Below are 72,089 nucleotides of genomic sequence, written 5' to 3'. Positions count from 1 at the left end.
CAGAGCAACAGAGGAAACAAAGTGATGAAGATGAAGTGCCTGAAATGAGAGTGGAAGTAGGATGCAGACTATGGGAGAGATGGACAGAGAAATTAAGACACCACAGCAGAAGGCAAGTAACCCCGATTACACAACGTCAATAATGCACGTGTGACAGGACCACAATAAAGAAGATGATTTGGTAAAGCAGATTTCAGACACAGGAAGGACGCAAGTGAAGATGAGCTTATCCAGCCAAGAGATAGATGGATTTTGAGAGACAAGACTGGACAAAGGCAGGTATGACTGTCAAATAAGGCAGGAGAGTGTTTTTAGTAGAATCTAAAACGGAAGCTCGGGTTAAAAAGGAGAATATAAAATATTGCATGATGACTAAGAATCAATAAGAAAGTACAGTTTTGTACCTACCATAAATGTAGATGTTCGAGTGTACACCCTGCTGCAGTCATCACACTTGGGTTATCCTGTCGTCAGGCGGTCCCGCAGTCGGCCGGAATTCCAAAGTCTTGGTCCGGCATCAGTTGCTGTCGCTTCTTCCCTGACGTCAGTGCGCCAGGGGTATATATAATGCATCCGACGCCATTTTCTTCAGTTTTTCTTGCCCCAGAAGTCAGGTGCCCCTAAAAAAGGTGGTCAGTAATTAGTACCAAATTAAGTAATTTTTGCACAAACACAAAATCCCTCCAGCTATAAGCAAATACATCAGGAAGGTATTGTAGAGATTTAGCCAGTTAGATCAGAGGGGATGGAGGGAGGGTAACCTGGACAGCAGCAGGGTGCACACTCGAACATCTACATTTATGGTAGGTACAAAACTGTACTATGTTCATCGTGTTACCCTGCTGCAGTCATCACACTTGGGTAGAATCCCAAAGCTAAGGATGGGTGGAGGAGTTATAGAGGGTTAGAGGAGGCTAGAAGGCCCTGCAGAACTGCAATGGCGAAGCCAGCTCTAGTCATAGAGTAAAGTGGTAAGTGATGGTGTTTGGTAAATTTGTGTACTGAACTCCAAGTTGCAGCTTCCAAAATCTCCTTGGTTGGAACCCCCCTGAGGAAGGCTGTAGATGTAGCTGTTGCCCTAGTAGAGTGGAGCCTAATGGTAGCAGGTACTGGTTTTCCATGATGGGTATAGCAAAAATGAATGCAATGCCCTATCCATTTGGAAATGGTTTGTTTTGATATAGCCTTCCCTTGTGAAGCTGTAGCATAGGATACAAAGAGCTGGTCAGATTTTCTGAAAGCCTTAGTTTTATCCAAGTAGTAACGAAGTTGCCTGTGAATGTCCAAGGAATGCAGGAGTCTTTCTCTTTTGTTCTGTGTATTTGGGAAGAAGGTGGATAAGTGGATGGTTTGATTTAAAGCCACACTGGAAACCACCTTAGGCATGAAGGAAGGATTAGTTCTGTCTTGATGGAAAATGAGGAAAGGTTCCACTGCCACTAGTGCCTGAGCTCGGAGACTCTTCTAGCTGAAGTTATTGCTAGCAGCAGGGCAGTCTTCCATGATAGAAAATGTAGATCTGCAGAGAAAGCTGGTTCAAAGGGAGGTAGCATTTTTCCAGAACAAAATTGAGATCCCATGTTGGTGTAGGTGCTCTCCTGGGGGGCCTAATGTTTTTTGCCCCTCTGAGGAACTGCCTTAGAAGTGGATGCGAAAATAAGGGTGGATCCATGTTGTAGTGGGCTGAAATAGCTGATGCATGGATTTTAATGGAAGAAAAAGAAAGTCCTTTGTGCAACATCTCAGTTAAATACTGTAGAATCTGAGGCATGTGAGGCTGAATTGTGTTTTGGCCTTTAGCTTGGTTCCAGGCACAAAACCTTTTCCATTTGTCCGAATAGGCCTTCCTGGTGCTGGGCCTCCTAGCTTCCAGAATAACATCCATAACTGCTTGGGAAAGAGGAGCTGGCTGGATGCTTAGGTGATTTGCCATGCAGCCAGATTTAAGGTTTTGAGCTGGCTGTGAAGAATGATTGTTTTGCTGTGTGAGCAAATGGGCAATTTGTGGTAAAATCCAAGGTGGGCCCTGGGCCATATTCCTCAATAGTGGGTACCAGTGCTGGCGTGGCCAGTCTGGGGCTATGAGTATCAGTCATGGTCTCTCCTTTCTGACTTTCAGAAGCACCTTTGTGAGAAGAGGCAATGGAGGGAAGGCATATACTGTCTGGTTTTTCCAACTGAATGAGAGTGCGTCCACTTTCCAAGCTTAATGGTGAAGTGTCCTTGTACAAAATTTTGTTAGTTGATAGTTTTGAGGACTGGCAAACAGGTCTATGTCTGGTAGGCCCAATTTTTGAGTTATCATTGCAAATACTTGTGGATCCAGTTTCCACTCGCGGGGATCCATGATGTTTCTGCTGAGGTCGTCTGCCAATGTGTTCTTTTTTCCTGGCAGGAATTGAGCTTGTAACTGAACTTGGTAAGAAAGAGCAGTGTTCCACAAGGTGACTGCTTGCCTGCATAGAGGGTAGGAGTGTGTACCCCCTTGTTTGTTTATGTACCACATTACTGTGGTGTTGTCAGTCCTTATTGTAAGTTGTCCTGGATGTAATCATAACCCAGAGGCTCCCTTCACTCTGGAATAAAATCCCAGTCCAGGTTAGGCAGAGTCCCTAATCGACTCTCTTCAAGAGGAATCTTGATGAGTGGATGGGGGATCGTAGGTTTACCCCTGGTATCACTTCTGTGTCACTGTTAGACAGAGGCACAGTATACTAACCTCGAAAAAGGGCATAGCAAAATTAATTTTAAAATGGGTGGCGAAAGCCAAACACACTCTGGCTAGGCTTACAAATGCCCTAGGGCAGATAGCCTAGTATGAACCTATGAACCCAATAGATTCTTGAAGGCTGTCAGAGCATTCTGTACAGCTAGCATCTCTTTTTGATTGAGGTGCAGATTCCTTTGATCTGCAGTCCATACGCCTTGAACGCACTGTCCTGCCATCTGTGCCCCCCAGGCGTAGTCCGATGCATCCATTGTCATAGTTTGCCTGGCTGGGGACAAGCTGAAAGGCTGACCCTTGTTGAGGTGACATGCCTGTGACCACCATAGAAACTCCTGTTGTAGGCAGGGAATGAGATGTATCATTGTGTCCAAGCTGTGGCTGTGTTGAGACCATACGCTTTTTAGGTACCACTGTAATTTCCTCATATGCAGCTTTGCAAATGGTATTAGTAGTATGCAAGATGCCATGAAGCCCAAGGCCTGCAGAATTTTTCTTGCAGGTAGTTGGGTCTTTGTTGCCATTGTTTTGAAATACTGAGTCAGTTGTAGTTGTTTGTCTGGCGTCAGATAAGCCTTCTGGGCCGTTGTATTCAAGCTGGCACCCAGGAATGTCATATTTTGTGAGGGTACTAGTTTTGATTTCTTTTTGTTTACTGTGTACCCCAGGCAACTTAGAAGATGTTTTACAAAAGCCAGATGTTGTAAGAGGATGTCCTTGCTTTCTGCTTGGATGAGGCAGTCGTCCAGGTATGGGTATATTTGAATTCCTCTTTGTCTGCAGTATGCAATTACTGGTGCCAGGCATTTTGTGAAGACCCTGGGCGCAGTGGATAAGCCAAAGGGCAGTGCAGAGAATTGGTAATGGGTTGAGCCTGCAATGAAATGGAGGTAACTTCTGCAACTTTGTCTGATAGGGACATGCAGGTATGCCTCCTTGAGGTCCAACGTTACTAGCCATGCTTTCTTACCCAACATGGGAAGAAGCTGCTGTAGTGTTAGCATCTTGAATTTGGGTACTTGTAAGAAGGTGTTTAAAACTGAAAGGTCCAGAATTGGTCTCCAGGCATTGTCCTTTCTGGGAACTAGAAAGAGTCTCGAGTAAAATCCTTGGTCTTGCTCTCGAGTAGGTACCAGTTGAATGGCTCTCATGTCCATGAGAGCTGTAATTTGTTTTTGTGCCTCTTCCCATTGATTTTGTGGCAGGTTTGGCATTCCTCTTTCCATTGGCAAGATGTGAAAATGGAATCTGTATCCGCGTGAAATTATGTCTAGGACCCATTTGTCCTTTGTCACAATGTGCCAGTTGTCTGAAAAAAGTGCAAGTTTTCCTCCCAAGGGGGCTGCCAAGAGAGTGTTGCTTGGCCAGATGAGGTGCAAGTCATTGAGTTTGCCTTCTGGTAGTTTGGGATCTGTCTTCTCCTCCCTTCTGTGTTGCAGTGCCCCATTGGCGAGGTTTGTACTGGGCTTGTGGTTGCCCTCTGCCTCTTGGACGTCTGTATTTACCCCTCTGTGGTCTGTCAGTAGCTGGAAAGGACCAATTTTTTGTTGGCCAATTTCTGCTGAAGCGAGGGGGCTGTACCTGTAGGAAATCTTTGTCTGCATAGATTTTGCCTTATCCTCCATTTTCTTTAACACTTCTTCTGCTTTAACTCCAAAAAGAACATCCTGCTGTAAGGGAGCATCTAGAAGCTTTGCTTTAACATGATCAGGCAGAGTTTGTTCCTTTAACCAAGCATGCCTACGTATAACAGACCCAGTGACAGCTGCTCTGCAGGAAGCCTCCAAAGAATCAAACCCACACTGTAAAGTATGTTTGCCCACCGGTTCAGTTGCATGCAATAGATCCTGCATTTCTTTCAATTCAGACTGTTGAGGGAGTTTGCTCATTGTTTGTTTTAACTGAGACATTAGAAATTGCTGATATTTTATCATGTGAAATTGGCAATTTATTGCCCTCATAGCTAGAGTGGCTGAGGTGTAAACCTTTTCCCCCCACCTGTCTAGTACTCTGGAGTCCCTTTCAGATGGTACAGGATTTTTAGCCATAGAAGCCTTAGCCCCTTTGGGACCCTGGGAGATGGTCTCTGGATCAGCAAACAGGGCTTTTATAAAGAAATTTGTGGGAATCAGGCACTCTGTAGTATCTGTCAGGTTTGGCCGGAGCAGGAGGCAGAGAATCTGGGTTCAAACTGGATTCTAAGTAAACATCATCCACAATGTCTAAAACTGGGGGGATGGCAAGTGGTCTGTGCTGGGGAGTAAAAGAAACTCTGAGCCTTTTCTTTGAGTCAGTAGTCCTGACCTTCCCAGTGAAAATGTTCCCTCATAGTGTGTAAAGTTTCCCCAAAGGAGTAGTCTTCAGGAGGAGAAGCTGAGGGAATAGAATCCTCAGCATCAGAATCTTCATAAGGGGAGAAGGAGTAATCTTGGTCCTCAGAGGAGCCTGAGGAAATAGACACTTGTTCAGAGGAGGCATAATCTTCCTCTTGTCTAGGCCTTTTGTTGGGTGGGGGTTGGGAACCCCTGATTAAAGAGATCAAATCTTCAGCCATTTTGAGCATCTGTTTCTTAGGCATGGGGCCTTGAACTGGAGACTGAAGTGGAGTCTTTTTAGGTTTAATAGGAGTCTTAGTCTTAGGATACGTTTTTATGATGAGCGTCGGTCTGAAGACACCTTCAGAAACCGAAGCTGTTTCTGCAGCACCGACATCTTTTTCAGCAGTGTCGTCGGTAGGGGCTAAACAAAATGGCTGCGTCAGCCTAGTACTCTCCGCCAAAAGCTCCAAAGTGGTCTCGGGTTCCAGATCTGTGGTATTCAGGGACTGCGTCGGAGCCTCACTGAAGACCGGTGAACCGGAGACCGGACCAGCCGAGGCCTCAGAGTCTGGCTTGGGTCTAGGCTGCCTGTCCTTATCCTTGCGTTTTTTTGTGCACGCCGGTAGTCGTTTGCTCCGATGGCATAGTGTAGTTAAATTTTCTACCGAAGTAGTGTCGTGCGAAATCAAAGCGTCTTTTTATAGTACGCTTATTAAACCTAGCACAAAAACAACAACCAGTGACGTCGTGGTCTGGGCCTAGGTAAGGTATGCAGTAAGAATGAAAATCCTTATGAGGTATTTGCTTCCCACAAGAAATACAATTGTTAACTTTTTCTGACATCGGTCTGAGGCAAGAAAAGTTTTCCCCAATGGGGTACTTAGCTTTATTGAAGACTTCGGATCTGAAATTCGACTTCAAAAATCTCAGGAGTCGGCCGACCGGCACTTGTGAACTGCTTCTGCTTCGGGCACCGCGCGGCAAGAAAGACTGAAGAAAATGGCATCGGATGCATTATATATACCCCTGGCTCACTGACATCAGGGAAGAAGCGACAGCAACTGACGCCGGACCAAGACTTTGGAATTCTGGCCGACTGTGGGACCGCCTGACGACAGGATAACCCAAGTGTGATGACTGTAGCAGGGTAACACGATGAACATCTGGTTAGAAAGGATTGGGGAGAGAGACTGGATAAGCAATTCAAAAAGAAACAATGGTGGGATACATGTCATCATCTTCTTTCAGATTTTCCCATTAGGGGCCGCCACAGTGGATCATCTGTTTCCATTTATACCCGTCTTCTGCATCTTGCTCTGTCACACCAACCACCTGCATGTCCTCTCTCACCACATCCATAAACCTCATCTTAGGCCTTCCTCTTTTCCTGTTACCTGGCAGCTTCATCCTTAGGACCTTTTTCCCGAATATACTCAGCATCCCTCCTCAGCACATGTCCAAATCAATATAATCTTGCCTCCCTGGCTTTGTCTCAAAGCCTTCCAACCTGGGCTGACCCTCTAATATACTTATTCCTGATCCTGTCCACCCTCATCACACCCAGTGCAAATCTTAACATCTTTAACTCTGCCACATCCAGCTCTAACTCCTGCCTTTTTCTCAATGCCACAGTATCCAACCCATATAACATAGCTGGTCTCACTACCCCCTCTTGTAGACCTTCCCTTTCAATCTTACTGGTGCTCGTCTGTCAAAAATCATTCCTGACACACTTCTCCACCCACTCCATCCTGCCTGTACTCTTCTTCACCTCTCTTCCACACTCACCATTACTCTGAACTATTGATCCCAAGTATTTAAACTCCTTCACCTTTGCCACCTCTTCTCCTTGTATCCTCACCATTCCCTCTATCCTCCCTCTCATTCACACGCATATATTCCGTCTTAGTCCTGCTGACCTTCATTCCTCCTCTCTAGAGCATATCTCTCTCTCCCCAAGTTCTCCTCCACCTGTTCCCTACTCTCACTACAGATCACAATGTCATCTGCAAACATCATAGTCCACGGGGACTCCCTGTCTGATCTCATCTGTCAACCCGTCCATCACCATTGCAAATGAGAAAGGGGTCAGAGCTGATCCTTGATGTAATCCCACCTCTACCTTAAATGCATCCATCACTCCCACAGCAGACCTCACAGTTGTCACGCTACCCTCGTACATATCCTGTACCACTCCTACATACTTCTCTGACGCTCCTGACTTCACCCTGTCATATGCTTTCTCTAAGTCTACAAAAACACAATGCAACTGCTTCTGACCTTCTCTGTACTACTCCATCAATACTGTCAGGGCAAACAGCGCATCTGTAGTGCTCTTTCCCAGCATGAAACCATACTACTGATCACTAATCATCACATCCCTTCTTAACCTAACTTCCACTACTCTTTCCCACAACGTCATGTTGTGACTGATCAATTTAATCCCACTGTAGTTACTACAGCTCTGCACATCACCCTTATTCTTAAAACTCGGTACCAAAACATTTTCTCCATTCCTCAGGCATCCTCTCACTTTCCAAGTTTTCATTAAACAATCTGGTTAAAAACTCCACTGCCATTTCACCTAAACAACTCCATGCTTCCACAGGTATGTCATCTGGGCGAACAGCCTTTTCATTCTTCATCCTCTTCATAGCTATCCTTACTTCCTCCTTGATAATCCATTGCACTTCATGATTCACTATCTCCACATCATTCAACCTTCTCTCCCTCTCATTCTCTTCATTTATCAACCCCTCAAAGTACTCTTTCCATCTCCTCAACACACTCTCCTCACTTGTGAGTATGTTTCCCTCATTATCCTTTATCACCTATACCTGCTGCACATCTTTCCTCGCTCGGTCCCTCTGTCTAGCCATTTGGTACAGGTCCTTTTCTCCCTCCTTAGTGTCCAACCTTCCATACAACTCTTCATATGCCTTATCCTTAGCCTTCGCCACCTCTCTTTTTGCCATGCACCTCATCTCCTTATACTCCTGTCTACTTTCTTCATCTCTCTGACAATCCCACTTCTTTGCCAACCTCTTTCTCTGTATACTCTCCTGAACTTCCTCATTCCACCACCATGTCTCCTCGTTGTCCTTCCTCAGTCTAGATGTCATACCAAGCACCTTTCCAGCAGTTTCCCTTACTAGCTCTGCTGTAGTTACCCAGCTATTTGATAACTCTTCACTGCCACCCAGTGCCTGTCTTAATTCATCCCTGAACTCCACCTCACAATTACCCTTTTTCAATTTCCACCATTTGATCCTTGGTGCTGCCCTCACACCTCCTCCTCCTCCTCCTCTTCTTGATCACCAACGTCATCCTACAAACCACCATCCTATGCTGCCAAACTACACTTTCCCTGGTCATCACTTTACAGTCCCCATTCTCCTTAAAACTGACCCTCCTACACAAGATATAATCCACCTGTGTGCATCTTTCTCCACTCTTGTAGGTCACCCTATGCTCCTCCCTCTTGATAAAATACGTACTAACCACAGCCATGTCCATCCTTTTTGCAAAATCCACTACCATCTGACCCTCTGCATTCTTTTAACACCATACCTACCCCATCACTTCCTCATCCCCTCTGTTCCCTTCACAAACATGCCCATTGAAATCTGCTCCAATCACCAACTCTTTCATCCTTTGGTACAGTCATCACTACTTCATCCAACTCGCTCCAAAATTTTTCTTTCTCATCCATTGCACACCCAACTTGTGGAGCATATGCACTAATATTCATCATTACACCATCAATTTCCAGCTTCATAAACATCACTCTGACGCTCTTTTCACCTCCACAACACTCTTGGCATACTGTTCCTTCAGGATAACTCCTACACCATTTTTCCCATCCACACCATGATAAAACAATCTGAATCCACCTCCAATACAGCTAGCCTTACTCACCTTCCATCTGGTCTCTTGCGCACACAATATACCAACCTTCCTTCTGTCCATCATTTCGGTTAACTCTCTCCCTATACCAAGTCATACTGCCAACATTAAAAGTTCCGACCCTCACTACCACAGTCCTAGCCTTTCTCCTCTATTCCTGCCTTTGGCCATGCCTTCCGCCTCTTCTCCTCCTTTGGCCAACAGTAGACCAACTTCCGCCAGCACCCTGTTGGCTAACAGTACTGGTGGCGGTCATCGTTAACCCGAGCCTTGACTGATCCGGTATGTAAATATTTACTGCTGTCCACATGAATAATTTAGCAAAGTTTTACATCGGATGCCCTTCCTGCTGCAACCCTCCCCATTTATCCGGGCTTGGGACCGGCACAAAGAAATGCACTGGCTTGTGCATCTCCCAAATATGCAAAGTCTAGAAGACTTAGGATCTTTGCTTGGAAGTATTTACATAGGTATTTTTATACCCCAAGTAGACTCCAAACAATTTTTCCTCAAGTAGACAGCAAATGTTGGAGGTGTGATGGGGAAGAAAGAGGTAATTGGAAACATTTTCTGGGAGTGCAACGAGTTGGCAGACTTTCAAGATTCCCTGCAGACTACTCTGTCAGAGATACTGGGTGAGCAAATTGGTGTAACTAAGGAAATTAATTTTTGAGCAAGGATACAAAATCAGAATTGAGTACACATAGTAAGGCCTTGCTGAGTCTAATTATTGGTGGCTGCTAAAAAAAAAGTTACTAGAAAACGGAAATCAAATTCCAAGCCAACAGTATCAGACATAGTAAATATAGTAACATAAATAAAACAACTGGAATTGGGATGTTTAGAAAAGGGAAGGAGCAAATTGTATAGAGAAAAGGGAATTGTGGGAACAATACATGCGCAGGAGGAATGAGGTTTAAAAAAAGGCAAGATTCGAATGAGCTAAGTGATGTTTGACAATGTCTGGATAGGTAAATGATGTATAATGTATGCAACTACAATTATGTCAATATTGTTCGTGATATATAATGTGTGCAACTACAATTATGTCAATATTGTTTGTGATATATAATGTGTGCAACTACAATTATGTCAATTCAAAAAGTAGGAGAGCGGCTCTGACTAGAGAGAAGCAGCAACAGTTGATGCAACACCCTGACCTCATTTAAAAATGAGAAAGAAAAGTGATGGTGACTATAGACTGCTTAACTAGGCGATATCTATTGTTCTGTCTAAAGGCTCATTTTTAAACATTTGGGGATCATAATCATATCTCCATGAAAGTCTATAGGTTATCTAGGTACAATTTCTTTTATTTAAATGTACCTATCTGTGGTATTTCATGACCAGCAATCTTGCTGTAACATTTTTGAACCTGTTCAAGCTTTATTTGCGGAGGCCCATAAATACAAATGATTTTCCATATTCTGTAACATGGTTTACCATGGTTTTAAAAAGGACTCCTATTGCAATACTGGCATTATATTTGAACTTGAAGGATATATTATGATGCTCAGGTGCTGTACATAGACAGATATAAAATTTCATTATTAACAGTGTGAGGATGCTGATCAGTATTTATGCCATACTGTTTTTGACTCTGAAAGGAGTTAATAAAGTAATTTTATTTCATCTAGAGCAGTAACCACTGACCCCATCTTATGATCTGCAAATACCGATGTCCATACATGTGGTGATAATGGGAACATTGACATATACAAATTCAAAAACATAAAAATATATCCGTGTACAACATTTTTATTCTAGGAAGTACAATAAAAATTATTAAACCTTACTCAAACTAAATGGGTATACACTTTTTAAACCATCAAAAATAGGCGGGAATCAATTCCAAACTGACTTAATGCATTAGGTACTAGCATATAAGGTTCAGAGTCAAATGACTTAGACATCCCAAAATGACTAATGGGAATACCACTGTCAAGTCCTCATAATGTTTCTGCAAAACTGCAAAAGATTAGTTACACATGATCTTCTACAGCAAAAAAAGAATAAAACATGTTGGTTTATGACCAAATTGTCAACAAAGTGCTATTATGACTAGTATAATGCCTTCAAAACATGCACATAAACAAGTTAAATTAATAGGTCAATAAATGTTATTTATTTTTTATTACCTTAATGAACGAGATTCCAACAGTTCCTTGGTTATCAAGGACAGACCGAATCCATCATCTTGCCTACAATAGCCATTTAAATGATCCAGTTGTCTGGCAGAATGATATTTAATGTCTTTTAGTCAACCTCCTCAATTAATTTCAAACACAAGCCTTTTCTAAACAAAAAGGAATTCACGCGTTGTCCCCGTGGAACAAAGTATAGCAGCATTGTGGTGGCAGTAGGATTCATATGGCACAACTCTGTAATAATGTACAAGTTCGCATTTCTGCCCAATGCATTACATCTTACTCTCTTCGCACTTAACTGCTCTCTGATGCGATTCCACAATCTTCACACATCTGTCTTCTCTTCCAAGTGGGAACCATTATCTTTTGTCACCTTTGAATGTTAAGCTCTGGACATAACTTATTTATTTTGAGAAAGAAAAACAAATCTGAATTTATTTTCTTACTGATGTATTTGCTCAGGCCAACTTCTTACTGTATTTTTTTCAATAAATGCATTCATATTTGGAACTCTTTTGGCTTTTTCTTACACAGATAACTCCAGAATTACCCCAATAGTCTGCAGTTCTAATAATTCCTCATGCTTCTAAGTATGCCCTACTTCAATTTTAAATGCTTACTTCCTTGCCTGAATTATATATTTCACTTTTAGATCACATGCCTGTAGATGAACATCTTCTGAAATCTTGGAGGTACTTTGTAAAAAGTTATTTAAATGCATTGCAGATGATTATGGTCAGTTTCTAACTGAAAATCTGTTCTCCAGATAAACATGTAATTTCTCACACCTATATACTATTTGTAATATTCCTTTTCTACCCTGGCATATCAATTTTGTGCATGTGTAAATGCCCTTGACCCAAAGGCAATTGATCTCTTCTTGCAAGATCACAGCTCCTATACTCCTCTGACTGGTCTCTACCTCCAAAGAGAAATAGCATATTCACATCATAATATGCCAACTTCAGCGCTTCTGTAACTAATAAAAATAAATTATTTTTTTTTAAAGAGGCATAGTCATTTCGGACCATTCCTTACCAATTCAGTAGTTCCAAGTTCATTGAGGGACCATTTTGTCCAAGCTGTTTTTCACTTCAAGTTTGTGTGAACACGGAGTTGGTTATATTAAGGATGTGAATTGCAGGCATCTAGCCCCAAGGATCTAAGGATGGAATTTTTCCACTAGATTTGGCCATTAGACCAATAGGAATACAAAGTCCCCTTTGGTATGTATCTGACCTGGTATATGCAACAACTGGATTATCAATAGGGGTGCAGGAGGTGAAATTCCATTGAGATGGTGGGGAGGTTTGCCCCCCCCCCCATTCAAATGGGACATTCTTCTTTCTTGCCATTTTTAATGGGCAACTTCAATAAGATAATCACAACACACACACATCCTGGGCACAAACATTGCAAGATGCTGCATCATTCTTTGAAACTAGTCTCATGGAATTGGCATTTACAAAACTGCTCTGACTTTCCATATCAGGCTTCATTCTCATATAGCATTATGACCCATGTATTTCAGACTTGTCACTTTTAATTTTCCATTTGCTCTTATTTACAGACAATTACTAGGCTGATTCAGGGGGACTTTTTAAGCTCAGTCACGCTACTCAAATGCATTGGACAAGCTTGGATACTGTAGGGTTACTTTAAGAGGTATACACAGGCTTGGGAATGAGTACTTAAGCATTTACACACACACTATCCACTAGACATACAGGTGCCAAAACCAAAGGGTACATTTTTGATTCTCCATCTACTGTTCCAGGATCCCCTTCAAATTATTGTATAACAAATCAGCAAACCACAGAATGTAGAGACCAAAATGTCAAACTATCAGCAAAATGTCACAATGCTGAAAGTTCAGAACACTAAAATACTACTACGCATATACCAGCCTAACTGCCCTGATACTGTAAATTCGCTCAAAGCTATAACAAGTAAATTATAGGTTTTAAGTCTTTACGATAATTTACCTGTTGCAAGGATTGTTGGTGGAGATCACGGTACAGTGTGGATCAGGACATCCAGCCTTTTCCCCACTGTAGTGTGATTTCGGAGTTGGTATATATAAGTATGGAGGGGGCACAGCCCCCCACATATGGAGTGCAGGGGGGGCACAGCCCCCCTGCAAAAAAACATTGTGAAATGTATAGTAGTCCATTCAGTGGTTATTTTTAATTGCTTTGGAACATTTGTAAGTGTTTAGCTTGGCAGGTATATAGTGTTGCGAAGTTTCGGCATTGTACAGTTTCATTGATTAGATGCTTCAGTGTTTTGGTCTCAGCATTCTGTGGTTCGCTGATTTGGTATGTGATGATATGAAGTAGATTCCTGTTCCAAGTTACTTGAATTGCTGTAAGGAAAAACACTGCTTTATGTGGATGGGAAGAAAAGAAGGGGTAGTCCCAGACACGTACCCACCCATCCAACATGTCCCATTTATGCTGCAGATGAGGTTCAGGCCCCTAGATTAGGTAATTCTGATATTTTGTTTTGGAGATGTGCAACAGGTCCAGTAGAGTGGGATCAGAGGATGTTTCATTGGCTAGGCATACATCACCTCTAAGTAATCTGTAAGAGAGATGGTACAGGGATAGGGCTTAGAGGTGTTCGGCATAAGGAAGGTTTATACCATGTATTCCTTTTGTGAGAAACCTCTGTGGAGACTTCAATTGTTGTACTTGCTGGTCAGAAACATACCAAATGGGGCAGTGTACTCAATGACTGATCTGATAAGGGCCAAGTACAGTGGACAAATAACATCCCTAGACCTAGAGATCATACCCTTACTTAAGCTGTGCAACACAGAATGGATTTCCTCACTACCGGACACATGGTCACAAGCCAGGTTACTGTCTACATGTGTTCCCAAATCCCTGACCATTGGGTCTACTCTTAGGGTTGTATTATCCATGTGGAAGTTTCCACAGGTAGCCATCTTCTCAGAGAACACTATTATGCTTTTCTTGGAATCAAGTTTTAGACAGTGGCTCTGGCACCAGTTATTGGTCTGTCTGGCTTTCTTGGAGTTTATGTGCATCTTTGGGGGGTATTCTACGGCTGTTCCAAGTTTGCAATATTCTGTAAACTTGGTCAGCTAGAGGCCCTTGATGTTGGCCTTGAGATCACAGCAGATACAAAAAATGGTGTGCTCTCAGCATCAAGCCTTGAACTCAGCCAGAGACTGGCCTTTTTGCAGAGGAAGACCCCCCCCCCCCATGCTAAATTCTTAGGTGCTATTTTTGAGTCAGCTGGCTATCCGGGGGTATATTACCTAATTTTATGAGTTTGTCTGCAATGCCTAAGTGAGCTACTGTATCAAATACTTTGGTTAGGTCAAGGCAAGTAATATGCACAGTTCTGCCCTTTGCCATTTGGTGACCTTCCTGAAGTCTACCAGGTTAAATCAGTACGGCTTGCTCATTACAAAGCCAAAATGGACTGAATCCAGTGTCTGAAGGTTTCCTGTCATGGTTCATTATTTCCATGATGATTCTTTCCATAGCTTTGGATGCAAGACTAGTCAGACTTGTGTCTCTGTAGTTACCTGGATCCACAGATGTCCCACCTTTGCACAGAGGGATGACAGTTGAAGTCTTCCATTCACTTGGCACAAAGCCTGTCTGGAGGCAACAGTTAAATAGTGATTCTAGTGGTCCTAACAGGTTGCATTTCAGGATACAAAGGAAGCATCCAGGGATGTTATTGCAGACCAGTAATGCAGTGTTCTGTCTTGTAAAGTGCATTCAGGAGTTATTCCCTAGTGATTGTCCCCCAAAGACACAAACTCCAAGAAAGCCTGACAGACCAATAATTGGTGCCAAAAAGTACAGTTGTGTACACTTACCATAAATGTAGATGTTGGAGTGTATTCACTGTTGCAGTCCTAACAATTGGGTTAGCCAGCTCCCGGTAGCCCTCAGTCAGCCAGAATACCAAAGGTAAGTAAAAATGACGTCAGTTGCCATCGGTTGTAAAGGACGTCTGATACAAAAGGAGGCAGCCGGCGTCACCCTCAGTCTTTCTTGCCATAGCAGTCAGGAGCCCCCAGAAAATAAGGCTTTATTCAAAAACCAATTTCACAAACAACAAATTAAGCCTGTACCTCAGGAAAAAAAGAATAGGACAGGACCACAAAAAAGGGGAAGGATGGAGGGAAACCAGGACTGCAACAGTGAATACACTCGAACATCTACATTTAAGGTAAGTGTACACAACTGTACTATGTTCATCGCGTTTCACTGTTACAGTCCTAACAAATGGGTTGATTACCAAAGCCCAGAGAAAAAAAAAGGGGGGAGGAACCAACAGCATCAAGGACTGGAGATAATGCCCTGCAACACTGCAGTGGCAAACCCTGCCCTGGCTCTGGAAAACCGAGGCAAATTATAATGCTTTGTGAAAGTATGAACAGAAGACCATGTGGCAGCTTCCAAAATGTCTTTAGTAGGGACACCCCATAGAAAGTCTGCCAAAGTGGAAGCCACTCTAGTAGAGTGGGTCCTAACCCCTTGAGGCGAAGCTCTACCATGAAAATAACGAAAAGTAATGCAATGTGCATTCCATTCAGAAATGGTCTGCTTAGAAATAGCCTTGCCCTGGGCTCCAGGGGCAAAACTGACCAATAACTGTGCTGATTTCCACAGGTCCTTAGTCCTGTCCAGGTAAAACCTGAGCTGTCTGTGCACATCAAGAGAATGTAGGATCCATTCACCACTATTGCGAGGATTAGGAAAGAAGGTAGGAAGGTGTATGGACTGATTAAAAGTCAGGCTAGAAGCCACCTTAGGTATAAAGGAGGGATTAGTCCTCAGAGAGGGCTCTATCTGCATGGAAAATAAGAAAAGGCTCCACGGCCATCAAGGCTTGCAGTTCCGAAACCCTCCTTGCTGAAGTTATAGCCAAGAGGAAGGCTGTCTTCCAAGAGAGAAACTTTAAATCTGTAGAGGCAGCTGGCTCAAAAGGTGGAACAGTAAGTTTCTCCAGAACAAAAATAAGATCCCAGGCTGGAGTAGGTGCTTTTCTGGGAGGATTTAGATTGCAAGCACCTCTGAGAAACATTTTCATCAGGGGATGAGAGAAAATGGGTTGTTCAAGAGAACAATGAGCAGAGATGGCTGAAGCATGGATCTTGATAGAGGAAAAAAAGACCAACTGGAAGCAAATCAGCCAGGTATTCCAGGATCAGAGGAAGGGTAGGTTGAGAAGCAGACTCCCCTCTAGCCTACATCCATTGAGAGAACCTTTCCCATTTGCCAGCAAAGGATTTCCTAGTGCTAGGCCTCCTGGCCTCCCTCAGCATGTCAACCACCTGTTGGGAAAGGGAGGAAGAAAGGGAAGGAGTCATACAATGAGCCATGCTGCCAAATGGAGAGACTGAAGATGAGGATGTAGAATGTTTCCCCTTTCCTGAACCAAAAGATCTAGCTTCAGAGGAAGATGCCAAAGAGGAAGATTGGAGAGACTGTGAAGCAGCAGATACCAATGCTGTCTGGGCCAGTCCAGAGCTACGAGAATAGTCCTTGGACGTTCGTCCCTGATCTTCACTAATACTCTGGGAAGAGGAGGAAGAGGAGGGAAGGCATACACCGATAGCAATGGCCAAGGGAAGGACAGAAAATCCACTTTCCAGGCTCTGCTGTGCTGCTGTCTGGTGCAAAAGAGAGGTAGCAGATGATTGTCTGAGGAGGAGAAAATATCCACCTGAGGAGTGCCCAGACATTGAATGATGCTGTAAAAGACTGCTTTGTTCAGCTGCCACTCGTGAGGATCCAGGGTTTGCCTGCTCAACTGGTCTGCCAAAACATTGAGCCTTCCTGGAAGAAACTGAGCTAGGAGATGCAGGTCCAGGGATGCTGCCATGGACCAAAGATTCATGCTTTGCCTGCACAGGGGGTAAGAGCGAGTCCCTCCCTGCTTGTTGATGTACCACATGACCGTAGTGTTGTCTGTCCTAACAAACAGGGTCCCTGGAGAAAGAAGATGCTTGAAAGCTAGTAAGGCCTGCTGAACTGTAATCAGCTCTTTTAGATTTATGTGTAGGTGCATTTGAGGATGTTCCAACGTCCCTGTATGCATCTGCCATCCAGGTGTGCTACCCAGACCGTAGTCCGATGCATCTGTAGTCAGAACTTGAGTGGCAAGAGGTGTCCAAAAAGGCATGCCTTTGTTTTGTAGACAGGCTGCTGCCCACCATAGAAACTCTGTCTGCAGAGATGGAAGCAGAGGAATCATCATATCCAGGTCCTCTGAGTGTTGACACCAAATGTTCTTGAGGTACCATTGTAATTTCCTCATATGCAGTCTTGCATATGTAATAATGAGAATACAAGATGCCATGAATCACAGAGCTTGCAGGTACTTCCTTGCAGGGAGCTGGGACAGGCTTGCCAAATCCTTGAAGTAAACTGAAAAAGTTGTCTGCTTCTCCTGGGTGAGATGCATCATCTGGGCGGCTGTGTTCAGACTCGCTTCCAGGAATGTTATCTCCTTGGATGGTACCATTTTTGATTTTTCCACATTGAGAGTGTAACCCAGGGAAGAGAGAAGAGTCTTTACGAATTCCAGATCCTTTAATAGCTGTTCTTGAGAACTTGCTTGAATCAGACAGTTGTCCAAGTATGGGTAGATCTGAATTTTCTTCTGCCTGCAAAAAGCAATGGCTGGGGTCAGGCACTTTGTGAAGACTCTGGGAGCAGTAGATAAGCCAAAGGGCAGCACAGAGAATTGGTAATGTTGCTCGCCCAGAGAATTGGTAATGTTGCTCGCCCACTCAAACGCAGGTACTGCCTGCAACTCTCCCTGATAGGAATGTGCAGATAAGCCTCTGAGAGCCAAGGTTGCCAGCCAGAAATCCTTTTCTACAAGTGGTACCAACTGATGTAGAGTGAGCATTTTGAACTTTGGAATTACTAGAAAAGAGTTCAGAATGGAAAGATCCAGGATAGGACGCCAGGTGCCTTCTTTTTTTGGAACTAGGAAAAGCCTGGAATAAAAGCCCTGGCCTACCTGCTGAGCAGGGACGGATTCTATTGCTCCCAGATGAGACAGACAAAATTTGTTTTTCTACTTCTGCCCTTTGGTCTGGAGAAACATCAGAGAATCCCTTGGGAGCTGGAAAGGTGTGGAAAGAAAACTTGTGCCCCAGGGACACCATTCTAAGCACCCAGTTGTCATCCGTGATAGTGGCCCAGACATCTGCAAAAAGGGCCAACCTTCCCCCTAAAGGACTCTCCCGGCAAGCAAGAACAGGCAGAAGTTGTTGTAAAAAGTCATCGAGTGTGTTTTGATCGAGATGCAGGCTAGGAACTTCCTCCTTTAGAAGTGGAAGCCTGCCAACACCTAGGCCTTTGAGAGGTAGCCCCCTGCTCCCTAGAAGATTTGTAGCCTCTAGTCCTGGAATGGTTCTATCTGCTGGTACCAGGAAAGGTCCAACTCTTGGAATGGTAATTCCTGCTAAAGCGAGGGGGTTGAAATTGCAGAAAATCCTTACCAGTTTGCATGGACTTAGCCTTATCCTCCATCTTCTTCAGTACCTCCTCTGCTTTGCTGACAAAAAAGACGGTCTTTATGCAAAGGTACATCCAAAAGCTTAGCCTTGACAGGTTCTGGGAAAGGCTGTTCTCTGAGCCAGGCATGCCTTCTAATAACAGATCCAGTAGCTGTAGCCCTGCTGGAGGCCACAAGGATGTCAAAGCCACAATGCAATGAATGCTTATTGACCAGACTGGCTGAATTCAGTAAATCCTGCATATCTTCACACTCTACCAAAAGAGGTAGACTTGCTATCCTAGACTTGATAGCTTCCAAAGTGTGCTGCTGGTACTTCAGCATATGAAAAAGACAATTGGTAGCCCTAATAGCTAGGGTGGCAGAGGTATAAACCTTCTTGCCCCACCTATCAAGGTTCCTAGACTCCCTGTCAGAGGAAACAGGATTCCTGGTAACAGTGGCCTTAACTCCTTTGGGGCCCAGAGAAATAACCTCTGGATCCACCAACGGATTCCTGAAAAGAAACAGATGAGAATCAGGGACTCTGTAGTACCTGTCAGGTTTCCTGGGAGCAGGAGGAACATAATGTGGAGACAAGGAATTTTCCAGAAAAACATCAACAACTTCCAACACAGGAGGAATAGCAAGAGGCCTTTGCGGAGGTAAATCCAGAAACTCCCTAATCTGTTTCTTGGATTGCGGATAATCCTGACTTTCCCATTTAAAAAGTTCTCAGAGAGTATTTAAAGTATCGCCAAAAGAGAAATCCTCTGGAAGAGAGGCCAAAGGGATGACTCCTCTGCATCCGAATCCTCAAAAGGAGAAAAAGCCCAAGAAAATTCTTCATCAGTAGAAATGCTAAAAGAATCAGAACCTGAGCAGGACAAAGCCTCAGGGGAAACATCCATACTCCTTTTAGGAGGAGGAGGAGGAGGCTGAGAACCCCTAATAAGAGTCAACAAATCATTAGCCATTTTAACCATTTGGGATTGAGGGGAACTAGAAGCTGGAGCCTGCCTTTTCACAGGCTTACTAATGGAAGATTTACCTGCACGCCTGAAGGATTCGGGAGGCCTGGTAACCGCTGAAGTTGTAGCAGAGGTTGAAGGAAGAAGTTTGCTGTCAAAACACAAAACGGAGGCCTCGGACACCGGAGTCATCTTAGCAGCTCCGGCTCCAGCAGAAGAGGCGACTGGCAACAGGTTGGAAGGCAAAATGGAGGCTGAAGGCATTTAAAGACTATGACTCCATCAAGGCCTGCGGTTGTACATCAGCAGACTGCAGGGACTGCAAAGGCATCTCACTGGCTACCGCCTGACAACCAACTTAACCTCATCCGAGGACTTAGCTTTCTAAGGCCTGTCGCGGTCCTTATCGTTATGTTTCTTCAGAACATCCGAAGCCTTTAAACTGGCGGATGCCATACCAATGAACTTAAGCCAAACTCCAAAATGTCTAGCCAAAATCTTAGTCCGACGGATAGTACGCGAATTAAAGGAGGCACAGAGATCATACTTGGGAGCATCGTGGTTAAGGCCTAAATAAATAAATGCAATAGGTATGAAAATCTCTATGGGGAATCTGCTTTCGACAGGTAAGGCAATTATTAACTTTTTCTGACATTCGTTAAAGCAAGAAAAGGGGATCCCCAATGGGGTACTTAGCTGTAGTAGACCAACTCTTGTAGTCTGAAACCAACAAAGGTAAACCGCCGACCAGCATGCATGAAAAGCTTCTGCTTCGGGCTCCGCGGCAAGGAAGACTGGGGAAGTGACGTCGGCTGCCCTGACATCCTTTATAACTGACAGCATTTTTCCTTCCTTTGGTATTCTGGCTGAATGAGGGCTACCGGGAGCGGATAACCCATTTGTTAGGACTGCAGCAGTGAAACACAAACATCTGATATGCCATGGTTGACTATTTCTTGAGGGTGTATGGGGGAGAGGTGGGTAGAAAGTGGAGATAAATTTGTTGTCCAGTAGATTTGCTACATCATCCAACTCAGTATATCAAGCCAGATGGTATATCTGCTGAATGGATATAATGCTGTCTCAACCTACTCATCAGCTGCATTAGTCTCTTGTATTTATTTTTGTTCCCATACTAAAAGTAACCACTTAATGTTTACAACACCCTTCAAACCTTTAATTTCTTGAAAAGCTATTGGTGACCAGAAGTCCAAGGAATCTATCCCTCCATAACACACTGAATGAAGATAGAGATTTCTTCTCATAAGCTTTATCTGCCAGAAACCATCACTTTTATGCATTACTGACAAGGAATTGGCATTTAGCATTGTTGAGACCACTTCTTTGGTTATCAACTGGCAATGCTCCTTTCGTTTAGTGATTTTATTCAGTCATTGCTGATTAATACAAATGTGAATTTCAGTTTTAGTAATCATACTATTCATTTACTCTATTGTTTCCAACTGCTTCTTATCACCTAAACTTTCACTCCTACTTTGTTCTACTCCTGAAAGCTACCGGTACTTCAGTTTCAGCATGTATTATTGGCACAGCATTAGGACTTATTTCAATATAATATTTTCCCAACAAATGTCTTAAGCCTGCAAGTAAATTAAAGTTACAAAGAGTATTGTTATGGCTATGTACACTATTTGAACCATGTCTACAAAATGTGCTGCCATTTCTAAATGCATAGAAGAACACCATGAACTGTACATTTGCAAAGCTATAACTGGCAAGATAAATTACCAAAACATTAGGTGAACTTTTTTTTTTTTTTTTTTTTTTTAAATACCATGATCTGAACAGAATCTTGTACTTTTACTTTTGTATTCAAATACCAGTACTTTTTGACCCAGTGACTTTACTTCATGCCTTGAGTATTGAAAGTACATACAGCTTTCTAGTATGTGCCTTTTAGCACATTTAACCCCCCCCCCCCCCATGGACAGAATGAAAGGTGTGAAGAGTCTAGCCTAAAATTAATATTTCATTTAGTAGCAAGTAAGCATTTCTTGACAAGAAAGAAATTGACTTCACTGATTTCAGTGTTTTGGATGCATTTTTCAGAGTTCAGTGCATTACCTCTTTTTAAAAAAGCCAGCAAGCAGCTCACTCTCAGGTTTGTTTAATAAAGTGCAAGTCTTTTAAACGCATGTCTTTTCTTGTGCACATCTTTGAAAATTGATCTTTTCAGGACAACTTTTGCAAGACTGATTACAAAGTAGGTAATTTCTCATGCTTATAATCACAGTTACTATAAAAGGCAGGAATTTCAACTGTGCCACATGGTTCTATTTCTGGTCACCTTTACTATTGCTACAGATTCTGGAAAAAATATCCTTACAAATGGATACCTGTTGGCTAGTGTCAGGATAACAACTAACAGAGAAAATGCCAAATAAAATGTGTGAGTGAAGATGACAGCCCAAAAGCTACAGCGCAAGTTTTTTTTTTTTTTTTTTTTTGCATTCATTAACAAAGCATATGCAGAAAAAACATGGTTTTACTACTGCTCAACATATCTTGTACTGTTAAAGGCTCATTTTAGTGAAAATAAGCCTGGTCAGCCCCCCCCCCTTTTCACCAATAATTCAAATCCCCTTCTCTCTCACTTTATTTTATATATATATATATATATATATATATATATATATATATATATATATTGCTGGGGAAGGGATTAAAAAGGTGTTGAACTGGAAAAATTTTGTCAAAATGAGAGTGCAGCCCAGACAGATTCAGAAAGCCAAAGGAAAGTTGCAGTGTCCAAATTTAAAGAAAATGTACAATAAAATGGAAATGAGTGACCGATTTAATTATCTGAATGCATTCTTAAAACTAAACAGAACATCTAGAAGTGTAAATATCTTCATAAAGAAAAGAACCAACAAGGTTTGGGGATTACTGCAAATCCATGCAAGCGGTTAACACTCTACATGCTCTGAGCCTGAAATAGTGGAAGGGGGTTGATTGCCTTGGATTCTGGCTACTGGGAGTGGGATAAATCCAATAACTAGAGTACCTTATTGTTCTATTCAGTTATTGCCATAGTAAGCCACTTTGTTGCCAAATTTTTTAAAAATCAGAAACCACTCTGCAATCAAACTGCTGACAGAGCTGCATTTTATGCTGATCATGTACTGTAATGAACACTAGGGTAGCGCATGCACACACAACAGGAGCCAGTAAGCAAGCATTTAGGTAAACAACTGTAATAAGATGGAAAGGGTTGGGTGCTCTGAATCCAACTAGGTATTTTGCCCAGTTGCTTTGAGAAGGGTTTTGTTACTCTAAGAACAGTGGTACAGCTAGTGCTTCACTCAAAAAGGTAATTCAATTAGACCACTTCAGTGGCATAGAGGGATAAAGCCCTTACTATGACCCATCTGACCTGGGTTCGATTAGCAGCTCAGGTGACTGACAGGGCAGCATGGAAGGGATGGGTGCCCATCCCATGTGAGAGAACACGTGTTATTCTCCAAGGGGAGGCATTATCCAAAGAGGGGCATCATGCTTGGATATAAACAAGTATGGTGGGTGGGGAAATGGATGTGGGTAGGTCATTAAAATATCACTGCAGACAGAACCACAGACTAACAAGAGTCCCCAGGACATCCTTGGTATCAATGATGAGCCCCAACAAAAATAAAGCATGTGCAGGAGAGTAGATGGCAGACGCTGGGAGGACATTGGGTATTATGGGTCAAGACGATAACAATGAAGTTTAAGGGGACCCAAAAAAAGGTAATTCAATCATTTAAAATAATCAAACAGCATATCTTTTGCAAGGAATCCAGCATAAGTAGGATAAAAATGCAAACTCAAAAGGAAACAAGATTCACATCTCAAACCTTGGACTATGGCACACTGAAGCAGCAGTGCCCATCATTATATCACTCTACTATTTTAATTCACATCATTATCAATCCTTGATGTAGTCTACTACAGGCCTTCATCAAATCCTGAATACCTCTTAGGGCTTTGTCTTGTGTAGGTAAAGGTAAAAGGAAGCGTGTTCATTTTTCTCTTATATTCCACATTAAAGTGGTTAGACTCAAATAATAGGGTTTGGCTCTGCTCTCCCTGAGTTCCCATGGTACTTAAGCAAATATCCTGTATCTTATTTCTATTGTAACCCCTACTTACAAAATCACTCTCTAGTTGATTTAATTCCCTCTCATATGCATCTGTCAGCTAATCTCAAATATCTCATAGCCTGACCCTTTATGATGTTCCTAAACATATATTGAAGATGCATACTCATTCTGTGGAGGTAAGCTGTACGCTGGCAATTTTTCCAGTATCTATCAGAATGGAAATATCCACTATTATCAACACTTATTTCAATATCTAGATACTCTACTGCCCTATTTGGATGTTTCCCAATAAACCTCAAAAAATCATTATTGTTCAGATAGTCGATAAATTCCTGTAGCTGTAATACACTCCCATTCCATAACATAAAAAGATTGACAAATCGTTGATAAAATTTCAGGTGAGGCTTGGCTACTGGGTGTGATATGACCTCGGTCTCCCATTCAGCCATCACCATATTGGCGTACCTATTGTCAAAGGGTGTGCCCATAGCTATGCCGGAGATCTGCATGCAATACAACCCATCAAATACAAAGATGTTACTTTCCAGAATCATCTCAAGTAAATAAATAAGATCAATATGTGATTCAGAGTATGGACCTTTACGTAACAAAAAGTTCTTAATGCTATCCCATCTGTATTGGGTATTACAGTAAAGTCTGATGAAGCAAATATTACATTTGTGAAGGCGCTTACCTATCTTTCATTAAAAATGTTTTATTGATTATTGGCATTTTATTGTTTTGGATACATCTGCCGTGAGCTGCCAGAAGTACTGTTTGGTGTCTTATTTCACCTGAAATTTTATCGACGATTTGTTGATTATCTTTTTATGTTATGGAATGGGAGTGTATTACAGCTACAAGAATTTATAGACTATCTGAACAACAGTAATGATTTTTTTGAGGTTTACTGGGAAACATCCAAATAGGCCAATAGATATTGAAATAAGTGTTGATGATAGTAGATATTTTCATTCTAATAGATACAGGAAAAGTTGCCAGCATACCTCCACAGAATGAGTATGCACCCTCAATATATGTTTAGGAACATCATAAAGGGTCAGGCTATGAGATGTTAGAGATTAGCTCACAGAGATGCTAAATGCGAGAGGAAATTAAATCAACTAGAGAACAATTTTGTAATTATGGGTTACACTAGAAATAAAATACAGGATATTAGCATAAGTACCATGGAGGTCAGGGAGAGCAGAGCCAAACCCTATTCTTCTGAGTCTAACCACTTCAATGTGGAATATAAGATTAAAAAGAATAAGGTTCTTTTTACCTTTACCTACACAAAAGACAATAAAGCTTTAAGAGATATTCTTGAGAAAAATTGGCATATTCTCCAAGTGGATAGTCAACTAGCAGAATTGGTAGGGGATAGACCATGCATGGTCTATAAGAATATCAGAAATCTTTAAAAGGAGACTTTGCTATCCAAAGACGGCTGGATATTTGATACAACAGCCACAAATTGGAGGAACAGTTAGATGTGGAGGATGCAACTTTTGTGAGTACATCTATGAGGGGACAGACTGAGCATCTAGATACAGGGTTGAGATATGATGTGAAGGTGAAAGCTAACTGTAATAATAGGAATTCAGTATACCTTGCTCAATGTACAATCTGTAAATCATTTTATATAGGGAAGACCAACAGACGATTGAGGGAGCATATAAGATATCATATGTACTGCTTGAAAAAAGGGCACACATAGTGCTATAGCAAAACATATACTGGAGTTGGGGTCTGAACATCTTTTTAAGTTTAGTGTGTTGGAAATCATGAAGGATGATGTTAGGTTGGGTAACATATCTAATGTCACTGAGGAGAAAAAACTCAAAAATGAATCATAAGGCTCAGAGCACATTTGGACAAGGGCCTTAATGACCATGTAGCTATTACATCTAAGCTGAAGAATAGGAAACTTGGAAAGTAATAGATTCTTAGTTGACATTTATATTTTAAACTTATTCTATATTTATCATTCATAGTTTATTTTTTGTTCATACGTTTTTCATTTCTTGTATTTCTTAAATGCATTCAGCAACTACAGAGTTAATATGAGATTTGTTTGCCAAGTAATATGTTGTCATGGAGAATGCTACATGATTGGATGTTTTGAATTTTGTCCTTGTATTTAAAGAAGTGACGTTTCTCATATGTGAAGGTCTGATGAAGCAATTACATTTGTGAAAGGGCTTATCTATCTTTCATTAAAAACGTTTTATTGGATCTTGTTTATTGGCATTTTATTGTTTTGAATGTTTTGAATACATCTGCTATGGATCTGCCAGAAGTACTGTTTGGTGTCTTCTATTTAAGAATTTACTTACTGTACTGGAAAACTGGGTATATTCATATTTGCATGTGCGTTTCGACAAAGGAAGCCACCATGAGTATAACAAATGACTAGAAAGACTTCTATGGAAGTGATGCATGCAAATTTAAACTAAACTAGTAAAAACAGAGGAAAAACAAATACAAGCTTAAGTATAATATACTGCAAATAAGCCTCAAAGGGGCAAAGCTGTATAAATGGCTCCATTTTTCCTGCAGTCAAGAAATCCATCCCAAAAGTCATTAACAGTCATATTGATCATCTGTGAAAATCTTTATCAGGAACAACTCATCACTACCATTCTGGAAAGTTTTATCTTGTTAAGCCCCCATACTGGTTAAAATGTTTTTCTAACCAATGGCTGCAGCTTTAATATAAAATTGTTGATTTTGCCACTAAATAGTACAAAAGGCAGAATGCATTGCACACTGCATTTTAAAGACCAAATCAGCTTTTCATCCACAAATGTTAGACAACTGATCAGCGACACATGATAGTGGTGTATATGGCATGGCAAGCAACTGCGAAAGATGCAGAGTGACTAGCATCATTTCATGAGGCAACAATTATTCCAACAGGAAAATAGTTGCACTCTTGGTGATCTATCACTCTCTGTTCAAACGCACACCCTGATACTAAGATGGTTAATATACAGTCCCCGATGGCATTTTTTGATGGATGTTACATGAAGTTAAAAGTGCACAGAATTGTCAGTAATGATTTCAGTGAATAAAATACACTTTATTAAGAAGCAGATGCATATAGAGCAACAGTCAAATCCTCTCACATACACAACATGGTTTCAAACCAGGCCACAGTACTTCTACTGCCCTATTATCCTTCATGGTCCTAACAGACCCTGTCACTACAGGAAGATTGTTTTTACTCTATTCCAGGACCGATCTAAAGCGTTTGATGCTCTCTCTCACTCACTCCTTTCCCAGCTCTCTAACATTGGACTACCTACCCCATCTCTCAACCGGTTCCAAAGTTACCTACCTGGCAGAGAACATGCTGTAAAATGGAAACATTATATCCCTATTTATACACAACCCCACCAGTGTCCCCCAGGGCTCTGTACTAGGACCCCTGCTCTTTAATGTTTTTATTAATGATCTTCACTCATCATTATTTCATCAAGGATCTCTTGTACAACATGCAGTTGATTCCACTAATAATGGAGTTGGATTTTCAGCAGAGCAGATATAACATTCAATCTACATTTTCCACCATAGAGACATCCATCTGTAAAATAAACTCATAATATTCACTCCAAAAGAAAAATGCTCCAATCAATAAACCTCTATTAAATATACTCTCCCTGAACCTTACAAAATTTGAACTAGTTACCCGCACCAAATTGCTGGGTGTCATAACTGACAAAAAACTTAAAATTTTATCTACACATTCAAAACATCAGCAATATTTAAAAAAATAGGACTTTAGACACATTTTCTTTCTCTCCCTACAAAACAGGTTCTCGACTCCATCAACTTCCTTCTCTTGCCTATGGTGCCCCCATTGCTAACCAACTTCTAATCCTCACTCAAAAGGAAACTAGAAATATGCTATTACAAAACTGCCAAATTCACAACAAACTCCCACCATTCCATCCATCACTGTACATCCCTAAAAAACTAAACTGGTTCAAATTCCCCCACCATCTCACTTATCTTAAACTAACCACCACACAAATTACTTACAAAACCTCAGGACTGCCCTTCCCTAAATTCCTTCTTCTCCCACTACAATCCCAATAGATCGCTTCAATCTGAAAACCAGCACCTCCTCCAAATCCAGAAACCTAAACTACCTGCTGGCCAACTACTGTACTCCTGGGTAATAGCTAAAACTTGGAACAGCCTCTCTCAAACCATTTGCTCCTCCAAAACAGCTCTGCACAACCACCTCAATTCAATCTGGATCAGTAATTGTAGTAAGCCTCCCCCTTCCATAACCTAGTTCTTCCCACTCCATCACACTCTACTGCCCACTACACACACACACAACTTTCACTGCACTACTTTTACCTACTCTCTACACTGTCCTCCTCCACCAAATTCTCATATACTATCACCCACTCTCCCTTACTATAATCGCTAACAATTCCTCAAGTATGCCCTCCATATCTTCCCACTCGTATTCCTTTTTACTCTACTCATGCTTTAAATTACCATCCGCTATCGCTTAACATATTAAGCTTGAACCTCTGCTATAACATGCTTGCTACTGCACTCAGTATATAGCTTACCCTCTCTGCTATGGTAATTATTTTTTGAAATACTTTGTGTTATAAATTCTGTCATGCTGCTATGTAAAAGGTGTTACCTTTGCATTGTATATTCTATTATGGCTCTTTGTGGAGCTTTGCTACCCGGGCCTCCACTGAAAATAGGCTCGTCTTGCCCCATTGAACTATCCTGGTAAAGAAGCACCAGTAAATAAACAACCATTCTTCCGAGCTGTGGTATAATTTGTTTTTTTTTTTTTTTTTGAACATGGCTGTAAAATATTAATAGGTATAACTATATTCCACTCCATTTCCCTGTACAAAGTGCATGTATTATTGAAACTCTTCACTATTTATGGACTTACTATTTACTCTGAAAGACTAATGCATGTATCTACCACCCTATGAAAACTGACTTCCTTGTAGCTAGCCTGAATTTACACATTTGTCCATCTTAAATAGTTCTAGTGCACCTTTCTTATGAAAGGACCACTGTCCTGCATGATCCGAGTTGCCAGACAGAATTACCAATGCACTTATGCAACAGGCTTATTGTACATTTTTCATTTTTTATATATTTTCCACTAACAGATTTGTTTTTTCAACTGAATTGTACAGGTTATAGGTCACATTAAAGGTGGGAAAAGTTTTGAAATGATTTATTGTGGTCTCAAGTTTTTTTACATCACAAAAACTGGCAAATTAACAAGGGTGTGTAAACTTTTTATTTCCACTGTATACTAAACTGTAGTGGAGCTCATGCGGATTCTTTCCTTCAAGTATTGTGCTAGCTGTTGTCCAACTCTGATAATCTCCATCTACCACTGCCTTACACAGTCTGTACGCAAGAGTTGCGCTATCTAATACATGATCAAAGTGTGCACCCGTAAGTTTTACTTGCAAAACAGTTGAAAAAGTTTTGCAGAGTTCACAATTCTTACTGGTGACATGGACTCAGCCTTCTACACTTTCATTTTCTCATTGCTAAGCCATACTCCTCTAGCTAGTTTCTCCACCCCCACTTTTGTTCTTCATTCTGGTCAGTTCACTCATGGAAAAATAACCTTGCACTTTGCATATTGAATCAGTTATACACACAATATCCTCAATTTGTATGGACTGCAGCTGTTCCAGTAGTGAAGTTAATTGGTGATCAGTTCAATACCACAGAATTTTAGTTTTGTTAAAACTATTTTCCAGGAATGCTTCACCATCTTGTGCTGACTTCATAGCAACTCTTCTAAAAAAATACTCCAAACACTGATGCACTGTGATCTTGGTGCAGGGTACATCCTCTACAAAACAGTACTTTGGAAAATGAACCAGCTTGAAACCTATAGCAGAATACCATACAAAAAAAATCATTTTTTTATACAGTGCAAACCGAATTATTGAGCACAGCTGTAAAAGGCGCACTGTTTTCGGACATGGAGTAAGGGACTGAAGCATTGCTATTCAATACCTACCTGCCAGAAATTTTACACAGCAACAGTCATTCCTTATGAAGTGGATAAGTATGACCACCAACTCCTTTCTGGTCTCATTTTCACCTACTTTCAATGCAGATCTACTAGATAGTGATCCTGAAGTCATAGTTTAGCGCTACCTTCTCAAGACAATATTCCTGTTGTCTAAGTAAGCAGTAGATCCTGCTTAAACTGCTGTTTTTTCTCTTTCCAGGTTTGTGTCTGTTCCACGCATTGCTTATTCACCATGTCTGATGCTGCCACACTAATACAGACTGTTCAAGATGTCTACCACCCTTTCCAAGAAAAAAAGTCAGCTCTGCTTTCAGTATGCCAACTTGTACTATCAAATAGTGCTGATAATCACCTTGATTTCTCCTGGAGCTTCTTTGAAAAAAGCTATTTTTGGAGTTCATGATTCTTAAATGGAGCAACGGCATCCATCCTCAGCCTAATTCAGTTTAAGGATGTTTTAGAGAAGCAGAGTACTAGTCTTACTTTCTGCACAAGCGGAACACTTTAAATCTGATATAGTGATTAAATAAAATGCAGCAAGAATTCCAACTTTGTTATATCTCATGCAAAGTTATTTATTTAAAACAAAACAGTACAGGCAATGCACATGGAATTTTAATTACAATAGTACAGCATGTATCACGTGGTTTAGAAAGCAAAGAAACTTGCACTTTGTGTCAGCATCTTCATGAATTTTATGCTTTACTATGCCTGCCACTCTGATACGAAATATCTGCAAATTAAACTGTCCATTACACAAAGAAATTGTTAAAAGAATTGTCAAGAGTATAACAAAAATGAATGATTACCATGTCTGCATCACCAATGAAACCCACTATAGGATTATTATTATTGATGCAAAAACAGATCTGTAAACTGCCAAACCAGAGAGATCAATAACAAGAATGGAACTATAACATGAAAAATAATGAACAAGGAAAATGACGTGATCTTGTCAAAATGTCGGAGAGATCCTAATGACATACTGAAAATAAGGTTACAAGACAAATGTTTAAAATACAATACACAGCTCACTGGGATGGCATGTATTTTACAGAAAAAGCAAACTATTCGTGATGCATTTTTGTATTTAAAACATCTTTACTAAGCATGGCTTAAGTGACATGGGTACACTTACATTACAAAAGTGCATTTGCCATTTTCATGCAGTATACGTTAGGTTTTATTTTTAATATTTTTCATTCACTCCATTGCATAAAATTGCTCCATTACTGCTTTGCCTTAAAATTTACCCATGAACATTACTCTCCAAGTACTGTTCCTGCAAACTCCATTTATTTTTATGTCATTTGTTCTCTCTCATTTTTATGTCATTTGTTCTTTCATTTCTGAAGATACCAATTCCATTTTTTTTACCTCCTGATACTATTTCAGTTATGGTTGGTTTAAATTTTGATTTCCATTTTCTAATACTGCTTTTTGGTAGCCAATAGCATTAAACTTAGCAAAACCCTTATCAAATCAAGATAATTCACATCCTATAAACACAGCTCAAAAGAAACATTTCCTTAGTTACAATCATTTACTTCCCAACATATATGACAAAGTACTATTTAGACAATTTTTGAATCTGATGGCTTGTTACATTTCCAAAAATCATGTTCCTAATTCTCCCTCTCGCTCCCCTTCACATCACACCTCTACCATTTGGTTTCTACTTGAGGACAAGAAGAAGTCCCTGAAGTATGTTGGGGTATTGACATTCATGAAAAAACTTCCATGCAAAACCCTAACCTTCTGGACTTCATTGCATACTTAGCCATATAGCTATCTTCCCACTATTCCTTTTTAAATTGCCATTTGAATCTCTCTTCTCAAGCTTTTCAACCTCTTCATATTGATTCTTATCAATGTCCTGCAATATTTTATATGCCTTATCATCCCCTTTTTTAATGGGGGCTTCTGTTCTAGACTATATGAAAATCTCAAAGGTGGCCTTTCACTTACCATTCCCCTATCCTTTTCTCTTTGCCTATATGCACTTATAAATCCCTAGTAGGAAAGGCAGTCTCTAACCTGCAGTCCAAACTTCTGCTTGGTCTCATCCCACTTTATTACCTTTCCCATCATAGTTACTTGCGCCCAATACCTTGACTCTTCGCTAATTTGTTTTTTTCAAAAAAATCCCAGACCCCTCTTGCCTATTTTATAAACACCTGGCTTAGTTCTTGGAATACTTTATGCAGTCTTGTTTGTTATTTTTCTCCTTAAGGCCCCATTTCCAAAATCCTACACTTTGATATGAACTCACTGTCTCATAAATCATTCCTTTAAACTTGGATTTTTAAATATTGTTCTAGAGTTAAATATATGAACCTTATGTGCATAGCTCTAAAGTATCCCTTCAAATAAGATGATCATGAATGTAAATGTATTTTGATCAGCAGCTTATTAAAACCTGCTAATTTTATATATATATATATATATATATATATATATATATATATATATATATATATATATATATATATATATATATACATACATACATATATATATATATATATATATATATATACATACACACACACACACACACACACACACACACACACACACACACACACACACACACACACACACACACACAGAGCGAGAGATATAGAGATAGATATTTATTCCATGACAGCACTACACTGGGAAAAGGTCAAATTCTCAATCGCCACTATACCACTATCGCGCACAGAACTGCCAGCACCTTCAAATCAGCTGATTTTTGATCATATATGTCTGTTTTTCCCCAGGTATAACAAGATGCTGTTTGACAACTTGTCAGAAACTCATGTTTATAGACAGAGAGAGAGGTATGTGCACTCACCCACACAAATAACTAAAGGGACAAAAAAATCTTCACCGTTTGTATCTTACTATTATATACTAGCTATATAATATTTGCATCCAGCTTGGCTTTGTTTCCCTACCTCCAATTCCCACCCATCTCCTCTTATTCTATTATACTTCCTGCATATATATTTTTTCATTTCTGACTTATTCCCTAACCCTCCCAAACAAATCTTAATACCATCATACAAGTGCTCCAATTTCTTTTGGCCTGAATTCCAAACTTTCATCTTTTAGCATCATTCCCAACTACTCTTCTCCCTGTCGTACTGCTCTGCACTCCATTCATTCATAGTCATGCCCTGCCCTAATAGCACCTATCTATTCTACATTCCATCTTCTACTTTTCCCAAATAACCCTCACTTCTTCCTATTAGAACTACATCCTCATACTCTTGCCTTTTAAACTCCTCTATTCTTTACATTCCAGAGAAAATGCTAGGACAATCTAACTCTTCCTTCAAAAAGTATACTTATTTCCTACCTACCCTCTTATCAGCTTTTGTAAGTCGTCACCACTAAATATCCTTCAGCCCAGCAACTTTATTTCCTTCGATTCCTACTGCCCTACTACCTGCCAGCTATAGCATACAAAAACCCTTCATTTAATCTCGCTACTCCTCAGCTTATCCTTTAGATATGTCTGCTACTTGGAAATTTCATCCTACCGTAACTCTACAATAGCTCTTACAGCTCTCCAACTCTGCCCCAACTACCTATTCATACTTCCTGCCTACATTCTCCACACATCACATCAAACCTATTTAATGATACCCCTTAAGTTTACTCCAAATATAGACTTCTTTATTTTGGATGGAGTTGAAATAGAGTCAAGTATAAAAATACTCTCAAAAACCAGTAATTCCCCAATATACCAAAATCCTTCTAGGATGAAAAGTTGATCCTAATCCTGGTCCCATCTATCAAACAACCCCAGTCATCTAACTTTTGATGCCATAAAATGTTAGAAGCAAAAGAAATAAAATTGTTGAACTGCATGCCTGGATTAACAAACATAAGCCTGATATGCTTCCGTTAAAACCAGCATAAACGACTCTGAAATTATACTTCTCAGCTATATCATCTATAATGACCATATAAAAAGGAAAGGTGGTGATATTGATTTAATATTTCCCAATAACCACATTTCTTTACATCCCTACTGGCACCAATACAGCTACACTGGAAGATATCCGACACTGGATATTCATAATTCCACAAGAAAAAAAAAATATTAGGAGATGTGAATATCAGTTGTTTGGGGATAAGTAATTACTAAATGTAGGAAAACTTAATTTGGTTTACACAACTAATAGCTCCACACATTATAGCAAGACAAATTCCCTATTAGACTGGATTCAAGTATCAGACTCTAGCAAATACACCACCAGAGGTACAATGCCCGTCTCAGTGATCATCTCCCAATATACACAAGAAATCTTGCACATCCACTTAAACAGGTTTATAAAACATGCTACCTTCCCAAGTTTATTCCATACATGTTCATTACTACCCTATCATCTATTAAACTGGAACTCCATAAAAATTCTCCCAATTACATGATGCTGTAAATTAATTCAGCACAACTTCCTTGAATATCCTAAGAAGCCTTGCACGTTCCAGAAAGAAGGAACTATATTGGCTATCCAAAGAGTAGAATGAAAATAATGGCAAAAAATATAAACCACCACAATATCTTAAAACTTCAGAATGCTTTGCAATTTACTAAAAAAGCAAGTTAAATGAAAACAAATAACTAAAGTTTCAGAATAGTAAACAACCCTAAAGTTTTCTGGACAGCCATTAAAGAAATCTTGCATCCAGGCCATAAATTTAACTCTAACCCCTCTCTCAACAACTCATCACTCGAAACCAAAATACAATTCAACTATTATTTCATACATGGTACAGCATCTCTAACCAAGAATTCCTGACATCTAATCCTAAAACCTGTCCAACAGCCACATATCACCACATCTTACATAAAAATGTTTAAAACAAGCTGTCCTCTACTTCAGTTTATGACCTTCCAAGAGAGTACCTTAAAATAGCATCTGATAGCATTGCCCATCTTATCCCAATCCTTATTAACAGGACAGTCCAAGAATCCCACATCCCCTCTTTCTCGCTCTCAAAAAAAAAGTTACATATCCATCTGCACAAAGGAAGAAATAAACTAGGCAATAACTTCAAGCCTATAGCAATCTTACCCCCCTCTCAAAATTACTTAAAAAGTATTCCAAAACAATTGCTAAAATATTTCCCGCAGGAAGAATTTCTATCCCCCACACAACATGGCTTCCAGCTTTCCAGTACTAACACTGTAGTTCTAACCTATATAGATACAGTCAGTGATGCTAGAGATCACTGTAAACTAGTCTCCTCCTCATTTTTTGATCTAAAGCCTTTGGCAGTTTGTCACAGCAAAAATGTCTTCAAATGCCCTCATTAGGTCTCACTTAGCCCACCCTTCTATGGTTCAAAAGCTAAGTATCCAATAGGCATCAGTCAGTAAAATGGCACTTCACCCTCCCTCCAGTCACTACCACCTCTCCTCTAACATTCTCACCTCCAGTCACTACCACCTCTCCTCTAACATTATCACCAACACCCATGAAACATCAGGCCTCCCTAATACAGTAGGCAGATGACTCCACTCATTTGCACATCTGACATGGGACACCTTTAAAATATTAACAGTGACTGAAACATGGCTTTGTAACTAGACTTGTTCTCAACCCTTAAAAATACTTTCTTCTCCAAATCTCTCTATCCAAAAAAACAAAACAAAGTCCTCTCTCTTTATTTATTTTTATTATTTTATTTGCAGTTGGTTTACCAGGATAGTCCATTGGGCCAAAAAGAACCCGTTTTCAATGGAGTCCTGGGGAGAAAAGCTCCAAAAAACAAACAAACTAGGTACAAACAATAGCATGATAATAAAAATAATACAATTGTACAAGATACAAACATTTGTGTTCAAAAATTCAGGAAACATTCAAACAATACTCAAAATATTTAAACAAAACTCAAAAATTTAGGAACATTCAAACAATACTGTTTAGAGAAAAGTGATGTTACTTTACACTTACAGAGTGGTTATTTTGTAAGGAACATAAGCTTTATAAGGTACAGTCAGGTAGCATGAGTGTGAAGGAAGATGTTAATACCATATTTTTATAAGGGGTGGGAGCAAGAGCATTCCCATTGGGACCTTAGATACATATGAAGAGATGTTTTAAACATGTTATGATTGTGAGTGGTGCGAATGGATGGTGGAAGTGAGTTCCAGAGATGGGCTAGGTTAAAGGATAGTAAGTTTTTGCCTGGAGGACGAGTTGGTTTGTGTACCAATACAATATACATGATAATACAACCACTGACGTCACTTCTCATAGCAAACTATTAGGGATGATAGTGGATGATGATCTTAAATTTGACCTACATGTACAAAATTGCACAAGAAAAAAAAATCTAAGAACAAGCATGCTTTATAGATTTAAAAACTCGCTCACCAATGCAACTAAAGCTACACTTGCCACTGCTCATCTCCTCCCCACACTTTATGGCACATCCATTTTTTTTACAAACCTTCAGGCATCAAAAAATCAAAACTTGAACAATGCTATCACAAATTTTCTACCTTTGCAGCAAATACCCCTTTCAGAACTCACCACTGTTTTGTATAAAAAGCCAAAATTGGTTAGAACTACCCCATCAACAAACATATACACAGCTTCATACCACCTACAAAAATTATCCAGAATCCATCTTCTTGTCCAGAATTAAACATTCTATACAACTATGTACCCAGTCATTATGACCCTGTGACTAAAAACTCCTGTCTCTCCACAAAGCTATCTAAATCTGATGGGCATGGTTTGCCCTCACACCATGTTAAGTCCTGGAACTCCTTACGTATATCCATCAGGTCAATACCATTCCATCCTTCAAAACCAAGGACTTCCTAGCCAAAAGCCGTCTGTTCTTACTCAACACCAGGATGAACTATATTCCTAAATGTGAACAAATACCTATTCATACATTATACCTCTTATTCCGCCTTCTTCACTCACTTCCTTTTATCAATTTCTCTCCCCTGATTTTCTCTCCAAATATGCCATTAGCCTACTTCTCTCCGATTTTGTATTGCAATTCCTATTTGTATTATACTAATGTACACCTTTAATTTTAATATAAACTGGCTAAAATTTCTCTGAATATTAAATCATTGTCATATAACTTGACTATTAATAATAATGTTTTCATACAGTCTCTAATTTGGTATAATTTTAAAATACTAAACAGTAGTTTAAAGATTTGTTCTTAAAAGGTTTTTCTAATTCTTTGGAACTTTTCTCCCAAGGCCTCTGCTGACAACTGATTCCTACCCAGACTTTCACAGTAATCAACTGCCAATAAAAAAATTTAGAAACTTCAAAGGTTTTAAATTATCATTTGATTAGTCTTATTTTTTAATCCATACACCAAAATACATAATCGTATCATGCCTAGATAAGTATGAATATCGCTGAAGCAATTTATGCAGGTTTACCTACAGCCTTTGTTTTTTCATCTTCTTTAATTTTATATAAAAAAAATAGAAACTGTCAATATATTCAGTGAACTCTCCCAATAAAGTACAAAATAATGTCATATGCAAATAAAGCCAACGTTCCTTGATTACCATACAAGTTATATCCTTGCATTTGAGTCTGACTTTTTTGTTTTGGCTAATGGTTCTAAATATAAATACCTCTGCTCAAACACAGATTTTAAAGACAGAAACACTCCCACCATAACTCTTGCCTGTAGCCCTTTTCATATCCTCATCAACCCTATTATATACTATTAGGGAACATGGATGCTACCACTGCCCTGCTCACAATATCCTAGTGAGCTCTATTGAATGTTTCACTGCATTAAGACCAACAAGAAAAGTTTTCTTACGCACCAATTCCCTCTGGATCATCGTTGTTCTATTATTGTTAAATGTCTGCCTCTCCTTCAATAAAAAAAACCCAAAATGATCCATATCTGTCACTTTTGGCAATGCATCTCCTATTCTCTTACCCAGTATAGACAAATGCTTCATAATTATGGTTTAAAATTGAAATCTATATGGTCTACAAGAAGCTGGGCCTGAAGGGTCTTTATCCTCTTTTGGAAATACAGCCATTACAATGTTCTTCCAAAATGCTTGTACTGTTCTCCATTTTAAAATATTGTTGAATAAAATCTTCCAGGTCTTCATAACTTTCTTCTCTCCTAACTTCTGAACTTGCACAGGAATATCATCTCTTCCTGGGAGACTTACCTGTTCATCGATTATAAAATCATTTTTCTCTCCTCCCTCCATAAGTTAGCTATTAATTGCTATGTCTCATCTTCAACTAAATGTGGAATAGTTAAGGCTTCCGTAAATATTTCTATTTGTGCCTTTTCTTGGTTCCTTACATCTCTACTCAATACACATTTTCATAGCATTTCTGAAACATCTCCAAAGCCATTATAGGGTCTGATAATCTTTTCTACTGCCCAAATCATTGTGCAAAGTGTTTTTTTTGTTCTAGATTTGCTATAAAAAGCTTGCTTAACCTTTTCAAACTGATGCATGATATCCAAATGCTCCCTTATCTTCCCATTTAGCACTCCGCAATCGCTCTTCTTATTCTGACAGATTACCTTTTCCACAATACATCAACCTTTGCCTAACCCTACAAATAATTTCTATTACTTCTTTTCCATACTTCATTCTCTTTCTACAATATATTTTAACCCCCCATTTTCATTTCATCCTACTCCATACCGATTCCTTTGTTAAAAAAAAAAAAAAACACCTTCTCCACTGACTCTAAATCATTCCCATTTCTCATTCCTTAAATTCCTCTCTTTAAAAGACAATCAAGAACGTGTTATTTTCTATTCACTTCATTACCCTTGCATCTTTATCTTAGTCTTTATGGATGCATGATCTGAAATAATTATTTGTTACATTTCACTTTAAGCACCTATCCTCCTATGAAATACTCTTTATCCAGTCTAGCCTAGTTATTGTACCTAGGAGAACAATATGCAAATTCTGTTTTGAGTTCCTGCTAGTAAATTCATATATTCCATTCCAATTATTGTCATAGTGCCCTCTTGCTACATATTTCCCCACTGTAGATACCCCTGATACACCCTCATGATTGCAAATCAGGTTACAATCTCCAACCATAAATATTCCCTGCTGAAAGCAATTTTTTTCTCAAAATTCTCTTAAACTCCTTACAAGTAGCTTTAGGTGAATATAAATACATGCCAATGAAATCCTCCTTCCCTGCCAAACCCCCTATTACTATAAACCTGCCATTACTGACTCTTTTCCTGTTATCAATATCGGAGCGCCTCTTGCAATCAGTATTACTCTCCTTTTTTCGTGGCACTCTGCTGAACATCCATTCTGAAATACTACCTTTGCAAAATTCACATGCTTATTTCTATCCAAATGTCCCTCCTGTAACAGCCATTTGCCAACAGCACATCTTAATTCAGTACTCTTTGCTTTTGTCTATCGCATTTACATTCCGTGATAAAACTGATGATGCAATTATTACAATAAAAAGCTACTGCTTTCACATATTCTGAACAATTCTCTTAAATACATGTTCAAAGCTTGCAACTTGAACGTGCACACTAATGCTTAGAAGTCTGATCTTGTATGCAGTCGCTGTTTTAAATTTTCTATATAATCTTTCCAGAAAAGAAAGTTACCACTCCATATAAGGGTAGTCTCCCCAAAGGGACAGCAATGTTCACATGCTTTACCATTCAAAATCATGACATGTTCATTCTGGAAGTGTATGCTAAAGCCAATGTTCCCTCCTGCACACTTAGTTGCCCTTGTCAGCAAGTTCCTTCCCAGATCTAGCTGCCATTAAAATGAATAAATATAACTTTGCACTATTGAGTTTAATATTAAAATATTAAGGTTGCTAGGGATAACTACTTGCAAAAATATTCATTTCCCTCAGTGTCTGCCAGTTACTCTTTAAATACATATATTTTCAACTCAAATGGCTTAGAGAACACTGTTGATTAATTTTCTGATAAGTTGCCTGCACTAGTAGACTCAAGTCTCTAACTGCAGGCATTTGCTAATGAAAACAAGTTTAAGTACAAATGGAAGAAAATTACTTTCAAATGCTAGAAAAACAATTTCCATGCTTTCTATTTTAGCCTGTTTGCATATATAAAAAAAAGCTAATAGTCAGTGTAAAATTAGTCTACACTTCCACTTATACAAAAAGCTCAGGATTTCTTTTTGTATTTTAATACACATATGACAAATGTAGCTTTTTATCCCCGTAGCAGCCCAATATCACATTATATTATATCCAGTGCTTTATCTGTCACAATCTATGTGAGAATGGAAGGGAGTTCACTGGCAAGTTCTGTCTATGGGTTTTGTCATCAGAAGAATGTGAAGCATACTTTCCTTTAACCTGCTAACTTACCGTTTGCTGGGTGATATTTTTCCTGTTTAACCTGCTCTGTATCCAAAAATATATTCGATCCAAAAGGAAAAATATTCCAAACACAATTGGATGTAAATCAACTTTGATTTTCCTGGCTACCTAGGGAGAACTGCTCTTTCCATTGTGTACAATGAATAATCCTTTTCCACATTATGGTGTCTACAATTTTTAATACTTTTCTTTGCTGTCATAATTTTAAGAGCCGCTCCTTCTGCTGGTATGACTACATCTCTACTAACATAGGTTCTTGGCTTCTTTCTCAAGGCCATATTTGCAACATACACAAGGTGTGCACTTTCAACTAACAAATCCTGCTATGGAACACCAGTCGAGTTGCTTACTTGTACTTTCATAAAATTAATACAATCTATTCCTTCCAGTTTCTCTAGTATAGCAGAAAATCTCAGATTTTCTCTGTAGGTACTCTTTCTTTTGGAACAGTTCTTCTTGAGAAGTCTCATTAATATAGTCTTCTTCTGATTTCTGCAGTTTTATCAGCTCATCCAAAGCTTTTGTATTCTTTCCTGACTTTGGTCATTTGACTTTAAAATACAAGATACTGGAGAAATACAACCATGACTAAATGTATACAATTTATTTCCCCCTAAAGTACTGGAAGCAGTCTCCTGTACTAAAACTGCAAGACTTTTCCCAACTGGAGTTTTTTCTTTTTTTCCTAGTTGATCTACTCTTTCTTGATATTTCTTCTTTACTAATATCCAGGCAGCCTAGTGCCTAACTAGTAAAAATAAGTTATGTACTTACCATAATGTTCCATCTGAGTTGCTGCTTTGCATTTGTCTTCAACCTGAGGGACTCTGATCTAGTACAGATCCGACTCTGCTGCATACTCCAGCACTGGATCCAAAGTCCAAGCTCCTCCCCTAGCCATAATGCCCCACTCTCCCTCCTCCACTCGGATTGAGTTTGCTGCAGAACAGCAGCATTCCAACCTAGACAACATGCCTATAAACCTGGCACAACCCACAAATGATTTATCAAATGGAAAGCTTCCCAGGACAGAGGGGCTATGATTCTCCTGTTTGGTCCACTATACAGCCCACACAAGGCAGGGGGAAGGAGGAAAGGACGGTTGAAAACAAATGAAAAGCAATAACTCAGATAAACAAGTTAGGTACTTAACATAATGTTCAATATGAAGTTGTTTCCATTTAATCTTCAACCTGAGGGACAGAGTCCCCAGCTACCAATAAACCCTGGGAGGTCCTCATGGAAGTCTATTCTGGAGCATGGCCGAGCAAAAGGATGCCCTGCTCCTGGAAAGAAGATCCAATTTATAATGGGACATAAATGTGTGCGATGATGCCCAGGTCACCGTAGAGCAGATATCGAGAGAAACCATGGACCAAAAGGCCACAGTAGAAACGGATCTGGTGGAATGCACCTGGACTTGCCCTAGTGGAGACAAACCATCGGCTCCGTTGGCCAAAGAAATGCACTCTGAAATCCAATGAGCAATTGTAACTTTAGAAGCAGGCTTCCAAAGTAAGGTTTAGAAAAGGAAACAAAAAGCTGATCCAATTTACACAAGGGTTTTGTTCTATGCAAATACAAATGCAGCTGCCTGTGCACATCTAGAAAGTGTACTTTATACTCCCCTTTATTTTGAAGATTTGGAAAGAAAACTGGCAAATTACTGACCTGGTTAATATTGGATTCTGAGGCCACCTAAGATGGAGTGGTCCCACAGGGACACCCTATCTTTAATTAAGGCCAGATAAGGAGGTTTGAGCGATAAGGCTTGAATTTCAGAAACCCTTTTGGCAAAGTTAATTTCCACCAAAAAGGCAGTCTTCCATGACAAAAATTGCAAATCTACCATAGCAGCTGGTTCAAATGGAGAAGAAACTAAGGCTTGCAGAACAAGGGTAAGATCCCAAGGGGGCATGGGGTCCTTAACCAGAGGCCTAAGAAGAAAGGTACCTTTCAGAAAGGCCTTAAAGTTTGGAAGAAGTTAAGGAAGCCGAATTCCCACCTATGTAAAAATTGGAAACCGCTAATTAGACCTTAACTGTAGAAAAACTCGTGCAGCGATTAAAAATGTCCGCCAAAAACTCCAAAATGGCAGAGACTGGTGCAGTGAAGGGATCCAGGTCATGCTGACAGGCCCAGATCAAAAAACAGTTCCATTTCCTTGAACAGACCTTCCTGGTAGAAAATTTGTGCTGTTACCAGCATCTTAACAGGAGAAGACAGACAGGGAGTCATTGTTATTATGGGAAATGGAGCAGCCAAGCTGTAAACTTGAGGCTAAGTCTGGGTAAGGAACCCTTGAGGGGTGTATAATCAGATCCAGAACTGGATCTAGAGTCCAAGGAGGACACATTACACGAGACCACAGAGTGGGTAACCAAACTTGGCAAGGCCAGAAAGGGGCAATGAGGATCACTGAGCTTCCCAGCTGTCAAGTTTTCTGAATGTGCTTAGGCATTAAAGGGAGTGGAGGATATGCATACAGTCAACTGGAGGGCCAAGCATGAACTACAGCGTCTCTGGGGGACTCCCCTGGAGGAGGGTTCAGAGGGAAATGCTCACTGCACTTTGCATTGGAAGGAGAGGTCAACAGATAGCAGCAAGGCCATCTCCACTTTATAAAGATCTTGTCCACTACTGAAGGATTCAGAGACCACTCATAAGGCATCAGAAGAGAATGGCTGAGCTTGTCAGCCAAACTGCTGGACTTCCCTGCAATGTGCACTGCCACCAGAAAGTGGCCAGTGGAGATTGCCCACTCCCACAATCTCATGGCTTCACAGCAAAGGGGATAAGATTTGGTTCCCCCGTGTTTGTTGATGTACCAGACTACTGATATATTGTCCATCTGTATGGCAATAGTCCCCAAAGGAAGAAAGGCATGGAGAGCTTGTAATGCCAAAAGCATCACCCTCACCTCCAGGACATTGACATGCAGAATCATCTCCAAAAAGAGGACCATGTGCCTTGGACCATCCTTCCCATACAATGCCCAGCCCTACCCTAGCAGGGAAGAGTCCATGGTCACTGCGATTGCAGGGGAGGGAAGAACAAATGGTCAACCCTGAAGGAGGTCTGGGGATTGGAGCCACAAAAAAAAAAAAAAAAAAAAAAGGAGTCCCTGCAAACATGAGACAGGTGAACAGAATGTGACAAGGGAAGGTTCAGCAAGGACCATTGAACCACTAAGGTCCATTTCAGAATCCTCATATAGAGTCACAAGGTTGGGATGAGAGTGATCGTGGCCACCATGGGCCTCAATGCCTGAAGAACTAAGCCCACTGGGGGAAGGTGGGCTTGAAGAATGTAAAGCACATGATGGCAGAGCAATAGCCTGTCTGGAGGTAGAAACACCTTGCCCTGAGTAGCATCTAGCAGAGCACCTCTAAAATCCAGTACCTGAACTGGTGCCAGTTGACACTTGGGAGTTTATGGCAATACCCAGGTATGGAGCAATCTGAATTAGATGATTCCCTGGCCTGAATCAGCTGATGCCTGGAAGGAGCGTAGAGGAGCCAATTATACAGGTAGGGAAAGATGTGAAAACTATGCAGCCACAAGTGAGCCATCACTACCGCCATCACTTTGGTGAACACCCAGGGAGCAGTGATGAGAGCAAAGGGGAGTACTCTGAACAGAAAATAATTGGCTCCCAGCCAGAACTGGAAGAACTTCAGAGCGCGTCCATCCATCTTGATAAATGGTAGTACATGTCCTGGAGATCCACAGAGCACATCCAGTCATTCATCTGCAGGAAGGGCAGGAGGGATTGAAGTGTGACCATCCAAAATTTCATCTTGGCAACTGAGAGGTTCAGGGTTGAAAGATCCAGAATGGGCCTTAACTCCTCCATTTTCTTTGGCACCAAAACAAACCTGAAATAAATGTCTAATCCAGACAGGTCTGGGAGGATGGGCTGGATGACTTGCTTTGAGAGCAGCCTGGCAAATTCTATGGCTGCCTCCTCCTGTTGATTGGGTGGCACATCTGGGGAGGTATGGGGGGATGGAGCACGGCAACGGAGTAACCTCAAAATATGATCTGCAGAACCCAAAAAATATTTGTAATGGACTCCCAGGCTATTGGGTGCAGAGACAGACACCAAACAGACTGCCTACAGGGACAAGCAGTTGAGCAATCCCTCAAGGTTGCTGGAAGGGTCTGTCCAGGAAGGTCTCCCGAGACCCTTGGTTTTTTGGACCCCCCCCCTCTTCCATGAGGGCAGCTTCTATCATATCCCCCTCTGCCCCTGGGGGAAGGTGAATCCCAAAGTTCTTGGGAAGAACCTGGAGACTTCTGAAACCACATATTCTTGACCCCATGATTCCCAGAAAAGGATCGTTGTGGGGTGGAGAAGTGGATCCCAATGGCAGACAAGGTCCTTCCATCCTTCTTGCTCTGGATTAAAGTATCAAGAACCATTTTTCCAACCAAGGTGGGACCGTTGTAGGTAGCATTTGTGAAAGATGCCTTAAAGGAATCAGAAAGGTGCAAACCTCCCAATAGCCATACCTGTTCCCGCAGCCCCGGAGGCACCATCAGTAGTGTACGACAGAAGCCTCATGGATATATTTGAGATGGACATGAGGGTGGCCATGCAGGAGGGAAAAACCTTCTCCTCTGCCAGCATGGACCCTGGGGCAGCCTCCGCAACCTCCTTGACCAGGTCCCTCTGCAGTCTGATTACATGTGGGAAATAATTCAGCGCATTTAAGACAAAGGAGGCTGACATGCAGGTCTGCTTCCCAAAACAATCCATCGCCAGAGACTCCCTGTCTGGAAGGTGGACCACAAAGCTCACCTGAGCCAGCTACTTTAGAGTACCCACTGCAACCACCATGGCATCTACTGGGGACCCCTTGGACCAGTGGGGCTTATCAGAAGGGGTGCCAAGCACTTTATTCGGGCATCTGAGGATGGGCTGAACTGTGTCTGGTTCCTTCCATGCCCTACATGAGAGGAGATCCACTAGGGAATCCATGGGGGGGGGGGCACCCAGAAAGTATAAGGTCCTGTACCAAATGCCTCCAGAAATACCAAACTTGTCCGGGTTGGGCTTGAGGGTAGACCACCCACCACCGTGATGAAGAACCGCCTTGTCTCCAAAGGAGACATCCTCCAGGGGTGATTGGGGGGAACCCTCCCCCTTCCTCCAAGTCGGTATCATTAGTGAGAGAGACTGGTGGGAGTATAAGTGCCTCCTCTTACACATACTTTTCCGAGGGGGTTCCTCAGGGGGGTAATTCCAGGCAGGAGTCTGAAGCCTCAGGGAGTTCCCATATGGCAACCTCTTGGGATGCACTGTGGGGGCAGGATGGCAGACTGGCCCAGAAAGAGTAGGAGGCAGGACAGACTTGGAAGACAAGTGTGTCAAGGCTCTCGAAGGAGCCAAGAGAACCCTCTCCACCACCTCACACGCTGAAGGCAAGTGGATCCCTGAAAGCAGAATGACTGAGACCGGATCTGCTGCTGTCTGTGCTGAGGGGGGAGCCAGAGCTGAGCCTCCTGGCACAAAGGCTCAGAGAGGAATGGAAGACCCTAAAAGCCTTAAAATAGACACCATCCCCTCAGATTAGACACGAAGACTATGGCTCCAGAGTCAGTCTTCTCCAAAGATGTCTGAGCTGAACCACTCAGGGAAACAGTCAGAGTCAGGGTACCAGGGTCCATCAGCACAGACCCCTCGACACTCGGGAACCTTGGACCCAAGGACTCCGAAACTGGGGGTCGGATCAGAGGAGGAGTGATGGAGAAAAAAGCCGACTGCATGCTCCCAGCCTTCAGAGGGGGATGGAGCAGGCAAGATTCCCAGCTGAATCTGGGCCAAAGGAATGTCATCATCCTGTCCACCTTGGCTTTGGATAGACTTGAGTGGACTGGAATGAAGAGGCTACCGACCTGGGCCTGGAATGGTGCTGGGGGGTGGAGTAGGGACTCGGGACAGAGCCTGAGAGGTTTCCAACTCTGGGGAAAAGCAAGACGACCAGAACACAGGAGAACTCCAGCTCAGATCCTGGTTGGACTTGGCTTCCTTGGCCAATCCTGCTCATTAGAATGGGCCTTCTCTCCATCATCAGACTTCTTGGTGGGAGGTTGAATGCCAGAAGCCAGGGACTTCAGTATAAAAGTCTGTTCCTCCCGTCGATCAAAGCGTGGAAGTTGAAGCCCGCGCAAATCAAACAGGTACTATCTAAATGGGGGGGCACCCAAGCAGACAGTGTGGGCATCATATGGGGAAGCTTATGCCCACACTCTGTGTACTTCCTGAAGTCAGGTTTAGGTGTCTCTGCCATAGCCAGGAAGACAACTTGTGCACACGCGCGCACGCACACACACAGACAGACACACACACACACACACACACACACACACACACACACACACACAAGAAAGAAGGAAAGGAAAAGAGCATTAAGTTTAAAAAAAAATTAACACCAATGCAGAGTGCAAAAGGGACAGGGTAGGGTTAGAAGAGATGACTAGTCATGAAGAGAGAAAATAAAGAACCACCCCCCCCCCCAAAAAAAAAAAAAAAAAAAAACATTCTCACAAGCAGAGCTTGGAGCAATGGAGAAATGCTGATGGTCAAAATGAGTGACAAATGAGATCTGGGGGGAGGAGGGAGAGCAAGGCGTTATGGGTATGGGAGGAGCTTAGACTTTGGATCCAATGCTGGAGTATGCAGCTAAGTCAGATTCGTACTGTATCAGAGTCCCTCAGGCTGAAGATTAAATGAAAATTTCAGATCTGAATTTTACCTATACTGTTACCATTTACTTTTTTTTTTTTTTTTAACACCACTTTTATTTTTCATACTGGAAGAGCTTTAATCAACCTGCTTTTCAGAGTGCAGCCACCTTGGAATCACGCATTTGTATAATCTTAGCCTCCAAGACTATACAAATTACCCACCCAACAGAAAGCAGAGAGCATTATAAATACAGTTAATTTTCAAGCTCTTACCTGCTCAGTTGCTCATATTTAAGTAAGCAGTTAATACCAACACACAAATCAGATAACATATATTTACAGATACAAAGGCAAATATAAAACATATGCATGTACTACATATTTGTATTTGCATCTGTACATGCTTACAAGTTGCACAACATATATAACATAGCTGGGCTGTATGTGTATGTGTGTGTATATGTGTGCATATATATATATATATATATATATATATATATATACACACATACATATATATATATATATATATATACACATATATATATATATATATATATATATATATATATATATACATACATATATATGTATATGTGTGTGTGTCTGTGTGTGTGTGTGTACACACACACACACGTATGGGTATGGTAGAAACAAAACTGATAAGACTATACATATGATAAAAAACACATTTAGCTCCATGCATGCAGTGGTTGTATTGTCAGGCTGAATTTTGAGAACTCTTTTGTATAGAATGTGTGTTCTTGAATTTTGTCTGTGTTCTATAGAGTTAGTGATGATTTTGTTAGTTTTAACGGTTATAGTTTAGTAAATTCTGTTGGTGTAGGTAAGCGACATTGTACCAGTAATTATTTCCTCTGGGGGGGACCTGTTTGGGGAGATTTTTCCCTTCAAGTCAATGCAACCACGGAGTGTGTGTGTCTATATACACACACACAGTTTGGAGGGTGCAGAGGGGGCTTGCCCCCCCCCCCGACACTGCAAACACACAGTTTTATTTCTGTCCCTTGTTTAATTTTCCAAGAAGTACAGTTTTGTACCTACCATAAATGTGGATGTTCGAAGATCCACATTGCTGCAGTCCTTACATATGGGTAGTCCGCTGTCCTCGGTCGGCCAGAATACCAAAGTATTAGGCTGACGTCGGTCATGGCGCTCAGATCTGACATCAGAGCGTCAGGGTATAAAAGCGCATGACCGACGTCATATCCTCAGTCTTTTCTTGCCCCAGATGTCAGAAGGCCCCAAAAAGAAAGGCCACAGCCCAAAAACAGGATACCTCCCAAAAACATGTCCAACAACAACCATTACCCAAACCATATAACCATGCCAAACTACAGAGGGGAAGGAGGGAGGGTAAATTGGACTGCAGCAATGTGGATCTTCAAACATCTACATTTATGGTAGGTACAAAACTGTACTATGTTCTTCATCTCACATTGCTGCAGTCCTTACATATGGGTAGAATCCCAAAGCAGAGGTAAAGGGAGGATGGCAAAATCATAAAGCATTAGGGGCTGCTAAAATGCCCTGTAATATTGCAGTGGCAAATCCAGCCCTAGACTTAGAATAAAGAGGAAGGTGGTAATGCTTGGAAAAAGTATGTACTGAACTCCAAGTGGCTGCTTCCAAAATATGTATTGTAGCTACCCCCCTTAGAAAGGCAGTAGAAGTGGCAGTAGCTCTAGTGGAATGAGGTCTGATTCCAGCCGGAATCTCCTTACCATGATGGGAATAACAGAAAGAAATACAAAACCCAATCCATTTAGAAATAGTTTGTTTTGAAACAGGTTTTCCCTGAGAACCCAAAGCAAAAGAAACAAACAACTGCTGAGACTGCCTGAACCCCTTGGTTCTGCTCAAATAATAACGTAACTGCCTGTGAATATCCAAAGTATGCAAAATCTTCTCCCCTTTATTTTGAGGGTTTGCATAAAAAGTAGGCAAATGAATAGTTTGGTTCAAGGCCACACTAGAAACCACTTTAGGCATAAAAGAAGGATTAGTACGCAAAGATACCCTATCCTTATGAAAAATCAGGAAAGGTTCCACAGCCATAAGGGCCTGTAATTCAGAAACCCTTCTTGCAGAGGTAATGGCCAACAAAAAAGCAGTCTTCCATGATAAATACTTTAACTCGGCAGTAGCTGCAGGCTCAAAAGGTTGTAGAGTAAGCTTTTCCAACACAAAATTGAGATCCCAAGCAGGAGTAGGAGCTCTACGTGGGGGTCTTATGTTCTTTGCCCCTCTAAGAAATTGCTTAAACAAAGGATGGGAAAATAAAGGAGGGTCACAGTCATAGTGAGCAGAAATGGCTGCAGCATGAACCTTTATCGAGGAGAAAGACAAACCCTTGTCCAATAACTCGGTAAGATATTGAAGAGAAACACTTAAATCAGGCTTGGAAACATCAAAGTCCTTCGCTTTGCTCCAAAGAAAAAATCTCCTCCATTTATCAGCGTAAACTTTCCTTGTACTAGGCCTTCTGGCCTCCAAAAGAACATTCAAAACGTGTTGTGGAAGCTGAGACCCTCCAGGGTCTAAAACATAATATGCCAAGCTGTGAGATGCAGAGACTGAATCTTGACATTGAGGAAGTGATTGCCCTCCGGAGACAAAAGATGCGGAATCAAAGGCAGAGGCCATGGAGGCTCCCGTACCAAACTCCTCAGTAGTGGGTACCAGTGCTGTCGAGGCCAATCCGGCGCTATCAGAATCATGGATGGCTTGTCTATTCTGGCCTTCAGGAGTACCTTGGGAATGAGAGGCAGAGGTGGAAAGGCATAGACATGAAGATTGCTCCAACTGAATGATAGAGCATCCACCTTCCAAGCTGTGGGATGAAACATTTTTGTGCAAAACTTTGGCAACTGGTAATTTAGTGGAGAAGTGAACAGATCTATGTCTGGAGTCCCCCATAACACTGTCAACTTTTGAAACACATGAGGATCCAGTTTCCACTCGTGAGGATCCACAATTTGTCTGCTCAACACATCCACTAAGGAGTTCTGTGCTCCTGGTAGAAACCTTGCCTGAAGATTGAGGTGTAAACTGAGAGCAGTCTCCCACAAAATCATCGCTTGCCTGCAAAGAGGGTATGAATGGGTTCCCCCTTGCTTGTTGATGTACCACATGACAGTAGTGTTGTCTGTTTGAATCAACACCTGTCCTGGGTGAAGTAAATCCTTGAAAGCCATCAATGCAAATTGGACTGCTAACATCTCCTTCAAGTTGATATGCAAATGTTGAAGTCTGACAGGCCACGTGTCTTGCACCCATTTTCCATTGAGGTGTGCTCCCCAAGCCTTGTCCGAGGCATCTGTCGTTAGAATCTGACTCGCCTCTGGTCGGGTCACAGAGAGTCCCTTGTTTAGGTGACATTCCTGATTCCACCACAAAAATTCTTTCTGAATGCAAGGTATTATCTGAATGACAGTGTCTAGATCTTGGCAGTGTTGTGTCCATACATTTTTGAGATACCATTGAAGCTTCCTCATATGCAGTTTGGCATTGGGAAGCACCAGAATACAAGATGCCATGAACCCCAAGGCTTGAAGGACTGTCCTTGCAGTCAGCCTGGACTGTAGAGACATTTGATGGAAATAAAGAGAAAGGCTTCTTTGTTTGTCCGGGGTCAAAAAGGCCATCTGGGAAACTGTATTCAGTCTCACACCCAGAAAGCACATGTCCTGAGAGGGTACTAGACTGGACTTTGTTTCGTTCACAGAATACCCTAGGCATCTTAACACTACCATCACATACTGTAGATGATGCAGAAGTTCGTCTTTGTGTTGTGCAATAATCAGGCAATCGTCCAAATAAGGATAAATCTGTATTCCTTTTAACCTGAAAAAGGCTATCACTGGAGCCAGAACCTTTGTGAACACTCTGGGCGCAGTAGATAAGCCAAAGGGCAATGCAGAGAACTGATAATGTAAATTTCCAGCCCGAAAACGCAGGTACCTCCTGCAACTGTGCTAGGAACATGAAGATAAGCCTCTTTGAGATCCAGAGTTACCATCCAGTGATCTTTTCCCAACAGAGGTAAAAGCTGTTGTAACATCAGCATTTTGAACTTTGGAATGTCCAGATAAGTGTTGAGGATAGATAAATCCAAAATTGGTCTCCACGTGTTCCCTTTCTTTGGTACTAGAAACAGGCGAGAATAAAATCCTAGTCCCACTTCTGACAGAGGAACTGGCTGTATAGCTCCTATTTGAAGAAGTAAAGAAATCTGCTTGTGAGCCTCTATCCTTTGCCGAGGAGGAACGTCTGGCATGCCTTTGAAAGGAGGCAATGTATGGAAATAGAACTTGTAGCCTCGGTTTATAATGTCCAATACCCATTTGTCCTGGGTGACTAAAAGCCAGTTTTGCTTGAAGAGTGCTAATTTTCCTCCCAAAAAGAAGAATCTGGCAGCTGAAAATGCAGGTCATTGGGCCTGTTTACGAAAGGACTGGCCCCTGCCCTCACCTGCAGATTGTGCAGGCGAACTCCAAGTTCTAGGCCTGAATGTACTGTGAGCTCTGCCCCTGCCACGTCTAGATCTACCCCTAGATTGAGAATCAGAAGAAGGGTAGGTCCACCCCTTAGTAGGCCAATTTCTACTAAACTTTGGAGGTTGCACCTGCAAAAAGCTTTAACAGTCTGCATAGACTTAGCCTTGTCTTCCATTTTCTTCAAAACCGACTCCACAGGGGACCAAACAAAACTTCAGACTGTAAAGGGCATCCAGAATTCTAGTTTTAACATGCTCGGACAAATTCTGATCCTTAAGCCAGGCGTGCCTACGAAGAACTGATCCAGTGGCAGCCACCCTAGAAGAGGCCTGTACAGCATCAAAACCACACTGCAAAGAATGCTTACCCACCTGTTCAGAGACATGTACTAAATCCTGCAATTCTTTACACTCTATGCCTTCTGCCAAAGCATCCACTTTAGATTTTAGCTGAGAAAGGAGGAAATTCTGATACTTCAACATATGAAACTGGCAATTTAAAGCCCTCATTGCTAAAGTAGAAGAGGTATACACCTTCTTACCCCATCTATCCAAAGCTCTAGCTTCCTTATCTAGAGGAACCGGATTCTTTACAACAGAAGCTCTAACACCCTTAGGCCCCTGACTAATAGTTTCTGGGTCCGCCCTAGGACTCTTATACAGATATTTATGAGCCTCAGGCACCCTGTAATACCTGTCCGGTTTAACTGGCGAGGAGGCAAAGAATCTGGATTAAGGGAAGCCTCCGAGAAAACATCTTGGACACCATCCCAAACAGGTGGTATAGCCAAGGGTCTATGCTGTGGTAAAACAAGAATTCCCTAAGCCTCTTTCGTGAATCAGAGAAATCCTGTCCTTCCCACTTAAAATGCTCCCTCATGGAATGCAGAGTTTCTGAAAACGAAAAATCCTCTGGAGGAGAAGCAGAAGGAGTGGAATCCTCTGCATCAGAATCGAATAAGGGGGAAAATCTTGAATATCTTCAGCAGAAGAGTCTGAGTCGTCAGAGGCCTGATCCAAACTTTCCAACTCTGGCTCCACCCTGGGCCTCTTATCAGGAGGGGGCATAGAACCTCTAATTAAAGTAATCAAATCTTCTGCCATTTTAAGCATGTGCTTTTTAGGCACAGACCCTGAAGTAACTGGAGGGACACCAGAGGAAGGCAAAACAGACCTACCCTTAGAAGAAGCCTTAGAAATAGTAGCAGAAGGCCTAACCACCTTAGGCATAGAAGGGAGAACAGTAACCTGACAGGCCGCTTCAGCTTGACCTGACTCCTGTGAGGCCACATCCTGCAAAATCAAAGTTTCCCCCTGAGACTCAACAGAAACTTCAGCCGGATCCACCTGCTCCACTGTAGCTTCTGCAGGACCGGCGTCCGAAACGGACAAATCAACCTGTCTAGGTTTCAAGGATTTGTCTTTGCGCTTCTTCGTGGAAGCGGGCGTCGGAGGATCCGACGGCATATTATAATTACACCGCTTACCAAAACTAACCTAGCACAATCTAACCTTCTTTTATAGTGCGCTTATTAAACCTAGCACAAAACCGACACCCGACTACGTCGTGGTCCGGTCCCAAACAAGGAATGCAAAGAGAGTGATAATCCCTATGTGGTATCTGTTTCCCACAAGAAATACAATTATTCACTTTTTCTGACATCCGGAATTAACAAAGGCAAGAAAAAACAAAAATATTCCCCAACGGGGTACTTAGCCCAACTTGGTTTCGGTCTGAAACTCAGAATACGAAAATTTCAGAACGCCGAATGGCACTTGCAACGCTGCTTCTGCATCGGACCATGCGGCAAAAAAGACTGAGGATATGACGTCGGTCATGCGCTTTTATACCCTGACGCTCTGATGTCAGATCTGAGTGCCCATGACCGACGTCAGCCTAATACTTTGGTATTCGGGCCGACCGAGGACAGCGGACTACCCATATGTAAGGACTGCAGCAATGTGAGATGAAGAACATCTATGCATTTAACTTGTAATAGAAAGTATATTGTCTAGTTTTAGATTAAATGAGATCCTAATAAATTGTCTACCACAATGTGCTTTTGACTAATCTTTTCTACCAAAATGTGATTCCACCATTTGTATACATGTGATGAAATGTAAGGAATGAAAGCCTTCTCTGTAGCAAACAGCATGTCTGGTCTCAGTATACATTACCACACACACACTTAGGAATAAATATTAGCTACAGAAAAGGTTAGACACAGAAAATACCAATTTTACAGCAAGGTTGGCAGTCTCTAGTTTATCTGCCAATGTTTCTGCTGATAATTCAAGTGACACAAATAAAATATGACAATGGCTACTTAGAAAGAAATGAATGGCCTTTTGAACTGTATCCTACATTTAGTCTAATGGTTGAATTTGAAAGGAATCACTTGAGTCGCACTCAATGTTAGAGAGAGAGACAGAATATAAAGTTTACAAGCCAGTTATGTGAAAAAAAAATTTAGAATGAATACTGGGTTTAAGTATAACCAGCATGTCAAAGTTAAAACATTGCTTGTAAAACCTATATACAGTATCTGTTTAAAAGTGTGATTAAATGTCCTTCAAAGTGTAACAACCAGCAATAACTAAAGCTACTACATACAATGAATGTATGAAACAATTAATCCTTCTGTCCCAAAGCATTAAAATAAAAAAATATATAATGGATATAAAAACTATCACTTTGTGGTAGAGAAAATAGAGAACTGGAGTGCAAGTAACTCTAGAAAAAAATACTTTAATAAAACATACGCAAGAGCTTTCTTCTTCATGCTCAAGACTGCAGGCTAACAAAAATGCATTTTATCAGCCACAAATACAAAAGAAGTCACATAAAACCATCATGTGACAATCAAAAGCCCTTTAACAACACACAAATACAGACTAGAAAAAAATAAATAAATAAATAAGTATCTATCGTCTGTTCTTTTTTTCAATTTAAAAAGGTTTATGATTAATAGCCCCATTCAAACCTGTGGGCTTACATGCATCCACCCTTATCTGCCAAATCACTTCTATGTATTCAAACTAGTCTTCACAATTCCCTGCCCTAAAGTCTTTCTGAACAAGGCCAACACCACTAAACAATTTCCTGAATTTAGGACAGTACATAGAATTTTAGTACAATACATTCACCGTAGTCCAGGTATGATAGCATAACTGTGCTCATATTCTAGTTGAAGTTTTACATCTGTTTTGACAGTACAAATTATGAACCTCCAAGCATTGCGATGAAGGGCAAATTACAAACACCCAAATGAGAGCTGTTATCCTTTCACATCTGCAAATCTAACCGTCCCTAAGCAGGAGGCTTTCTCTGAATTTGTGCGATTGTAATTTGACCTCATTCACCAGAAGGAAACTGTACCATTTTTTCAGTTGGTCAGACGTTTTACTATTCACGTTTCAAGTTTTCTTATTCACTAACAGCAGGCCTCACACAAGTTAATAAACTTTGTTCTGACAGATGTTGTTATACCATACTCAGTGTCTTGAAGATTAAGAGTGCATTTATGGTGGCAAAGAAGGCATCACTTCTAATATACTTGCTTGAAGAGTGCTTTAAAACCATTTTATAGATTCAGTCCCTGCTTCATGGATATTACTATAAAAATAAAAATCAGCAAGTATACACATTTAATGGAAACATTTTGAAATGCTCCAGAGCTGCTTTATATCCGAGCAAACTCCAAGCTATTTCTAAATGTTCACATACTTAAGGCATTTTTAATTTAAACACTAATGGTCACAGAAGACCCTGCAAGCACGAAATAAGCAGCTAATACTGCGTGGGATCTATAAAAGGAAATCTAGTGTGGGAGAAGACAGGTATAACATCTCCTCTGTATCCAAGTAATTCCTGAAGACCAGGCTTCTTTAGGAAACTGAAATGTTGCATATTCATTACACTCCTCTACAACATATGCAGGACGAACTGCATACTAAACTCCCACCATCTTTCTGTCATAATTTCCCATAACCTACTTAATTTAACTACTTAAAGTACCAAAACTGAAGCTGCAAGTGTTTGTTTCAAATATCCAGCATTGTAAGGCCATACACTTCTATTCTTTCAGACTGATCTATGTGCTGTCAGAGGTGGGATGCTAAATGTTATAGAGTAAAGCCTGCTCTGCATGCAGTTCTGGAGCTTAAGACTAGTTCAAGTGAAGGGCCATTATAGTTTCACATATAATTATTTAATGAAGTAAAACTCTGGTAATTAAATTTTGAAATGTTTTTCTTAATTCTGGATATGAAAAATGTTACATTTACTTAAAATACGCATTTTTCATCCTAGTGCTTCAGTTTCCTTAACTATGTACAGCTGCATAAACATAAACTAATGATAAAATAGTTAAAGTATTCCACAGTGAATATGTAAATTTGCTCAGCAGATGCATTTAAATTGATGGTGTGATTAGTGCTTTAAGACCTTGGGTTTGACTCAAAACCAATTTGCACAACCTGTAGCAAAACTGCACACAATGTGCGAGAACAAAAGGGACAGTGATTTTTGACTCTGTGCAACATGCTTTGTGAATGACAACAATGGAAATATGCTAATTAAGCAAAATGTAAATTAGGAGAGTGGAGCAGTACTCTATTCAGAAGAGTGAATAAGTAATGCAATGCCGCTGTAAGGCAGACAAATGGCATAGAATGCCAGAAGGTGCAGACCCCCTGGAAAAATGTTTGCATTTACAGCAGCAGTTTTAATGCAGGAGGCCTGACATACATGATATGGACCCACAAGTGATATCAATTCACTTATGACATCAGTGACACCAACCACATCACCACCAAACATCCCACAGACTGGGAGTTTGTGGGCAGTGTGAGAGGTATCACCTACACCTAACAGAGTGTAATCTTCTAGAAAACCTCCTCAAAACAAAAACATGTTTGCCTTTTCATGATCCTAGCCTCAAGTATTCCAGAGAAATGTGATACTAGTGCTGACTCCTAGGCATCCATATGCAGATTCTTAAACAATTTTGACATAATGGTGTCTTTCAGGAGAAACTCAATGAATACCAAGTACCAGAAGAGGGTTCCTAAATTACCAAACTCTCCACTGTCTTACATGTAACAGAAGGCTCAAAATCAGGAATTCTAAATATCAGCACAGGGACCTACTTGCGTTATAACAAAGTAAAACTGTTTCCACTCAAACATGTAAAGGGAGTACACACACTCCATTGCAGGTGATTAAAACCCTCCACAATCCTGACTACTGATGCCAATCTACCCTCAGCTACAGCAACAGCACAGTAGCAATTCAATTATGTCCACAGATAAAGCCAGGAAAGCAGAAAGAACATCGGTTTTGTCAGGGAGGACCAGATTTCACTGTCAACAACTCACCTGATACTTTGCATTATGCACTAGAAAATGTCAGCAAAACACTGTGGCATGGTCCCTAATTACTCACCTACGTCACTTAAACCCCACGGTTAACCCCTGCAGTATAAAAGTTGTACGCATCCAACACAACGTCACCATCTACGTCCCTGCCATCTTACGTGAATATCTGCACAATGTAGGTCATCAGATCCTCCAAACACCCCTTTTTCTTAGTTCACATTGTGTTCTTCCATGCCAATGCCCACCAGTGTGCAATGAATATACATTTACAGAGATTTTATACACACATATTTATAAAAATGAAAGAATCAAACAATTCACCACAATGTCTCCAGTTCCACCAATAAGCGCTGAAATCTCCAGTAACCACAACGATGTGACTCTTCAAGAATGGTTTATTAAATCCACATAACGCCAATAAAACATATCTAATAACACAGACTAAGACGACATCACAGTGCTAGAGGTAGTACGTGAATAAATTCAAGTACAAAGCACTGACATTGCACCACAATAAAGACGTAACACCAATAAGAAACAAAAGACACCAAAGAATGGCTAGAGTTTAGCGCTTTCAACCAGGTTAACTGGTCTTCTTCAGAACTAGTAAAAAATACATGTCGTTTAATTTAAATAAATTCATTGGCGCCAAAAAGTTTTTTTCTCCTTAAAGGTACAGTGTTAAAAAGAGAGATTGATCCGCTGCTGGTTTGCGGAAATATAAAGCAACCTTTACAATCTAAGTACAAATGTTAGCATATCATTCTATACCTAGATAATAAAAATAAACAGTTGCAATTAAAAATTACCTAATGTTGCTAAAAACAAAATCTGCTAACTAATGTAAGAACTTTCGCTGTCCGTAAATGTAAACCATATGTAGTTCCTAAATACATGCAACTCAATAGAATAAGTATGTAAAATATCTTAAAATACTTTAATATCTTAATAAACCAGCAGCGGATCATTCTCTCTTTTTTTAACACTGTACCTTTAAGGAGAAAAAAACTTTTTGGCACCAATGAATTTATTTAAATTGAATGACAAGTATTTTTTTACTAGTTCTGAAGAAGACCAGTTAACCTGGTTGAAAGCGCTAAACTCTAGCCATTCTTTGGCGTCTTTTTTGTTTTTTATTGGTGTTACGTCTTTATTGTGGTGCAATGTCAGTGCTTTGTACTTGAATTTATTCACGTACTACCTCTAGCACTGTGATGTCATCATAGTCTGTGTTATTAGATATGTTTTATTGGCATTATGTGGATTTAATAAACCGTTCTTGAAGAGTCACATCGTTGTGGTTACTGGAGATTTCAGCGCTTATTGGTGGAACCGGAGACATTGTGGTGAATTGTTTGATTCTTTCATTTTTCTAATGTCGAATTCTACTTCGGAAGCCACCGGCGAGGTCGCCAGCAACCTACGAGATAACGGGAATCCAGCGCCAGGGGTGAGCACAGACAAAGCATTGGAAGGTGCAGTCAACTTGGAAAACCTTCATGCTGATATGCGGGAATTGAAAGGTGAAGTACAACAACTCACCGCGCTTGTTTTTAAAATTTTATCTGGTGAAGTGAAATTTAAGACACAAGCCTTGCAGCATGTACATACTGATGTTTGCCATGATATAGGCGGTGTTGCACCCACTCATTCTAAGTCTAACGAGATGTTGGTCTCTGAGAGTGGTATGTTGAACAGGACCAAGATGGGGCAGCATGCTCCAACACATTCCAACGCATCTTATGATGTCAATGTTATAGCTTCTGAGAATGAGGGTGAGCATTCCAGTGAAAGTCTTGATATACCCAACGGTCAAAGATCTCGACACAACAGTCGACAACAAGGGTTAGATATTACTGCACCTTTATCCAGTAGCAATATCAATATATCTGACTTCACCTTTGATTTTTCATTATATGACTTAGACTTTGAGGCTAAGAGAACAGGCACAAAACCAAGCGAGTGCTTCCTACCAAAACTTATTCAGCAGTTGCTGAATCAAAACACAACTATAAAGACAATGGCCACACATCACGATCGCAACCATTGCAACCATCTGACGGTTTGAACTTAAGGAAAGACAGTCAAAGTTTATTCAATCAATTCTTAACTTTTGATTTTGTTGTAGACAAGGTCGATGGAATGGATAAAGTAGTTCATACACAAGAAGAAAGAAAAAGAGAGACTGGTAGTTTAAAATCTAGGATTTACATGTTTGGGAAAAATTGAAGACACTAAATGGTCTAAAAGTAGACAACATGTACTTATAAAAATGTATAGATGTTAAGATTGTTAAGATGTTAAGATTTTTCAAACTACCTATGGGTATTGAATTGACTGATACTGGTAAAAATGAATTTAACAGTTTATTTGATGATTGCGGATTCAATTATATCAGATTATTAATGAAATTTTATGATGAGAGATTAAGTAAATTAATTCAAGAAGTGGATGATTTAAATACTATGATAGTGAATGATTTATTATTTAAGGATTGGGAGAAATTATACAACAAACAATATATAGAAGCTGCAAAATGGGCTTCTACCCTCTGCCAACGGAAAAATGACAAAATGATGAGGGATAAGGAACAGTGCAATCAACAATTGGCCTATGTGTGGCCCAAGAAACGTCATATTTCTATGGGAGAACACAACATTAACGGGAACTTTTATAATCAACAGGCCAAATATGAAGGGGGTGACTATAATGATTATGAAGAGTTTAGTGAACATATCAACACACAGGATTTTCAGAAATATCCGAGGGACAAAAATCCACCATATTCGAAAACGTATCAAAAGACACATTTGCAGGGAAATTATTGGGAGAGAAAACCCTACCATCGGTATTAATTAAGAACAAAAATAATGATAAAGTTTCAGTCACTACTTCTTCTCACATTTGCAATAGATGTTCCGATCAGTGTACTAGTTTAGACAACAATGAAATTTTAATCAAAGGGAATATTTATTCTTATCGTAATTTTAATATTTATAACTATTCTGATTTGCACATCGATAAGGTTCATTTTAGGTTATTTGAGAAGGGTATGAAGTATATTCCAAACCCTAAATTCAAACTTGCTGATGTATTGATAGATTTTAAGAAATATATTAGGAAAATTAATTTAGAAGTTTTATTTAAGGACAAGACCATCAATAAGAACAATGGTGGGACCGATAAAACATGCCCATCCTTTACTACCAAGAGCAAATTTACACCACCGAACCACCCCACTATAGACATTTTTGACAAAGTTGTAACTAGAGAAATATACAGTGAGTATAACCAATTGAAAAGGGTGAAGGAATTTGATAATTTGACACAAGACGAAATCGCATTATTATATGCTTTAAAAGAAGATAGTTCCATCAGAATTATGAAACCCGACAAAGGGGAGGGCATTGCTATTTATGACAACTTGACATATATTCAGAAAATATATGATATATTGTACTCTACAGGTAATTATGAAACTATTTCTTGGAATGAGCTACATATAGCATATCAAAGATTAGATTCTTACATTGAAGAATATTTATTAGATGCAAGAATCACTGATGAAATATACAAGTTCATCAAGGTAATACATCGTAAGCTAGCTACAATGGTAGGCATCCCCAAGATACACAAAGATACAAAAGACCCCCCATTGAGACCCATTGTATCGGGTAGCTATTCTAAAACTTTTCAAATGGGGAAATTCATTGATACAATACTCAAAAATGTTTACACTTTTATACCACACATGTTTAAAGACTCTTGGTGTTTTCTTTCTAAGTATCTAGTATACGATACTGGAAATGGTAGCCCCACACTTAGTTACAATTGATGTGAAAGATCCTTTTTCATGTATCCCTAAAGTGGAAGGATTGGAAGCATTTACTAATAGTTTGACGAGACACACTGATTTAGAATGGGACACTATATGTTTGATATCTGAAATGATGTCCTTAGTGTTAGAAAACAATTTCATTTATTTTGAAGGTGAGCTCTTTAGACAAACCAGAGGTGTTGCAATGGGGGGCGGCATGTGCCCCCATTTATGCCAATCTGGTTATGTTGAATTGGGAGGACAATGTGTTATTTAAGAGTAAATACTATGCAAATGCAAATGTCAAATATTATTCAAGGTTCTTGGATGACATTTACATTTTATGGCAAGGAGGTGAAGACATATTATTAGAATTTATTGAGTTCATCAACAATAGTAGTGATTATTTGAAATTTACACATTCTATTGATTCAAAGGGTTTGCCATATCTTGATACTTATATAACACACGATGATGGGAAAGTGAGCTCCAAAATATACAGGAAATCTACATTTTCCAACAATTACCTTGACTACTCTAGTTGCCATCCTCCAAATGTTAAATATAATGTCTTTAAAGGTCAATGCATTCGAGCAGCTAGAATGGTATCAGATTTTGATGAAATGTAAAAAGAGCTTTTGCAAATTAAGGAATTTTTTACTCAAAGAGGGTATCCCGCACTTATGATAGATGATCTTGTGTCCTATATTGTTGATCACTGGGGCACAAAATACAAACCATTATTAGGTTCGGGTGAAATTCAGAACAATCCCATCCTGAATAATGATGGTATTAGCCCCCGATTTCATAGAGCCTGTATTGTACCTTTTAATATCGGGGTTGATAATATTAAGAAAATCATTTACAAGTTTTGGTATTTGATTAGTAGTGAACAGAGTTTGGTTAAAGTTCTGGGCACCAAACCGAAATTCGTTTACAGGATGGGACAAAATTTGAAAAAATTATTAGAATATCACAAAGGTAAAAAAACGAACACATCCAAGAGTATTGTTAGTAGAAAATGTGGATTTTGCAACTATTGTAAATACATGTCTAGTGATGACAAAATTTCATTACACAATGGACATAAAAGTTTAATTGTTTGTAAGGAGGGTAATTGTAACACGAAACAAGTTATTTATTTAGCCAAGTGTGGGGTTTGCACGACATTTTATGTTGGCAGAACAGAACGCTGCCTGAAAAAACGTATTTACAATCATATATATAGTATCAGGACTAGGGATACAACGAACGCACTGTATAGACATATAGAGTCATCACGAGAACAACATACATTCAAATTTGCAATTTTAGAGGTTATCTCCAACGATCCTAGGGGAGGTGATATTAGGGGATTATTGGCATATAGAGAATCATGGTGGCAAATTTTTCTTGATGCCACCAGTCCACCAGGGTTAAACGATAGTATTTCTATCAAATCTTTACTATTTTAGACATAATGTTGTATTATATGACACTGATTATTGTTGTAGACTTTTTTTAGGGGTATTATCCAATAAGATATATTGGTTGAAATTATACCTTCGATACATCAGTTGACATTACTTATATCACATATTTTTTTCTTTTTTAGTCAATTTTAGATAAATATCATGTATTTATAATTTATGTTCTAAGTTAATTATTAGTAGGTAATGTTATTTATATAAATTATTATATATATTCAATTTTTAACACAATTTTTATCTTAATTCATTCCCTTAACTAGTCTTTTAGATGTATTTAATGTTTTTATACAATAACATACATTTTATATTATACAATTTATATGTTAATTTATGCTAGTTGAGCAGAGGGTATAGTAATGAATTTAAGACACTTTATATATATTATATATCATATATAAGACCTTGTCTTTAACCCAATAAATAAATATTTATTTTCTTCAGTAACATCCATACACTTCTTAGAGAGTTATTATTTGTATAGAATAGGGACGAGTTTCCTGACATATCTTAATATCTTAGTATATTATACTGATTAGTTACCAAATAGTTCAATTTGATCGTAGAATCCATAGCAAGATATTTTACATACTTATTCTATTGAGTTGCATGTATTTAGGAACTACATATGGTTTACATTTACGGACAGCTAAAGTTCTTACATTAGTTAGCAGATTTTGTTTTTAGCAACATTAGGTAATTTTTAATTACAACTGTTTATTTTTATTATCTAGGTTTAGAATGATATGCTAACATTTGTACTTAGATTGTAAAGGTTGCTTTATATTTCGGCAAACCAGCAACGGATCATTCTCTCTTTTTTTTAACACTGTACCTTTAAGGAGAAAAAAACTTTTTGGCACCAATGAATTTATTTAAATTGAATGACATGTATTTTTTACTAGTTCTGAAGAAGACCAGTTAACCTGGTTGAAAGCGCTAAACTCTAGCCATTCTTTGGCGTCTTTTTTGTTTTTTATTGGTGTTGCATCTTTATTGTGGTGCAATGTCAGTGCTTTGTACTTGAATTTATTCATGTACTACCTCTAGCACTGTGATGTCGTCTTAGTCTGTGTTATTAGATATGTTTTATTGGTGTTATGTGGATTTAATAAACCGTTCTTGAAGAGTCACATCGTTGTGGTTACTGGAGATTTCAGCGCTTATTGGTGGAACCGGAGACATTGTGGTACATGCATATAAACATATATACATTTTTTGAATGTGTATATTATAAACATGACAAGACACTATCCAAAAGAATGGTACTTACCTATGTAATAATTATATATTTTTTGTAAATATTTGTACACCCTTTCAAGAAAAAAAAATCTTAAAGAATTTTCATCTTGAAAATATGCATGTGTATATATATGCACACACACACACATACACATATATATATATATATATATATATATATATATATATATATATATATATATATAGATACATACACACATACACACATACATATATACATACACACCTTAGAAAAAAAATTATATATACACACGCACACATATATATATATATATATATATATATATATATACATACACACACACACATACATATACACACACACACACACACACACACATACATACATATACACACACACACACACACAAACACACACACATACAGGTTTGCTATCAAAATATCAACATTCAAATACATGAACGGTCGGATATTCCGAAACGGACATCGTCCTGCGTGCATACTAATGAGTTACAAAGTAGACGCTGTTGATCGACAAACAGATTTAACATTAGTATCTAAATTCAAATGTAACCGAAACACTAAAGGTGGAGGCGTGTCCATATTCATTAAGGTTATCCACACCTCCATTCTAGTTGCTCAGCATAATGCTTCCGAGATTATCTGGGCAAAACCGCAATCCAGATTGTAGTTTGCTACAGACCCCCCCCCCCAACCATGCCCCAGGATTCCCACTCCTCTTTTCTTGAGGCACTAGAAAATATTAAGGTACAACCCAACACTCTAATAATGGGTGATTTCAACTACCCTCCAATTAACTGGGAAAACTACTCATGTACCAACTCTTTCACTCGTTTTCTGGAAATCATCACTTCCAACACCTTGGATCAACTTATCCACACCCCCAGCTGGGGGAGCAATATCCTACACCTGGTCATCACCAACATGGGTGACCGGTGTTCCACACCAGAGGTCATAGGTCAGATTTGACCACAAGCTAATCAGCCTAGACATCCACATTCCGCTCCCACCCCCCATTAGGAAAACAACCATAATTAATTTCTCCAAAGCCAACTTCACGCTTCTTAAGACAGAAGTAGCAAACTTCACAACACCCATGCAGATGGACAATAGAGGTATGACTGCTGAATCCTACACAAATGCACTTTATAAGCACTTACATGAGTGCATGGATCGTGCTATCCCTAACAGAACCAAGATGCTATCCTCAAAAAAAAAGGAAGCCAATCTGGTGGTCTTCTGCCATAAACAAACTCTACAACAGAAGAAACTGTTGCAAAAAAAAAAAAAAAGTAAAATCCCACAATTGGAGGAACTCCCTGGTCAGCCTCAGTAAGAAGCTGCGATCCCTCATAAAATCCTCCAAAGCTAGTTATGAAAACAAAATTGCCACTGATTCTGAAGACAACCACAAAGCATTCTATAGCTATGTCAAGAATCTCAATGGCAACACTCAGATCTGCTCGGAGTTACAGCACAACGACACTAAATATACAGAACCAACTGATCTTGCCAACATCCTGGCAGATAGGTTCAGTGCTAACTTTACCACCCTCTCAATCCCTAAAGGGCCCATCTTTATAATCGAAAGAATGCAAAGTTCCTGTAACCACAGCTGCACAGGTAAAACCCTTACTCTTCAAAGCCAAGAACACAGCATCCATGGGACCCTGACAACATCTCAGGCTGCCTTCTACATGAACTACAGAATGAACTAGCACCCCACCTAAGTACCATGTTCAATCATAGCCTCACCTCAGGCTTTGTGCCCATTGAATGACGCACCGTGACGGTTATCCCACTCCAGACCCCGGGAACTACCACCCCATTAGCCTGACTGGCCTGGTCTGCAAGGCCATGGAACGTATCATGGAACTCAAACAAAGACATTGGAGATCTCCAAACTCTGGACCCCACAAAGTTTGGGATTGTAAAAGGCAGATCATGTCTCCTAAACCTGACAGTCTTCTTTGAAGTAGTCACCAAAGCCATAGATGAGGGTAAGGTGGTTCACACAGCCTATCTAGATCTCGCCAAGGCATTCGACACCACCCCCAACTCTGGAATTATAAATAAACTCACTAAACTAGGTATAACTCCCTATGTCACAAGATGGGTTGCCAACTGGCTTACTGACAGAACCCACACTGTGAAAGTAGCAGACTCCAAATCAGACTTCAGACCAGTGACAAGTGGAGTACCACAGGGTTCAGTCCTGGGTCCTCTCCTGTTTGGTATCTACTTCTCTGAAGTACAGGCTAACACAGAAGGTCTTTGGCTAACTAAATTCGCAGATGACTGCAAACTAGGAGCCATAATCAAAACTCCTAACGATGTGGACATCCTACAAAAGGGTCTCACTGAGACGTATGTCTGGTGTCAAAGCCATGGTCTCAAGCTCAATGCCAAAAAGTGCACTGCCATCCCCTTTGGTAAAAACTCTGTACCCATGAACTACCACATAGGCAGTAGTCTACTTAACACCGAAAGTGTTGGAATGTGAAAGCAGCCACCACGAATATCAGCAGGACATAGGTTACAGCAACTCCCAAGTAATGACCATAGGCAATCCTTCAAAAACAGCAAGAACTTTTATTCAAATAACATGAAATGAGCGCTTTCGCATAGCCAAGCTATGCTTCTTCAGATATCAATTCAAAATGAAATCTGTAGTGCTTATATACAGCTTTTGGGCGGGCTCATTAAACATACAAATGCAATTAATCAATTATAAATTAGTAGTCATAGAGACAAAAAACAATCTAAACAGTTTAAAAAACAGTTTAAAAAACAGTTTGAAATGCAATACCTAAAACTGTTCATATAAATTATGCACATAGCAATGTAATAATGAATCATAACCATCATTCAAATCAAACAACAAAATTTATCTAAAAACAGCTCCAAAGAATTCTACAACATCAGATATACATTTTAGTTCAGTATTATGCTGACCTACATTTTAGATCAAGCATAACAGCCATTGCTGTGTTCAGAATAATAAAACTAAATAAAACAACTCACTGCTCACTAGCGTGAATATATCAAAATAGACATGAGGCGCTAAAATCTACGACCAAGCGTACAACATAAAAATAGAGCTTACTTTGCCTCAGTAGAACATTTCACGATCCAAAACCATGTATATATTTACAAACCATTTCTACTTTGTATATATTACACATCCAAAAGCGTTCATAGCTATACGGAGAATCACGTGCTTCTGAAGGATGACTTGAAGAAGACAAGGCTTCTTCTGGGTCCTAATGCCTAGAGTATACATAACTTTACAAGCATTAAGCCGTGTTTATAACAACTGCGAAGTTGCTTAAAACTTAATCATATCAATGAAAGGGCATTGGTTCAAATACCGTAACTAAATGCCTCCCTTCTATGAACATATAAACTAAATACATAGCTAATAAAATGAGAAAAATGAGGAAATACATACAGTATGTAAAAAATATATATACAACCATAAAAGATATGTGCAAACAAGCATAAGAGCCTGTATATATGATGAATCCAAGCTCATCATATTAGCAACTAGACTATAAGACCTCTCTGAATGTCAAATAAAGCAAGAGCTTAAATAAATATAAATATAAATATAAAGGGTGATCTGTCTATGCTGATTAAAAGTGTATCAAGCCAACATAGGCTAGAAACCACCCTGCGATGTGCCTACTAAGAGGCATTAAGATGCATGCATGAAACCTCATATCTTCATGCTGTTCTATATTGGACTTATGAAGAGGAAACATGTAGATATAAAATCAAAAGTTACAGAAAAATGATACCAGTGAATAATTCCTCTATATTAGAAATAATGTTCATGCCATAAGACAAGCTAATATTAATAAACATAGGGTATGTCTTTATTTGACATTCAGAGAGGTCTTATAGTCTAGTTGCTAATATGATGAGCTTGGATTCATCATATATACAGGCTCTTATGCTTGTTTGCACATATCTTTTATGGTTGTGTATATATATTTTTTACATACTGTATGTATTTCCTCATTTTTCTCATTTTATTAGCTATGTATTTAGTTTATATGTTCATAGAAGGGAGGCATTTAGTTACGGTATTTGAACCAATGCCCCTTTCATTGATATGATTAAGTTTTAAGCAACTTCGGCAGTTGTTATAAACACGGCTTAATGCTTGTAAAGTTATGTATACTCTAGGCATTAGGACCCAGAAGAAGCCTTGTCTTCTTCAAGTCATCCTTCAGAAGCACGTGATTCTCCGTATAGCTATGAACGCTTTTGGATGTGTAATATATACAAAGTAGAAATGGTTTGTAAATATATACATGGTTTTGGATCGTGAAATGTTCTACTGAGGCAAAGTAAGCTCTATTTTTATGTTGCGCTGGTCGTAGATTTTAGCGTTCCTCATGTCTATTTTTGATATATTCACGCTAGTGAGCAGTGAGTTGTTTTATTTAGTTTTATTATTCTGAACACAGCAATGGCTGTTATGTGACGAAAATGTAGGTCAGCATAATACTGAACTAAAATGTATATCTGATGTTGTAGAATTCTTTGGAGCTGTTTTAGATAAATTTTGTTGTTTGATTTGAATGATGGTTATGATTCATTATTACATTGCTATGTGCATAATTTATATGAACAGTTTTACGTATTGCATTTCAAACTGTTTTTAAACTGTTTTAAACTGTTTAGATTGTTTTTGTCTCTATGACTACTAATTTATAATTGATTAATTGCATTTGTATGTTTAATGAGCCGCCTAAAGCTGTATATAAGCACTACAGATTTCATTTTGAATTGATATCTGAAGAAGCATAGCTATCTTGGCATCATTTCATGTTATTTGAATAAAAGTTCTTGCTGTTTTGAAGGATTGCCTATGGTCATTACTTGGGAGTTGCTGTAACCTATGTCCTGCTGATATTCGTGGTGGCTGCTTTCACATTTTACAGCTTCTTCTTTTGTTTGGTGAGAGCACCTTCAGCTGTGAGTAGTATTCCTGGTACTGTTATCTTCCTCTGCTGTTTGTCTACTACTCTGTGCCCACGATGGATAATCAAAATGTTGGGAATGCTTCCACTCCAGGGTCGAGGGAGCGTCTCGCTTATGGACAGGTCTGTTTGTACAAGACATTAACCCTTTATTGTCACTGGATTTGAATGAGGCACCAACTTTAAGAAATGCTAATGACACTGGTGAAAATTTACAAGAGTTCCATGACCAATTGAGAATGCTAGAAAACAACCTTTATCAACTACAAAGATATTTGTGGCAAAGACTACACCTAGAAGCGTGTCTGCACTATAAGGTAGTCCCCAGAGGCATGCGGGTGTTCTGCATGCCTACCTATGGGGACTCCCATCCGTCTCTGTTAAAGCAATGGCAGGACTTAAATATTAATCTAGGGTTTGATTATGTGAGACTCCTGTTGTCCTATTTTTCACCATTAGAAACTGAACTTCGGAACAAAACAGATGTTCTTTATCAATATATTCTCGACAATTTTTCTTCTGATTATTGTAGCGAGAAGTTATGTGCAGTTTTTACACATGTTAAATCTTTTGGTGAAAGGTTGAGTAAAACCAAGCAACATAAATTAAAGAGAGACCACACAGACTTTCAAAATGGCCAAGTGTTTGTGTGGCCTAGACATCAGGGTGAACAAGCTAATGCCATTCGTAATACCACTCATCAGGCACATGTCTCTGCTGGCTTAGAAGCTACCAATGATCCTATATCATCATCTCTAGATCTCCACCCTCTGAGCAGACAGTGACGGTTTCTAACCGGATTAGTGATTTGGACCCTATTGAGATCCAGAGTATGGACACACCACCACCAAATCAGGAAGCCCTGCTGAACCATCATTGTACAGGAGCCATATCAAAGAATAAAAATGTGAAAGATATGAAGAATCCCCCTTTTTTACCCTATCAACGGAAGTTTACCCCACAAGGGAGGGGGCGTTCCAGCAGCAGGGGAGCGAGAAAACGCAAATATTCTGTCGAACGGAACATGTCCAACAGAAGGACAAGGTACTGACTCTGGTGTTTAATTTTTCTAATGTTGCTATTGATCCAGCTGTATTCAGCCTTCTCAACAGAGGCCTTTCTTTTATTCCTGCTGCCAGAGCCTTACTAGAAGATACACTACTGGACTTGAGACTCTTTTGTAGGCGTGTTAGTCTTAAACTCTTTTGCGAACAATGAAAGCGGTATTAATTCAAATGAACCACTACATATTTTTAAGAAAAGAGTACCTTTTCACCCCATTACAACCAATGTTACAATGTTTTTTGGATCTTTGTGAAAATGATTTATATATGTTGTTTTCCTCAAAACATAACAGGAAAGGGAGGTTTTATAATCTCAACAGAGAAGAAAATTGTGCCCTAACTTGGCTTAAGGGCAATGATAAATTAGTTGTGAAACCTGCAGATAAAGGGGCGGGTAGTATTAATGGACTCAGAGGATTATAAGAAGTGCATGTTTGAACTGTTATCTGATCATAACACGTATACTCGTATTTCCACACACCATGTGTCTACCATTGTGAACAATGTTAAGGATAACATCTATGATCTACTGCTATGCAGGCAGATCAGTTTAGAGTTATATGAGTATCTGTTGCAAACTGACCCGATCATACCCATTCTTAAGGGCCTCGAAGGTCCATAAGGAGACATGGCCCATTCCTATGAGACCCATCGTAGCAGGTGGGAGTTGGGTTACGGCCCACATTTCTACCTTTCTTGAGAGTATTTCGTCCAGTGGTAGATAGCTGTAGTAATATACTTAGGGATACCTACCAACTACTTGAGACCCTGAAAAGTGTACATTTAGAGAAATCTAGGGAAGTTACCTACTTGTAACCATGGACGTTGAGAAACTTTTACATCTATCCCCAATGAGGTAGGCATTCAATATATTAGAGAACTACTACACAAGGAAACTCAATTCTCCACTGATAGAATCACTTTGGTTACGCAATTGTTGGATATAGTTCTTAGCAATAATGTTTTCATGTTTGGAGATGAGTTCTTCCTGCAGGCATGGGGGTAGCTATGGGGACCCCCTGTGCCAACACATATGCTAACCTCGTAGTTTATTGGTGGGAGAAACAGTTTCTGTTTGGTCATACATCCTTTAACCAGGTTAAATATTATAAAAGGTTTGTGGATGATATACTCCTAATTTGGGAAGGACCCAGGACAGATTTCTTAGTATTATTGGAACATCTGCATACTACCACTAATTTTTGAAGTTTACGGTAGAGAGCTCCCATTACCAGGTAAATTTTTAGATGTTACGATCGTTTGACTGATGAAGGACTCATTACCACTACATTGTTTAGGAAAACTGCCTGGAGAAATGCATTGCTGGCTGCTGATAGCATGCATCCAGCATTTACCTTTCGTGGGATAGTAACCAGTCAGTTCACCAGGATATTCAGACTCTGTCAGAATGTGAAAGATTTACATGAAGAATCCACTAAGTTAGAATATCTGTTTAATGAAAGGGGCTATGATATGCAGATGGTTAGAGATATCAGGAGGAAAATTATTGGTGACATAGATTCTGCCAACATTTGTGAGTCACATACAACCCATGGGTTTAGAAATAAAGTCCCTGTGGATTTGACTCGTGATGGTAATACCTTACAATATGTCATTAAATATACCAGTGAAGTTGAAAGTATTAGATGTATCATCAGAAGAAACTGGAATGTTCTCACTGGGAACAAGCAGATCAAGGATATAGTGGGTTCTTCACCCAGATTCTGTTATAAAAACAGTGATAATTTAAGGAAACAACTATGTAATGATCAACATATTACTAATGTAAGCAAACCCACATGTCTACTCTTGGGTGATATAACAACTAAAGGGACTTACCCTTGTCTACATTGTCCCAGGTGTAATAGCCTTAGTAAAGCAGGGAATTCAAGCACCCGTGCATGGATATAACTTTTAAACCTAAATTTTATGCAGATTGCAATACAAAAATGTTGTTTATTTGGCTACTTGTCTTTTCTGCTCAGCCTTTTACGTAGGCTTAACCAAGAGGAGATTGCGTGATCGCATTTATAACCATCTCTATGAAATTAGAAGACAAGATGAGACCAATGCCTTGGCTAAACACATACAAGAATATCCCTCCCATTGTTTTGCCTTTAGAGTCTTACAGATTATTAGACCCACAGCTAGGAGAGGTAGCAATGAACACATGCTAGCCAAGGCTGAGTTACACTGGATACTCAAGTTAGCAGCACACCTTCCCCGGGCCTGAATAGCTACATAGCTTTAAAACCTATACTACTTGTGCGTAGATAGGATTGTATAAGTTTACTATATTTTATTTTGTTCCCAAATATGTAGGGTTCTCTTACCATTATACTGTTTGGACATGATGGCTTTAACATTTATATTCTTGTATGACTTTGTCTATTTTTTAGCCATGGTCTGAGGGTGCTCCCATTCCATTAACACCCCCTTTTTTGAGGTTTACCCAGTACATACCCTATGTTTATTAATATTAGCTTGTCTTATGGCATGAACATTATTTCTAATATAGAGGAATTATTCACTGGTATCATTTTTCTGTAACTTTTGATTTTATATCTACATGTTTCCTCTTCATAAGTCCAATATAGAACAGCATGAAGATATGAGGTTTCATGCATGCATCTTAATGCCTCTTAGTAGGCACATCGCAGGGTGGTTTCTAGCCTATGTTGGCTTGATACACTTTTAATCAGCATAGACAGATCACCCTTTATATTTATATTTATATTTATTTAAGCTCTTGCTTTATTTGACATTCAGAGAGGTCTTATAGTCTAGTTGCTAATATGATGAGCTTGGATTCATCATATA

This window comes from Protopterus annectens, chromosome 13.part0 (assembly GCF_019279795.1).
Source record: "Protopterus annectens isolate FY-2018-M chromosome 13.part0, PAN1.0, whole genome shotgun sequence".
NCBI classification, from domain to species: domain Eukaryota; kingdom Metazoa; phylum Chordata; order Ceratodontiformes; family Protopteridae; genus Protopterus; species Protopterus annectens.
This window is presented reverse-complemented; position numbering follows the sequence as displayed.